Source organism: Benincasa hispida, chromosome 9, assembly GCF_027475165.1.
Source record: "Benincasa hispida cultivar pf3 chromosome 9, pf3_genome.v1.1, whole genome shotgun sequence".
Lineage (NCBI taxonomy): Eukaryota > Viridiplantae > Streptophyta > Magnoliopsida > Cucurbitales > Cucurbitaceae > Benincasa > Benincasa hispida.
Window position 1 is genome coordinate 63,363,973 of NC_143486.1, and position 72,089 is coordinate 63,436,061.

The window sequence follows — 72,089 nt, forward strand, 5'->3', positions numbered from 1 at the left end:
AGATATATTTCTGTGTCCATTAGATATAACCAGTCAACAGCATAATGACCCTTCACAAATTGCTCGTAAGTACAGTTGGGCCAAAATTATCGTTTTGCCCATGTAGTTACATCTAACTCCTTAAGTACCCCTCTAATGAACAATTAAGTTATAGTCCAACTATGACCAAACCCCACTCAGGCCGAGAGAGAATGTGGCACCACATTGTTCAAGCCCCAGAATCAGTCCTTAAGGGAGCAATTTATCTATTTACCCTGACATTATGGAAGGAGTGAATTCTGTCTGGTGTAACTATGTTCCCAACTCCCTAATCAGACGAATCCCAAAATGGTAGGCGTATTGAGTCGGCGATCTGGCCACTCTCACCCATACAAATCAGAGGACCATCTTCATTGGCAGAAGTGCACAACTCACTTATGATTCAGGTCATGTCACCTATGGTCATCCTAGTGAAATGTAAATCTCTATTATTAATGACATTATATAATGAGACTATTCATTTCGTGGTTCGGTCTTATACAAACCCTTTTGTATAGAACACCTCTGCTCACATGTCTCCATATGAATGATCAAGATCAGGTTATTTGTAGCACTTTACAATAATTGTAACATCTACAAAGTAGGCCATATTCGTAGTGTCACTAGGATAAGGTATACAGCTTTTTCCATCTACTACAGACATTTAGGTTATCACTTAAATATGATCCACTTGTATGTCTCTACATACATGTTTAGGCTTCATAATATAACCTTGGATGTTAGATTATTGGTTTTGTGAGTTAATGTTACTAAATGTCGAATAAAATGCCTCAGATTTTATTAAATAAATATATCATTTATAAATTACAATTACAAACTACAGGACTCACGACATTTAGGGCATCAACCCCAACAATCTCCTACTTATCCTAAAGCTATTGAGGTGTACAATATAAAAGTCATACTAATATAAAAGTACACAAAAAATAATAAACTAGGGTATAATACACACCCAGTATAAAATCTCCCACTTACCCTAGACTAAATGTGGCATGTCTCGTAGACCCATACTATGCAAGTGACTCTCAAACACCTTAGTCCTGAGATGGATCAACAAATTTGTGCTCCGAAGCTATTTGCATGACGATCACGTCTCCTCAATGCACAATCTCCTGAATGAGATGATACTTATGCTCTATGTGCTTCTCGCATTTGTGACTCTTAGGCTCTCGGGAATTAGTCATAGTATCACTATTATCACAATAAAGGGTGATGGGCTTAGACATGTCTGGAATCACTTCCAAATCAATCAGGAACTTCCTAAGCCACATAGCTTCCTTAGCAGCTTCACAAACCACGACATACTCACCCTCCATAAAGAAGTCAGCAATGCACCCCTGCTTGATGCTCCTCTAAAATATTTGGTCGATCGTCGGATTCACCATCGTCCGTGAACCCACACCTATGCAAATAAAATTTATATGCACCGAACTAACCCCTTATACTAATTAGTAGTACAAGTAGCAAGTCTGGGGTCGAACCACAGAGAGCCAAATATGGATTCCTCAAAGATTGGAACTTGTAGGAAGTAACCAAAAGGGGGGATTTTTGTGAGAAATTCTGAAATAAATTGCTAGAGAACAAAAAATGCACAACATAAACAAATACAAAAAATTAATTATCGAACAAATACTTAGCTTGAGTAATTATAATTTAGTTCATTCCTCATCAATTCTATCACAGACTAATCAAAAGATGCGTGAGAATATTTGAATTAAAACTTAGCCTACTCGATAAAAATCCTACTCTGTAGTTCATGAAATCAAGTTAATTAGCAGAAAAGAAAGAATCCTCAACTAACCAATCAGCATTAAGATTCAAGGCAAAGCTAAGTCAATTAATTGATTTTCATCGTCTAACCAATTAATTGAGCGATATTTATCTAAGTTAGAAAGTAAATACTTGCTAATTGAAATCCCAAATTAATACAACAAGCTAACTTAACTCATGCTTCTAGGTGACGACTATCTAACAATTACAAATTAGGGCCAATCAAAGCAATCAATTAAACATGCATAGCTAATTTTTCAGATTATCCCATACACGAAAATTGGATTCATGGGATTTGAATATGATTCAAATATTAATTATATGAATTGGATTCATATAATTGAATTTAATTTAAATGAGATTTATATAAAATACCATTGATGAGATAATTAAAACTATAGGTTATATTGTATATGATATAATATTAAACCATAGGTTATATATTATATATGATATAACATATAATTATATATATATATAATAAGTTAGTTATTATATATATGTATATAATGATTGATTTTTAAATTAAAATTAATTTATTAATTATATTAATTTTAATTTTGAATTTTAAGGAGGGAAATAACTTCCCTCCCCGGATCTCTCTCAACTCACATAATGAGTGGGAGGTTACATGAGATTTTAGTGGTTTTCTTTTGACAGAGAAAATTACACAAAGATTAACAGAAAAAGAGTTCTCTGTAATTTCCCAAAAAAAAAATGTTCCTCTCCCCTCAATCTCCCTCTCTCCCAAAATTCATAGAGCCCACATAACTCATGTGATTCTCATCCCAAAAGAGAATACAGGAGGCTCTAATTTGTGGTGGCCATCTTGGTTCGAGGGATCATTTTCGTTTGTGATGATTTGGAAAGAAAAGGAAATTTGTGAGGAAGATTGGATCTTCAAAGGTAAGGTTTTCTTGAAACCTTAATTTTCTTTTTCTCATTTGTTAAGCATGTTGTAATTCTATGATTTTGCATAATTTTTATTGTGTAATTTTGCATTCTGTGTAAAATTAAAAATTGGGAAGATCCACATTTTCGCTCAGGGCCTTCACAGGTTCCTTCACATTGAAGATTAATTTGAGTGTATATTTCCTGAGTTGGGAGGACGGTTGTCCAAACATTCCCCATAGGGACTCCATGATCTCACGGGCAATGAGCATGGGCTCATGCTTCTTGACCAAGACTTTAGAAAGGCTTGCCAAGATGTATGCTCAAGCCTTTTCATTTGCCTATACCCAACGCTCATATGCCTCCCAAACGTTTCAATCACTGTTTTGAGTTGGAATAGAAGGACAATCCTCCGTAAGAACAAATCTTAGGTCATCAATGATTAATATGTGTTGATAGTATTTTTCCATGCAATGTAGTTTTCATCAGTAAGTTTTTCAGCGACAAGTAAATTTAGAGTTGCAGAAGTTATTTTATAATTTGCGGAAACATATAATATATTTATATTAGTATTCAAGCATTACCCATTTGGAAAAACCAATCAAATTTAGCAAAATAATTTAATGCACGCTATGTGACATCTATTTTGCAATAATGTTTCAGTGAGGCAGGGTAAGAGCCACTGTAGGGTGATCAGATACCTCTTCACTGAAATGAAACCATCTCAATCAATATACAGAACAACTCCTCATTACTGTAAATATAAGTCACCATTGTTCGGTCCAAAAACTGTTAACTAGCTTAACATTTTCTTGTAAGTGTAACCCCTCATTTTAGATTCTAGAGTTCCACCCCAATGAACCAACCATAGGGAAAAACCGATTGAGACAAAAACTAAAGCAATCCTATCCATTTCTAGAGTTTGAGTAAAGATTGCAAATTTTTTAGTTTTATGCACTAAAACTCATAGATAGTAAATATTATTAATTGACCGTCATCAATAAAGAGTTATAGATGTTAATTCAATAAATGTTATTGTTTGTATTGTTGTCTATTTTGTCTTAATAATCCTAAATCCAATAAACTAACATCCAAGTTGTCTTATAAGTCTTGAATTGTATATGGGGATATACATAGATCAATGTTCAAGATACAACCTAAAGAGTTTATAGGATAGGGATAAGGTTGGGTACCTTATCCTAGTAACACTATGGATACGGTCCACTTTGTATTTAATACAAATGTAATGATCCAACGCGTTCGTGTAGGTGACACATGAGTGGGGCTATTCTATGCAATGAGTTTGCATAAGACTATACCATGAAATAGTAACCACTAGTTGTAACACCATTGACTAGTTAGGTTTCTATTTCAATACGATGACCTAAGCGACTTAGTCTTAGCCTTGAGTATATCATGAACTCCTTCTCATGAGAAATTTTCCTTTGATTTGCATGGGTGAGGGTGGCCAGATCATTGACTCAATATGCCTACCATTTTGGGGACAAGACCGAGTGGGGAGCTAGGAACATAATAATACAAGATGGAATTCACTTCTTCCCTCCTTGAAGGCAGTAGATGAGTGTTCCCTTAAGTGGTATTGATGCGTTATTTTATGAGGTGGTATTATCGGATGAAATGCGATGATGGAAATGCGTTGAGCAACAAGTTTTCTCAGCGGAATTCAAGTATAAATTCCACTGAGTTTCTTGGTAAGTCCAGGGTTGAACTCAGGAACTAAAGAAAATGGTATGCGGCGATAATTTTCAAGAAGACTTTGTGGTAATCAATCAATCAAATAGTTGTTTTGGGTTGTTGTTGCGGTGTAAAATAAATGTATGTGGCGGAGTTACAAAAAGAGTTGATAATACAGAAGATGCGATGAATATGCGGTGAACGGGTTGAGAAGGGGTTCAGCTAACACTTCCTAGGATGCATTCATGTTATGCGATCATGCAACACACATACAATAGCAAATCATCTCTTGACACAAATGCACGACTTCTAATACTAGAACACATGCGATATATGCGATGAGTCTATAGGACCTACACATAAGCCTCTATTCTTATTTATGAGATGACAAAATGACACACACACAAATAAGGCGACCACATAATATCATAACCAATCTCTAGGGTGCCTGTGATGCATGTTGGCAAATAGAGCTTATCTCTAAGTCCCTATCTCCTGCTTATGCAGATCTAATCTTGCACTCTTGAGTCTAGATTCTAACCTAGCTCTCTCAAGTCTTAGGTTCTTTCTTTAGACTCTCTCTCAAGTAGCTCTAAAGGGGTGTTGGGCGCAGCATAAGACAAGATAATCGCATGCGATGAAGATCCTAGGACATGTTAGCTTAGTTATTCTCAACCCATTTGATAAAATTAGCTACTCATGCATGCTTTTAAGAGAGTGAACAGATGTAGAATAGCAAGTTCCATTTTATAGATAAAGAGTTGAAATACAAAATAACAATTCAAGATGAGAATAAAGAGCCTGGTAGCAATCTCTTGCTTCCTAAGGCTTTTACATTGTCTTTTCCACTCTGTTCAAAAGATAGTCTCGCTCTCACGAGAGTCGACCCTCTCTCTGCTTTTCACGCCTCTGGGTTCTCTCTCGAGCTGACCAGAGCGATCTCCTGACATCTCTTCCCTTCTCTCGCTTCGCCTTCTAAATAAAAAGGAAAACTATAAACAAGGCTCTTCTATCTAAGGGAAAATTCTCTAACTACCCGAACTCCTTTACTGAAGGTTGCCTTCGATATTTATAGAGCTTCTGGGTGAAAGGCTTCTTCTCTCTTATGATTGCACTGATGGGATGGCATTAATTCTCTGTCTGATGTGCCGAATATTTGTCACTGAAAAGTTGAGTGTACTTTCTACAGTAGTTCGTTAGCGGCTTGTCAACTTAATTCGGAATCGACCGTCATCAGCTTTCTGTCCCATCGTGATTTATTATGCTTTTCACCCAGATGCGCCCACCAAGTTGAGTCGGCTCTATGCGGCAATCCTTCTTAAGTAGATACTTGAGAGCGCAAATCACCGCAAAGCCTTGCGGTAATGCTGCATTCGACCGTTGATTTCTTGTGATCAAATTTTTCGCCTTGCATCAACGCATATTCTGCACAAAAATACACAAGTTAACTATTTTCATGTGTTGGACACATGCGACCGCAATGTTATAAACTTAATGTTTTTTGGATGCAATCTTATATGTTTTATCAACGCAAACCTGCATTGTTTAATGATCTTAATACTGTAATAACGTGCATTGCTGCCGTTATCAGGTATTTCCAAGACTTGAACAAAGAGTCCTACCCTCTCATTAGCCCAAAAGGGGTTTCTTCTTTCTATTAGTTTAGGCCTTTAAGTAAAACTAAAACTAGGTAGTCTTTTCTTTTATGATTTTACAAGAAAAAGACCTTTTCTTTTCAAATAAGCTTCAACCTTTTGTTTGCAAAACTTTGAATTTCTAAATGCTTGCTTATTTCCTTACTTTCTTGATTGTTGAAAAAAGAGATGAGAATCAATTCATTGTGTACAAAACACTTGAATGTATAGATCATTTGAATGTGAAGATGAAAATATACCAACTTGAGTTTGTCAATTTTGAATAAAAGAATGAAACTTTGAATAAACAATATAATAAAATCATGTTTCTTGCTTGGATTATGCATATTTCTAGTTTAGACTTTCTCGAGATGACCAAGACTTAAGTTGGGGGTGTTTTGTTTGGTCTTTAAAGGACGTATATTTTCTATGTTAATTCTCCCAAAATTGTGTTGATTATTTTCTTTAATTAATAATTTTGTAGGTTAAATGATCCCTGAAACATTTTGGAGTCATTACAAGAAAATTGTGCTAAAAAGATTAAAAAAAAATTACCAAGAAAATCAAAAAATTGAAGAGAATTGAGCAAACACCTAGAAGACCATCGAGTAAGGCTATTGGATCATCGACCATCGAGTATTTAGCAGAATACTATCAACGAGCATCGAATAAAGACTGTCGAGTTTCTTCTACCATTTTCCATCGAGTTAAAGCTATCAAGTAAAGGGCATCCACCATCGAGCATTGAGTATTCTACCATCGAGCATCGAGGATCGAGTATGAAACAGGAAGCTTGCTTTTTAAACTGCAGAAAACTCGAACGTTCATTCTTTTTCCGGATTTTGACATGATTCATCCATGTGCCTCACGACACTTTGCTGCTAGTATAAATGAGTTCAGTTCTTCAGTAAACGGTAAGAGACATCATTTTTTTTAGAAAATTCATCATTCTTTGAAGAGAAAATTTCGAAGAAGAAAAACCTTTTTTTTTTAGAGAGAGGCTTCAATTTCCAAGAGCAATGCTTGTACTTTTCTGTGAGATTAATTCGATTTGTAGTCACACTTGTATCAATATGCAACTATCAATGGATTTCTTGAAGAATTTCATCCTCCATGAGTAGGTAATTCTTTTTCTTGGGGAATTATGTAATTAGACATTTTCTTGAGGCTTTCTTGAACTTTCTTTCATGTAATTACTTTCTTTTGAATGTTCTTGTTGAGATTTAGAATAAAATTGACTAAGATTGAATTAACAACTCAAGATTAATCAATTTTTGTATGCAAAAATTACATGGTTCTATAAAAAAATTGTAATTGTAGTTGCAAGAATTAGTAGTCTTGATAGAAAATATGGACTTCTTTTCCTCTTTTCTTTAAAGAATCTATTAATCCAGAACATTCATGTAATCAATCTTGAATTTTCAGTCTTTTGATTTCAAGATTGGAATAGTTAAGAAAACCCATGAGTTTAATACAATTTAGGGATTAATTGTGAAATGTTTTTAGGAAGCAATTAAGACCTAGATTAGGGTTAATTGTGAAATTAGCTAATTAGAGCATTAGAAATTTATTCTTAATGAACAATTGAATAATCTAATTGCATGATTTCTTATTAAGTCAATGATAGAATTGTCTAGTTACATAAAATCCCCAAGATTTCATTTCCATTGAATCTTATCTCATAATCTCTCCCTTATTTCTCTCTCAATAAATTTCCTACATCAGTTCTTGTCTTTTTGCTTAGTTAGTTTTTAGTTCTTAAAACAAGCAACCCCTTCCCCCATTCCCTTCCCCATTTAATCTTTTGCATTTTGGAATTCAAGTAGAGTCTATTTTTAGGCGAATTAATTGCAGTTCTCTTGAGATCGACTTCTTACTTTTACTACGACGTATTAGTTCTAGTTGTAGTTAGAGTTTTATAAATTTCATTTGTCTTGGATAGATAGAATTAACGACGCCTACTTTATACCAAACACAGAGCGTTCTCACACAAGACATTTTCTTTGCGGGATTCGATCCCTTCACAAATGTAATCCATAGGGGGACATAAGCAAGGACGAGTATGAAAATTTACTACAAACTAATGAGAGAGACCGTGGGATATACTGATACATGACTCGCTCCAACTTACTATAAACACTCTCTTCATTCACTTCGGTATTGAACTATACAAACACCACCTGTAGAGGGACACAAGCAAAGGTACCTTGAAGTCGAGTATAGATCTCATGGTATGAACTTTGAGGGAGAAATGTGAAAAGAAAAAATGAAGTTTCATATACCTCATTTTCCTCCTACCTAGTATTATATCTAGGGTTAATTTAACTTAGAAAAATACGGCTACTTATTTTTACTAAGTGATTGTTTAAATTTGCCCAAAAAAAAACACTTACTTTGAATAGTTAAACAACTTTGATTAATGTTCATTAAAAAAATTTAATAAACTTTAATCAACGATTGCATGCTTATAGCAAATCTATCTAATTTATCTTTCCAGGTTAGTTCCTAGGCAGGGGTATTCCGTTTTCATCAACTTAAATACCCTAGCCTAAACAGAATTAGCCTTAGACAAAAGACCCCTTATAGATACGTTTGCTATAAATTTAATCTTTTAATTAAAACCAATTTAATCTTATTAAACTAATTTCTAATCTCATTAGAAATATTATGATCTTAGGTCTATGTGAATTATATTTTAAAACTATTTTAAAAATTATTTTGACTTAAGTTTGCATACAACTCTAAATTATTTATTTTAGTTTCTAATTTCATTTAATTATAACAATTATAAAGCAAGTGAAACAAATTAAAATCATACAATGCATTTAATGACATAATAAAATTATAACATTTATAAAATTATCTAAAGTAGGTCATGCTTCATGCAATTCCCATTTTATTGCTTAATATACATAACATTTATATACTAAAGTAATGAAATTCAAATAATAACATACATACATACATCCAACTATATATTATAACTCTTATAATATAAATGATGCATGATAATGTTATTATGCATGCAAACATATATTACAATACTTATATTATATGATGCATGAGCATGCTATAAAATTAAACATGAAACTATATATTATAGCATTTATAATATAAATGATGCATGAATAATGTATAACTTATTGTGAGATTTTACTTTAAGGCATACATTATGACATATATAATTAAAATTAACCATACATCAAATGCATAATTTAAACAGCAATTTATGGATGAGGATTGAACTCTTAAATCATTAATTAAATTAATATAATATTTATATTAATTTAATTAATAAAAAACATTAACTATTACATAATAATAATCAAACCGATTCAAAACAAGTGAACCAGGCCTTGAATCGCACAAACTGTACCGCCCAAAACCTTAACCGCCCTCGAATCACTCGAACCAAGTCAATCAAATGCGAACTAGCTTAGCCATAAACCAAACCACGCATGAACTGGTTCATTTTTCTGTCTCAGAGCATTGCAACGCTACGAAAAAGACGATTAGTCCGCCTCATCGCAGCGTTGCAACGCTATTGTATAGTCACCTACTGTACAGTCGCGTTCTTCATCAATTCTGCTTCAAATTGAGCCTCGTTTTCTCCATAAAATCATTGAAATCGGCACGAACGACACAGAACAATGAAATTACAGACTCTATTACAATTAAATGCCCAAAACACTGGGCCTTTACAAACTAATTTGTAAAGAATTTCAATAAAACTAAACAGTCCAATTCTGAAACATCCAAAATTGCAAAGCATTTACATTCTACATACATTCATCAACCATAAATGTATTAAATGTACAGAACCCACCATTAACTGTAAATTCAATTCTGAAAAATTAAAATTGGGAATAAAATCCTCCGCTCTTATACCAATTGAAGAAACAGTGAGGTCCACTGTAAAAGCGAGGATCGTTTCGAATTCCCAATTTTCACAAAATTAAAGATACAAAGGAAAAATTATGCAATTCACAACTAATTTATAGCATGCAAAAAGAAGGAATTGGGAATTGCTTATCCTTGAAGAACAACTGCTTCATGAATCTCATCCCCGATCAGTCACAAACAATTCGAAAAACCCCCAAGAATGTAGCAATCCAAGATGGGCACCACCATAAAATCATCCTCTGTATTCTCTGTAGGGGATGAGAATCATAGGAGGTGTGGGCTTTGTGATCTTTTGGGTAGAGGGAGAGAGATTTGAGAGAGGAAATAATTTTGATTTTGGGGAGAGTTCTTCAGGAAAATTACATAAATAATACTTTAGTTCTATGAAGAAGAAGAAGCCAAAAAAATGTAAAAAAAATAAAAGAAAAGAAAACCCCCAACCTTCCACGATTCTGAGTGAGAAAAGAAATTAGGGGAAGAGAGTTATAACTCCCTCCATAATTAAATTAAAAAATTTAATATATATATATATATAATAACCAATTTATCATATAATATATATTAAACTATATGTTATATCAAATATAACACATAACCTATAGTTTTTATATTGTATCAAATACAATCTAATTTATAGTTTAAATTCTCTCAATCAATCATGGTATTTAATATAAATCACATTTATACTAAATCTAATTATATGAATCCAATTCACGTAATTAATATTTGAATCATATTCAAATATTTATTTCCTTTCAAAATAAACTTTACATTATAATGTATCAAATATAGTATATTAATTATATCACATATAATTAATTCCCTCAATTAATTTGAACGATTCAAATTAATCCAAAATTAATTCTCAATGATCTATGTTGAGCTACAGAAAGAACCTTATGAACCTGTAGATTGAAGTTCCAATGGTACTCGGATAAGTAATTAAACTTTTTTACTTAAATTATCCAACGTCCAATAACTATCAATCACTCCATTAAAGATCGACAGCTGCACTCCCAGTCAATAGTGCAATGACCCTTCACAAATTACTTGTAAGTACAGCTGGGCCAAAATTACCATTTTGCCCATATAGTTGCATCTAACTCCTTAAGTATCACTTATCCCTCTAATGAACAATAAGTCATAGTCCAACTATGATCAAACATCTCTTAGGTCAAGAGAGGTTGTGACGCCACATTGTTCAAGCCTTGAAATCAACCCTTAAGAGAGCAATTTATCTACTTACCCCGACATTAGGGAATGAGTGAATTCCGTCTTATGGAGCTGTGTTCCCAACTTCCCAATCAGAAAAATCCTCAAAATGGTAGGCTTATTTAGTTGACAATCTGACCACTCTCACCCATACAAATCAAAGGACCGCCTTCATAAGCAGGAGTTCATAACTCACTCAAGATTCAGCTCATGTCACCTATAATCATCCCGGTAAAATATAAGTCTCTATTATTAACGGCGTTATATAATGAAACTATTCATTTCGTGGTCCGATCTTATATAAACCCTTTTGTATAGAATACCTCTGCTCACATGTCTCCACATGAATGATTAGAATCAGATCATTTGTAGCATTTTACAACAATTGTAACATCTACAAAGCGAGTCATATTCATAGTGTCATTAGGATAAGATTAGGATAAGGTATCCAGTTTTATCCATATACTATAGACCATTTAGATTATCACTTAAACATGATCCACTCATATGTCCCTACATACATATTTAAGCTACAAATTATAAACTTGGATGTTAGTTTATTGGTTTTGTGGGTTAATGCTACTAAATGTCGAGTAAAATGCCTCAGATTTTATTAAATAAATAAATTGTTTGTACATTGCAATTACAAACTACAGGACTCACGAGATTTAGGACATCAACCCCAACAATAATAACTTTCTATTCTTTGACACATGGTTGGTTGTTTATGATAATGTCATCTAATAGTCATATGGTTGCCATTATCATCCAATCACCTTTTTTCTTTTATAGTTGTTTATGATATTGTTATCTAATTATCTCTTGATTGCCTTCTGTTTATCATCTAATTACCTTCTAATCTTTGACACAAAGTTAGTAGTTTCTGATATTTTCATTTGATTACCTTTTTTTTGTTTTTGTCAATTAGTTAGTAGTTTTTTTTTGTTGCCTTTTGATTGCCTTCTACTTTTTATGACATAGTTAGTAGTTTTAAATTAGATACTGAAATGGAAAAGTAAAAAATGCCCTTACTGATTCAGTGACTTCCACCTAAAATTTGGTTGTTATGTGATCGCTATGATTATTATGTGATTACTGTATGATAATTAGCCAATGATACTGATAATTATCTGATTGCAATTTGATTACTATCTGATACTAATTCTTAATGTTACTTAATACGTTTGATAGTGATTGTTATGTTATTGTTATTTGATATTGATTTTTATTTGATTGTTTTCTTATCTTGATTACTAATGATACTAATTTGTAATATGACTATTACTTGATTGTGATTTGATATTAATAGTTATTTGATTGTCAATGATATCGATTACTATCTGATTGTTGTTTGATTACTATTTGATTGTTGTTCAATTGTTATGGACATTAATTGCATTAATGGTCAATTATTATCAACACAAAATTATGCCCATTTAATATAAGGAATTTTTATTTGGTTTGTAATAATAACAGTGATGGTTTTTAGACAAAAAAGCAAGAGGCAAAGCAAGGGGTTTTATACTAAAGCAGAGGACGGGGAAAAAAGTGAATATGTCATTTTTTAAGATAAAAGGATCCAAAGTCTACAAATAGCAAGATTTTTAGGTATCCAATAGAATGGCGACAAATATATAATAATAATATATATATATATATATAAGAGAGAGATGTGATTTCTCTTTGAAAAAATGATTTCTCTTTGTGGATTTGAGCAATGGCGATTGTTTGATTTTCTTCTTCTAGGGTTTGTTTCTTGCTTATTGTTTTTAGTTGCATGATTTCCTCTGTTCTTTCTCAGCTTTCTCTGGCTGGTCTACTAGGGTTTTTTATTTGAATGGAAATTCTCCGTTCTTGATAACTATCGGCAGAAAATTTGATCATTGGCTAGGTTGGATCTTAAGATAGTTCTTTAGAACAATGAGTTCATCAGCCCCTTGAACAAAGTAAGATTTAGTCCATTCAACTCACCTACTTCGAAATCGGAGATTGCGAACCAAAAATTGCATAGAACACCTTCACGAAGGCGGCTATATCGATTTCACCATTGATGACGGATGAAACGAAGCTGAGGACGACAAGAAGTAGTGGCTAAATCGGAAAGAAGAGTTTAGAGAAAGGGAGAGAGAAGCGAGAAACTTACAGATGAAAGGGGGTTTAGAGAGAGAGAGCGAAAGAGACGACAAGGGCTGAGAAGTGGGTTTAGGGTAAACGGGTGTGTGTGCGTAGGAAATATATTTGAGGGTAAAAAGGGAATATGGAAAAAATCAAAATGAAAGTTTGAATTTTTTGCTATTTCAACCATATCTAAAATTTGATGACATGAATGCTAATATTTAACTTAACTTTACTACCTATGCAATTTCCCAAAAAGAAATACTAGATTTAAGTTTAGGGTGGGAAGCCTTCATTATTAATCCAATTTCAAAATTTATGGACTCAGCTCCACAAAAGAAGAAAGGTCAACGACATGTTCTTCATTAATATTCTATCTTAAAATATTTTTTTTTTTTAAAAAAAAAAGTATATTTTGTTTTTTATTATTCTAGCTTTTAATTTTGTTTAGAATTTTAAGATAATAGTTTCGAGATTTGAAAACTTTCTGATTTTGTTTAAGCTCTAATTTTGAAAATTGCATCAAAAGCATTAGCTGGAATAAAAAAAAATGTTATCATTCTTTAAACCTTTTTCTTTTTCCCTTTACATTCAATTCATTTTCCCTCCCTACCATAGGTTCCTTCCTCTCCCTCCTCCCAAATAAACTTGGGACAAAAAAATCAATTTTAAAACAGTCATATCAACTTGTAACTTTATTAGTTTTAACCTTAAACTTTTCTGATTAAATTTTTAATTCAATTTTCACTTATTCACCTTATAATTTTAACCAAAATAATTATAAAAATCCTCGTAAACTCATCAATTAATAAAAGAAAAAAGGAATCATACAAAAATAAGGCACAAATTAACCGTAACATTCTCAAAATACATAAATTACAATAACAATAACTAGCTCTAATTCTTTGGAAACATTATCATTCTATCAATTTCGTGTTTGTATATATAATTCATTACATGCGTAAAGTAAACTTTTTAAACAATACTCGAAACGAAAAAGTTATTAGCGTGTTAAAATTGCAACACTTAAATTTTAAGATTACATTTTGTTACGTATATAAGTTTAAAGTAAAAATCGATGAAATTGAAAGTTTATGATCCAAATTGATACAACCTAATAAATTAAGGGAAAAGACCATACAAGTTCAAAATCAAAGTTGATATTTCCCCTAACTTTGACATACATGGTTTAATAATTGAGATATAACATTTAAAATTTTAAAAATAAAAACATTATGTTCTCATCCTCACACATCAAACCATCCTCATTTTGGAATTAAATGGTTTAATGGACAATTCTTTGTCATAATTCAGAAAAGTGGTCCATTTGTATTGGAGATGCCTACTGAATTGGTTCATTACTGTTTGTCACATGATTCTTCTTTCTCCTTTTACTAATAAGTAATCTCTAGGCATGTCAATTTATTCGTATTTGATGTTCCAATTTATTCGTACGAGATTTCAATAAAAATTTATATTATCCTAAATTCGAAATAATATATATATATATATATCCAAATCTCAATATTTGTGAACAAGACCTTTTTTTTGTGGGGTTTGAACTCTGAAGTTTTGTACTGAATCCTTCCATTAACAGCAAGGCGTTGAGTTTCAATTCCCAATAAAGCTCAATTCTTTTATTTGTGAATGATGACATGAATTCGTTACCAAGCTAAAGAATAAAAATAAAATATTGGTATTTTTAATCACATCAGTTGTAATCATAGCAATAAAGTCCATAGCATTAATAGTTACACTTTGATGCAAAAAAAAAATTATAAATATAGCAATATGTAGATCTGCACGTAGAAGTCTATCATAGATATATTCAATCATTAATAGAATTCTATTATTGAGGGAATCTACTAAAAATAGATTTTGCTATATTTACAATTATTTGAAAATGTTGTTATATAATTAATGTTTAAATCCTATTTTATAGCAATATTTTTATCCTGCGTGTACAAGTCTATCATCGATATAGTCTATCACTAATAGAATACTATTATTGAGAGAATCTATCGAAAATAAATTTTGCTATATTTACAATTATTTGAAAATGTTGTTATAAAATTGATGTTTAAATCTTATTTTAGCCTCTAAACTTTGAATCTTGTTCTATTTTGGTCCTTAAACCTTAAAATACATTCATTCTAGTCCCTAAGCTTTTAAAAGTTGCTTATTTTAGTTTCTGCTATTAAAATTTTGTGAACTCTTAAATAAAAAGGTGAGATGGCTTGTATTTTTTTATGACTAGATTGCCAAATAAGTTAGCAATACTAAAAAATCTAATGTTTTAATTTTGAATTAGATGGTAAATAAATTTTTATAGGAGAACTCAAAAGTCAGTTTGTTTTCAAGATTTTGGTCGTTTCACTATTTAGGTGCACTAGTCATTGATATTTTACTTCACCTTTATCAAATCAATCCATTTTAGATGCAATTTCATTCTTAAAAGTTAACAAAATCTTAATAATAGTAAACAAAATAAACACATTTTAAAAATGTAAGGACTAAAACGGATATTTTAAAAAAATTTAAGATCAAAATAGAATAAAATTCAAAATTAAAAGATTAAAATAATATTTAAATATATCATTAATTATTAGTTCTAAAATACTCTCGAGTGAGTCACCTTTTGAAGTTTGGGTCAATGAAGCATCGGAGACACTGAAAAGAAAGGCTGAATTGGCTGGCACCGAAGGCGAAGGCGGTCCCCATGGTAATGGGCTCTGGGCCAACGCTAACCACCGCAGCGTCTCAACTCAGTCGGCCACCAATTTCCCTCTTCAAATTTTCAAATTCACCTCCAATATTTGACTCACTTTTATTCATCCTTTTTATTCTTTTGTTTCTTTTCTTTTCCTCTTTATAATTTTTCACTTTTTATATCTAAATTCTACTTCCTTTATTTCAAATTTGTCTCTTTTTTCTTTCCTTTTATTTCAAATTTGTTGACTAACTTACCATTTTTCAATGTTCATTACATCATACTAATTTAGCACATTACATATTAGTCATTTTCTAATGGTATAGACAATGTTGATAGGGAAAATTAATTGAGTTGTTATTCTTCTACTTTTATCAAATTTTACGATGATTTTTCAATTTCATTAAAGTCACATTTAGATAAGTAGTGCAATTTTAACTTTAGATTTTAAAAATTATTTCAATTTTAACTCTTTAAAACTTCTCGTGTTCTCATATTTGTTCTAAAAGTTTTGAACACAATATATGGAATAAAATTAGAAGATTTATGAGGTCGACAATATTTGAGTTAAATTTTTATTAAATTATGGACTATTATTTATGCCCCATTTGATAATTATTTTGTTTTTTTATTTTTAAAAATTAAGGTTATAGACACTACTTCCATCTCTAAAATTCTTTTTTTGTTATCTACTTTTTACCGATGATTTAAAAAACCAAGCCAAATTTTGAAAACTAAGAAAAGTAGCTTTTAAAAACTTGTTTTTGTTTTTTAAATTTGGCTAAGAATTCAGTGCCTAAGAAATATGCAAATCATTGTAAGAAATAGAGAGAAAATAGGCTTACTTTTCAAATATAAAAAACGAAAAATGAAACGAGTACCAAACGGAGTCTTCATGTTTAGTTTTGCTAGCAGGTGGAGGAATGGAATCCTTTAATTTCAAAGTTGATAGCATAAGCACTACGTCAGTTGTGCTATGCTCATTTTGATGTACACTTATCAAACTTAATTTGTGCAAAGCTTGATTTAATTAAAATTAGTGAGTTTGTGGAGTTTTTTTTTTTATTATTATTATAATGAATGGGGTATGAAGATTTGAATACATGTCAATTATATTGAGTTTGATTTTTTTTTGTTATTATGATTAATGAATGAATTAATGTAAAGTAAATAAAGAATAAAAAAAGTTAACGCTTATGTTTTTAGGCCTCAATTTAATGAAATAAAAATTTTAGTATAAAAATTGGTATAATTTGATAAGGTTGGGATAATTGAATTTCAATTTCCTCACATAAAATGGTTCAAAGATTAAATAATTGCACTACAAAGTTCGAAATTTGAATTTGAACTCAAAGTGGATATTTGACCCCTTACTGAATGAAAAAAGAATAGTAAAATTTAAATTTAACCTTTAAACCTTCTATACTACGTTTGGTTCTATACGGCCAAACTTTTTCTTAGTACAAGCCCAAACTTACATTTGATAAATATTTCAAATGTTAAAGAACTTACCTCTATACACTCAACTAATTGAATTTGATAGCTATGTGCAATTTGGGTTTCTCAAAGGAAGATATCAACTTAACCTTAATCGAGACGGTCTGTATTGAGGTTTTGGAGTTGGCTTCCTCATTAATGATTCAATCTTTCAACAATATTTATTAATCTCAAAACGTGGTGGTCGATGGCTTAATTCGTTGAACGATAGAGGAGACTTGCTCTCTTTTTTTAACAAGGAAATTTCTTAAGTTGGCTTCTTAATCTTATCAATTAGGACAAAGACGGTATGTATTCCATCTTAATGTTATTTTTGTGTTTTGGTATTGTTAAAAAATTGTAAAATGTAATCGATAATAATAGGATTCCCATTTGGAATGAAATTTTATTATTTGTACTTCTTTTCACATAAAATCGAGAAATGAATTTATGTATGTATCTTTTTAATTGGATTTTGATCGATTCTCATCTTAAAATCGAGGATCCGATCTTTATCCATAGTTATTAAAACAAAAAATATAAAATATAAAATTTTAAAAACTTACTACTTTCATACAATCTAAAATTTTGATAAATTCTCTACTGAAAAAATAAAATCAATCCAAAAGATTATACTTCTTGATTACCTGTTATATTAAGCAAAGCATATTAAATTGTGAAATAGACATTTTAATAAATGGGCTGGCTGCAAGATGGGCTATTGCTAATATATCCTTGATATACGTGATATGCTTGATATCCTTGATACACTCAATACACTCGATATACTTGATACCCTTGAAACACTCCTGATAGAAGCTTAATACACTTAATGCACTTGACATTGTTACATTTGATACTTTTGATACACTTGATACACTATTGATATACACTTGTTACACTTGATATCTTTGATACATTGTTGATATACATTTATACACTTGATACACTACTGATATATACTTGATATACTTGATACACGAAAAATATCCTTTCTATTTGTTCTCTCTCTCTATCTTTCAGCCAACAAAATTTAGCGACTCCGGCAAGAAGTGGTGGCAGAACACGACTGACGCCAGACGAATAATGGTGCAATAGTAGAAATTGGAACAAAAACTGAAAGAAAAGCTTAGAGAGAGTGAACAAGGAGAGAGAGAAACTCGCAAAGGAAGCTGGCTGGAATGGTAATCGAAAATTGGCAAGTAATGTGGATGGCGATCCAACGGACGAGCGACAGTACGATGAAGGTAGGCAGCTCCATAGATCATGTCGCCAATCACAAGTCGTGGTCTCAGAATCATCTGTGCACAGATCTGATCGCTGATCTGTCTTTAGACATAACCGCCTTCGCCTGTGATTGTCGCGTCCGATTCAACCTTTCCTTGCTCTTGTCGCACGATCGGTCATCATCGTCTTTGGTTTGCTGTTGCGTATTAGTTGCTGGATTTTATTTAATTTTGGTAGGTATTCTAGTTGAGTGACATATTTGCAAAATCTCAAAGGTAGAAGACATGATTGCATAACACTATACTTAAATTGCCACCCATTGCAATTCCCTTTAATAAATTTTGTCAATAAAAATATATTTAATGGTAATGGACATGTACAAAATATTTAAATTTGTATATATTCAACTTAATCTCATTAGTTTGAAATGTCTAGTTTATGGATAATAAGCCGTTTAAACTCTTAATTTAACATTGACGTGGATCTACTAAAATGGACATAGTCCATCTGACATAAAAGCTTGAAAGTTTGATTTTCCTGCTCCAATACTATTAAATAAAAATATTGATATGAATGTGATATATTAATAATTGTACTTCAAAATTAATTGATTTTTGAAGTAACTAGCAACATAATTTATTAAAATAGACTTTTTTTTTCTTTCTAAATGTTTAAAAATTCATTTCGATCTCGAGCTAACATGAATATATTTTAATTGACATGAGTTAAATTTAAGATTTATTGAATAAAGATTAAAAATAAGACATTTGCAAATATATGAATTAAAATGGAATAAACTGGTAATATTTATTTACTTATTATTATTATTATTGTTTTATCATAATTTCAAGTTCACAAATTTTAGCCAAAATGAGCCTGGTTGTTTGATTCCGTCTGAAAATTATCATCCTTCATGTTTTTTTTTTTTTTTAAATGAAAATTATCCTTCATGTTAAATTCCTATTTAAAGAGATTCAACGGCAGAAGAGCGCCGGATCGAATGACGTCGAAACGCGCGCAAGTCAATTCATCACACTTCATCACTCTCATTGAAGCATTGAGAAACAGAGCTCTCTCTCTCTATATATATATCTGTTTATCTTTCTCTCGCGCTTAATCAACGGCCGCGATCAATTTTCCGATCACCAACTCCGTCCTCTGTTTCCCGCTCTCTCTCTGGCATTTACAAACAATACACCGCCGTCTCCTCCTTAATTCCGCATTAGCCTCTCCGGCAGCAGAGCAGCATCAATCCGTTTCAACTCTCTCTCTTCATCGCACTGGTTTTGAAGTTAGCCGCGTGGAGCAACTGCAGCCAATTATTCCATCGCTTTCTCTCACATAGGTATCCATCTCTCTCTTCATTCTTTTCTCATTCCCGAGATTCTTGTTTACTACTCGATTCCGTTGACGGAATCAAATGATCACATAATAAATTAATATACAAATAGTTGAATTTTGAATTCAGGATAGAACTGTATATTTCAGCCGAGAGAGAATCTACCAGTATGAAGTTCAAGTTAATTCCGCAATTTGGATACCAAAATTGAGAAAATATCAGAAGTTTCCATTTGATTGATGAATTTTAGCGCAATGTTGGATTACTAATTTGCCCTTCCGTTGTAGTCGGTAGAGAATCATCGTCACAACCACCGCATGACGTTGGCGCTTGTCTACATATCTAAACACAAATCCATCTTCTCACGCTGCTTGAGCTCCTCATGTTCTCAAAAGCCTTCACGTTTAGTAAAAACATTCAGGACTTGGCTTCTGAAATGTTCCCAGGCCAAGTCGAAGCCGCTTTGAAGGAGGCTCCTGGTGCTAAAACGGCGCCGGATAGAGTTATCGTCGCCGTCAAGGCTGAGAGAGTCATTTCCAAATCTGCACTGGCTTGGGCTCTTACTCATGTGGTTCGTCCTGGTGACTGTATAACCCTACTCGCCGTCTTCTCTGTCGAGAAAACTGGTAATTCTCCAATTCTTTGCAATTAGTTCTGGCAGATTGAATTTTCGTTGATTAAAGCATTTGTGAATATGTGTGTTTAGGAAGAAGGTTCTGGAATTTTCACAAATGGAGCGGGGATTGTGCGAGTGCCGTTCAGGAGAACCTCCCGGATCGGGTACATGAGATCTCTGAGTCTTGTTCTCAGATGGTGCTTCATTTTCACAATCAAGTCGAGGTACAATTTTCTTTTCTTTTCCCTCACTGGGATGCCTTTTTGTGCCATTGACTCTTTAAACGACGTCGCTTCAAATGCATTTCATGGACCACCACGCTGTCACTTCTTAGCTAGTTGTCATTGTCTGGATAGCAAACAAAAAAAAGTGAAACTTTTGATTTACCTTGTGACTTGATTATTATGCTATTGAGTTTAGAAGATTCCAGGAGGTGGAAGGGTGTTTGCATTTGTTTTAGGTTAATGATTGAAGGTCCAGGTTGGAATACATGTGTCCCCCCGCGTTTTCCCATTTCTTTCCACTGGACCAAAGCCTAAACCAAACTAGTATGTTGATGGTTCCCATGTTGTCTTGGAGTTTCAAATTTATAGAGTTTGGTAATATCACTGAGCTTTGGATCTGTGTAATTGAAGGAAAAAGGATGTGGATTACTACGTTGTGTAGTATAGGATGATAATTGTGATGAATTATGATGACTGCCAATAGGAAGACCAATCATCAATCAGTCTTTTATAATTATACCAAGCATGCCTGTGTGATATTATCTCATTGGCTTTCAGGTACAAGTTAGGATTAAAGTTATCACAGGAACACAAGGAGGATCTGTCGCTGCTGAAGCAAAATTAAAAGGAGTTAACTGGGTCATACTAGACAGGTAATTTACCACCAGAACGTACTAGATTTTTATGTTTCTTACTGATTCTATGGTCTTTAATCCTTTCACGTGAGTAGACCATTTGGTTAACATAGGTCTCGTTTGATAACTATTTGGTTTTTTGTTTTCTGTTTTTGAAAATTAAGTCTATAGACACTACTTCCACTTCCAAAATTTCTTCCTTTGTCATCTACATTTTATTGATGGTTTAAAAACTAAGCCAAAATTTGAAAATTAAAAAAAAAAAGTAGCTTTTAAAATTTTATTTTTGTTTTTGGAATTTGGCTGAGAATTCAACTATTGTACTTAAGAAATATGCAAATCATTGTAAGGAGTGGGAAGGAAATAGACATAATTTTCAGAAACCAAAAATCTAAAAAAAAAAAAAGTTACCAAACAGAGTCATAATTATTTATAAATTCATTACAAACTGGTAAATCACAAGTTATCTCTGGAAGCTTGTTCTGCAGCTTATATGAACGGCATTAACTAATTTTAAATGTTTGTGCAAGATTTGCATTCATAGATTGTGGTTCAATGGAAAAATATTACCCAGTGAACTATTACTTATGGACCTTATCCAAAGTATTTAATTTATTATGTGGATCCAATTGAATTTTAATTGGAGATTTGATAGTTTGATATCCCTTTTAACAGAATGCACTTAATTTTTATTGAATGTGATTTTTTTTCCTCTTTGTTCCTCTTTTTTTGTTGGATCATAAGTTCCTATGCTACCTGACTTTTGTACTAATAAACAAGTTTCGAGATCTAATGCCATAGCTAATTGTTGACCAGGAAATTGAAGAATGAGGTAAAGAGTTGCCTGGAAGAACTAAGCTGCAATATTGTCACAATGAAGGGGTCTCAGCCGAAAGTTCTCAGGCTTAATTTGGAGTGCTGGAGTGAACCTCAAACTCCCTTCTTTTCGGCTAATTCTTCTCCTGTTCGGAAAGGTCAACAAAATAGAATGAAGCAGACAACTCCATTAGCAAACAGACCAGAAGAAGAACCAGGTGCCTCTTTCAGAAAATCCTCAAAAGAAGGATCAAAATTGGGTACTGAGTCTTCTATTTTCCTTGTATATGAGCAAAACCCGCTATATGAAGGAAACTTGAAAGGAAATCACCTGCCGATTAATGAGACTAACGATTTAAGCATTTCAGTATCTTCATCCAACTCAATGGAAGAAAAAGTTCTCTCTCTACCTCCAACATCTGTGGCTTCAAATAAAAAATGTGTCTATTGGATTTCTCAGAACCATAACATTTCGGAAGGAAAAACTCTATCCAAGTCCAAAAGAAGATTCCTTAGATTTGCCTCAACTCCAAAGGTGCCATTCAGTAATCCTACAAGCCTTGAGAAGAGCACGACTTTTGAAGATATGAGGCTCAACCAGTCGGAGAGAAAAGACTACATTGTGGACTCAAACATCAGGGATGCTGTCTCTTTGGGCAGAGCATCCTCTGCACCCCCTCCTCTGTGCTCAATATGTCAACATAAGGTGCCAGTTTTTGGAAAACCTCCCAGACAGTTCTCCCTCAAAGAGCTCGAAGAAGCTACTGACAGATTTTCAGATATGAACTTCTTGGCAGAAGGTGGTTTCGGAATTGTTCATAGAGGAATCTTGAGAGATGGTCAAGTTGTAGCTGTGAAGCAGTTGAAATGTGGAGGCTTACAAGCAGATGCTGATTTTTGTCGGGAAGTTCGGGTGTTGAGTTGTGCACAACACAGAAATGTAGTGTTGCTCATTGGGTTTTGTATTGAGGGCACGATGAGGTTATTGGTCTATGAGTACATATGCAATAGTTCATTGGATTTCCATTTACATGGTATAGTTCAATGTTTCTTCTTCCTCAATATTTCTTCATCAAATAAAATTCGGTTGTTTCATCTGCTTAATATTTTCTAGTTTATCATGAGTACATGCTATTTGCATTTCTGATTTTTAAGGTTCAATCCTGGAGTTTCTAAGTTTCAGTCACTGACAGGGAATGGAAGCCAGTTAGATTGGCATTCAAGGCAAAAAATAGCAATAGGAGCAGCACGAGGTTTACGTTATCTTCATGAAGATTGCAGAGTCGGGTGTATAGTCCATAGAGACATGCGACCTCACAATATCCTTCTAACACATGATTTTGAACCCATGGTACTTTGTTACTTGATATCAATTTTATTCAGTCTTGAAGCATTTATTTTCTTTTCCAGAACATCCGTTCTTTCAAATGATAGTTCAGACCAATTCTAAGATGATCTTCTCACTTTATTATCCCATCAGGTTGCTGATTTCGGGCTGGCAAGGTGGCATTCTAAATGGTCTACCAGTGTTGAGGAGCAAGTCATTGGAACTTCAGGGTATTCACTCCACATCCTCTTATATGCAAAGCTATAACTTGCAAAGACTACGTACTTGCTTGATGTTTGTCTTAAGTTTTCAATTGTAAAAGATTGTCTGTTCTGTTCACTCGCGCAAGATTACAAGAAGTAAAAAAACAATTATCAAGCGTTTAAGATTTTCTTATTGTTAGATTCATCTAGTTACTTCTGGTACCCCAGGTATCTAGCACCAGAGTACATCAATGGCGGTATGGTATCACATAAAGTGGATGTATATGCATTTGGCATGGTTTTATTAGAGTTGATTAGTGGCAGAAGAAGCTGTGAGCTGCACCGTCTAGAGGGCAAACAATTCATATCAGAATGGTTCCACCCCATCTCTGCGTTGCAAATTCAACATTTACTAACTAGTAGTAATCATTTAGTCGATCCATGCATGGCGTCCGAGCAATCCCCCGACTTCTATTATCAACTACATTCTATGGTTCGTGCCGCTTCCTTGTGTCTATGTCCAGATCCTGAATCAAGACCCTCAATGTCAAAGGTGTGTTTTTCATTATCAAATTCTGTTAAACATTTATTGTGGTAGTTGTTTGATGCATCCAAGTTTTTTACAGATTCTTCGAGTACTAGAAGGAGGAGATCCAGTTGTTCCTCTTGGGTTAGACTTCGACCCGGTCGGCTGCAGAAGTGCACACTTGGGTGGTCTGACGTCTCACAACCAAATCGAAGCAAGAAGAAGCCATACTCGTACACTCTCACAATGAAACAATTCAGTTTTGAATAGAAAAGGTCAAAAATTTTACAAACCTCTTTCACATTTGCTCTCCATTTTTTCCTCCAACTAATCATATTCATCACCTAAAAGTTAGGTGTTACGTGTAAAATACGAAAATTGTTTAATCTCTCTTTAGTGGTGTGATTGTTTATTTCCATGCCTGTAGTCAGCAAAGGGATTGAATCTCAAAATCCCCAATCTATTTGGATTTGAGTTATGAATTGTGATCATACGCATAAGGCTCTAGTTTAAACTCAAACTCTGAAACCCACAAGATAGATTTGAAATTTGGAACTATTATTGTGAAATACGAAAGAAAAAGTAGTGGATTTAATGGGAAATATGATTAGTATGCTTTTTTATGATCAATGCAAGGATACACACAAAGTGGAGGGTTAGATCCTTTTTTAATGTTCCACAATATACAACAGTATAGGAGGAAGGTGAGTTTGCTGGTTCAGAAAACACATGGGGTCGGTCAAGTCAAACACACACTTTAAAAATATCACAAAATGTTGAAAGATTCACTCTCAAATTCTCTTCATTTTCACATTCACAGTCGTTTGTTTATGCTGGCTGCTCTGTTGGAAGAGGAGAAGCTTCTTTCTGATGGCACTGAATCTGAATCATTTCCAAATTGTTGCTGCATCATCGCCACTGCATTCCTATCCGCCGCCATCTCAGATACACGCCACACCTTAATTGATTTATCCAGACTCCCACTATACACTATCCATTGCCTGTCCCCATTCTTAGACGATTCATTATCCTCCTCCGCCGCCAGACATTTCACCGGCCCGGTGTGGCCGGTCAGCACCGACAGACATGTATGGATTGCCCCTTCTCTCCGCCACACACATATAGTCTTATCAGCGGAGCCACTGAAAACCATACTCCCCACAGCCACCAGACACAACACAGTCAGCTTATGCCCTTTCAGAACACCACCGTGTGTTAATTTCCCTTTCCTTTCCCAGAAATTCACCATTCCATCAGATGACCCACAATACACGACGGTTCCAGCCGTCGTCACGGCCAACGCTGTCACTGCACATTCTTGCTTCAGCAATGACTCCAAAAGTGTGTGCTTTGTTGCCTTCCCTTTCGCTTCCCTTTTCCATACTTTCACTGTTCCATCGGCTGACCCTGTAAACACCAGCCCCTCGACACTTGCCACAACTGAATTCACCGCATCATCATGCACATTCAATGATTCCAAGCACTTTGAATCTGCAATTCTCCATACCTTCAATGTTCTATCCCATGAAGCAGAGTATAAAAGCAGTTTATCCTCAGTTAAGCTCAAACAAGACACTGCATCAGAGTGTTTGATCCACAAAGCCCTTCGACGTCCTCGTCCTTCGACATAATTGTTGGGATTAATTGAGCTTTTGAATATGTCTTTCAGTGTTGGCAATGTCCCAGCTCGTTTATGCTCACTTGGATTCTTTTGTGACACTTTCCAGACGCGGATTTTCCCATCTTGATGTCCAGTGAAAATCTTCTCACCTGAGATTATAATAGCTTTCACTAACCCACTGCTTGATTTAAATGCAGCGTATTCCTTCAAATTCTTCCAAACTCGAATGTTCTTGCTGTCGGAGCCAGTGTAAAGAAGCTCCCCTGAAGCAGCTAAAGAATAGATATGGCCTTCTTCACGAACTAGAGAGCCAATTAAGCCATTTTGAGGGCCGCTGTTCTCTTCCACTTGAGACCAGGGAGATTTAGCAAACATGGAGGTTTGATTCCATGGTGACATTGTCATGGGAGAGCCTTCGCCACTCATACGACTTGCGTCATAAAAAGCATGGCCGCCGACGGAAGCACTGCTGTTTCTCATGGCAAAATCGTCTTCGGTTAAGGTGGAGGAAATGTTGGGGTCGGAATGAGCCATGTTGCCTCCGTATTTGGCTCGAGGAATGCTGTTGCCTTCTCCAAACATGTTTTTTTTTTTTGTTTTTCTGGTATCTCTGACTTTGCTCCCACCTTCTCCCCTTTTTTTTGTGGATTGTTATTATATGAATTCCCACATGAGAAGTGAAAATTTCATATACAGATATTAGTTTTTAACCCCAGAAGGCTGATAACCCAAAAGACCCAAGTTAAAATGGGTGTTCTGGGACTCAAATAATGGGTTGATGATGGAGAGAAAATACAGGAGAGGATGCTAAAAATGTAAAACTAGAAGGTGGACACAACAGAGTTCGTCTATAATTAGCAAATTCAAAATGCAACGCTCAAGAAAACCAGGCAACCAAACCTTAATATTGGTCAAATCGGCAACATACTTTTTTTAGGAAACCAAAGGAGAACATATCGCTCAATATGTGGGGTTAAAACAAAGGGGGAAACCATCAAATAATTTGTTTTGGTAATTTATAAAATATAATTTGTTTAATTCAAAATTTCACATATGCTTCCCGCAATTCAAGAACACATCTCGTTGTCACCCTACCAAAGATAGCTCAATGATTAGAACATCTCTACTTTCACTCCTACAAAGAAGTCATAGGCTTTTTTTTTTCTTTTTTTTTTTTTTTTTTTTTTTTTTTTTTTTTGGTTACAATGAATCGTACATAAAAAATTAATTTGATTTGAAAATATAAAATAGTTTTTAAACAAAAAGGAACGAAATAATAAGAATCATGAAAAGATTTAGAGTATCCTTTAGAAAATTTGAAAATAATGAATCCAATGAAAATAAAGTTCTATTTTCTATTTTCTATTTTCATATATGTGTTTAACAACAAATTCAAAAATTAGATTCTAATTTAAACTACTACTTTAAATGTGGTTGATAATATATTTATAAGTCATAAGACTAGTTGTAGTTACTCATTAAGTATTAGGTTGACTATAAACTATTATTAATTAATTTATGAACATGGTTTATGTTAAGTTTTTTTTTTTTCGTAATTATTAATTTTCTGATATTTTATAATTTATACATCAAATAATACTTATCTTAATTTTAAAAGAGAGAATTGAGTTTATAACATGAAATACTTTATTTTAAAATGTTATTATCTTTATTTAATATATTCTACATTTTAAAATTTAAAATCCAAAATTGGACACATTGAAAACATAAGAATATTTTTTTTCTTCCAAATTTTGCACTGTTTTGATCACATAATCTGAAAATAGTTTTTGGAAACATAATTCAAATTGTTTGTCAAACACATATTTGTTGAACTTAGTAAATCTAAAAACATAAAATTGAATATAAATTGGCAACCAAATAGACATTTATTCAAGAATACGGGCAGAAAAATAATCCTCGTCCCTGTCCCTATTTAGTCAATGAAAAAAATATTATCGCTCCCTCCTTTATTTTCCATGTAATCGAGAATTCTCCACCTTGTTCAACCCTGGTCGATCGTGGGTTAAATGAACATCTTACGGCCTGTCCTTTGTGCTCTCACCACAATCTAAAGATGAGAAAAATTATATGTCTTGAGTTTCATATACTAATGCAGTGGAAAGTTTCATGAATGATATGGTTTGTACTAGGCCTGATCTAGCACATGTTGTAAATATTGGGATTGGTGTCATAAATCTCTTATATTCTCATAATTTATAAACTTGTGTAAACAAATCTTTTTATTAATAAAATAATTATTATTTTATATGTGCATTAACTCAATCCAATAAACTAAGATCCTAGGTTATTCTATGTAACTTAAACATGTAAGTGGAGACATACAGGTGGATCATGTTTAAGTAATAACCTAAACAGTCTGTAATAAATGGATAAGATTGTGGTGTCACTATGGATACGATCCGCTTTATAATTGTTACAATTGTTGAAAAGTGTTATAAATGATATGATCCTGGTTATTCATGTGGAGACATGTGAGCAGGGGTATCCTATACAAAGAGTTTGTACAAAATCGGACAATGAAATAATTAATCTATCTTTATAACGCTATTATTTGAAGAGATATACATTTCACTAGGATGACCATATGCGACTTGACCTTAATCTTGAGTAAGTTATAAACTCCTACCTATGAGGGTAGTCATAAGTTATAAACTCCTACCTATGAGGGTAGTCTTTTGATTTTCATGGATAAGAGTGGTCAGATTCGTCGACTCAATATGCTTACCATTTTGGAGATTCGTCTGAGTCGGGAACTGAGAACTCAACTGCACAAAATGGAATTCACTCATTCCTTTTGTTAGGTAAGCAGATGAATTGCTCTCTTAAGGGTTGGTTCCAAGTCTTGAACAACAAGGGCCCTTACCTTTTCACAGGCCAAAGACGGGTCTAGTTGTAGTGAGGCTATGACTAATTGTTCATTAGAGAGATCAATGGTACTTAAAAAGTTAGATGTAACTATAGGGTAAAATGTACTTTTGACCTAATTGTATTTACGAGCAGTTTGTGAAGGGTCAACGCACTGTTGATTGGCTATATCTAGTGGACACAGAAATAAATCTACGGTGCGAAGAGTGCAGCTGTCGATCTTTAGTTGAGTAACCGATAGTTAATCAATGTTGATTAATCTAATTAAAGATTTTAATAAATTAATCTTGTATCATTGGGATTCAATCTGTAAGTCCATAAGGTCCCCTTGTTAGCTCAATAAGAATTAATGAGAATCAAACTAATTTTGATTTAATTTGAATTGTTCAAATTAATTAAAAAGAAATTAATTGTATGAGATACAATTAATATAATATATGTCGATATATTATTATAAAGTATAATTTATGTGATACATTAAAATATAAAGTTTTAATGAGAGAATTAAATACTGAAATATGATTAAAATATTGATTGTATGAATATAATTCATATAAACTATAGGTTAAAATTAATATAAATATGATTTATATTAATACTACAGTTATATGGGAGAATTATAAACTATAGGTTTTATTATATGCGATATAATAAATTATAAGTTATATATTATATGAGATATAATATATGATTTAATTAAATTAATTGGTTAATATAATTAAAGTAAACTTGAATTTACGAAATTCAAATTAAATATAACGAGTTATTCTTTTTGAAATTGAGTTGGGAGTTATTCTATCATGAAAAATGGATACAAATTTTTCTCTCATAGAATGGTTTTTGAAGATGTGGAAAAGTAATATGTATTTTTGGAGATCTTGCAAAATGGTTCTGCCTTCTCTTCATCTTCTTCCCTTTGTAAAATACAAAACTCTATCAATCAATCATGTTTTTTTTCCTTTCATCAAAATTCATACGAAACCCAAAACTCTATTTTGGTTCTCTCCTTGAGAATAATAAGGAAGATTCATTGTGGTAGTGTTCAAGAAACAAAGGTATTCAGTAGTTTTCGTTTATTCTATTTCTTAATTGTGATCTCACCGGAGCAAGGAAGCGAGAAGATTAGATTTTCAAGGGTTAGTCTAATTTATTTCCTTTTCCTTTGTGTATTTGTAGAAGCATGCTAAGGGTGAACGTTTATCCAGTAGTTTTCGTTTATTCTATTTCTTATGTTATGCTTCTTAAGTTCTGTAAAATGAGTTTCAAAGACACAAGCGATAGTGTCACACCCTCTCCCAGATTACTCTCTTAACCTGGAAGAAGATGTGACTGTAGCAGTTACTAGCCTTATCGCCAACACTTACTCCCTATACTTAACTCCTTTAGTGCCAACCTGATAAATATTATTAACTTATAAAATTAGCCCACATCAGGAAGGCTCAACATTAACTTCCATACAATCACATACTTAACAAACCATAACATAACATCTGGAGATAAAATATTTACAGTTGGGCCCAAATTTTACCAACAAAACCCTGACTCTCTTCACAACATGTGTACATCATTATAGACCATTAACCTAAATTCTTTTAACTAGTCGAGTCCTTCAGTGGCAAGCAGCACTAGGATCAACTTTGAGGAATTTGACCGCTACCTGGAGAAAGAAAAAAAAACATTTGAAAACCGTGAGCTATTCGCCTAGTGAATGACTACTAGAAATCAGGATATACCATATTTTTCATTAATATAAACATATAAACATACTGAAAAACATTTCAAGCAACTTCCTTTAAAAAATGAAGATAGTCATAACATCAAGCTTTTAAGAAGAAAACTCATTAAACATCAATAAACATAATTAAACCTTAGTTGAGAACGAGCATACACCGCTCTAGCTTCCAATATCTGTATCAGGCCAAGAGACCTATACTTCGGCCTCATGTTACTGGAATATGGCCTAGGAGATCCATACTTTGGTCTCTTATTCAGAACTACCTACGTGCACGTGGAGTTTACTAAGTACCGTCAACACCTTAGGTATTTCCAGGATATCTTCCATACCTTCAATATCTAGTTTACTAAAAACATATCATGCTTTAAACCATACACATTAAGAATCTTTTAGAACATAGCTTTGAGCATAGCATTTTGTAGAAATTTAGCTATAGTCTTTAAAACGTATGTTTCAACATATAATACTTAATTTGAAATAAAATTAACATATTACCTTGGCATGCGATGAGGAAGCTTCCGGACCACCTTTTCCAGCCAGATAGCGAGCGATCACTCAGCAATGAACACTAAGAGAAAGCGGCCGGGAATGAGTACCTATCCCTTACGGGAATCGTTCTTTTCTCCACTAATAACCCCTTCCCAACCAGCCCGCCCGATCGATTTTGTAAGATCGGCTAATTCAAAGGGGTTAATCTGGTCCGAAGTTGTCGGAACGAAGCTCACCTATAAATACTCTTCGCCTATCTTATTAAGTCAAAAGTGGGCTTGGAAGCTGTGTCTGGACTGGCCTCCTATTATCCCGGTGCTAGCTCATTTCCCGATTGGATAAATCGAAATTGAGCAAATTTTGGAGAGATTCTTCATCGATCTAGTGGCCGGCGAATCACTGATCAAAGAGCGAGCTGCCGCCAAGTTTAATGATTTGGTGGGATCCACAGATGTATAAACAAGTACATACTTTAGGAAAATGCTATGTAATCTTATAAAACTTAGTTGCTTGAAAACATATAAGCTTATCATCAAACATTATTGAAATTGCATGGTCTTTTATTCTTAAAACATTGAGATTATTTAGTCACTCACTACTCATCTGGGCTCTTAATGGTTTGTAGGCTTCTCCTAGCTCCTCTTGGCCTGGAACAACATAATTTTTCCTTAGAACTCCCATCAAGATGCTTCAAATAGTTTGCTTACTAGCAAGACCTTTACTAGTAGGATCATCACTAGCGAGACCAATACTAGCGAGATCGTCACTAGTGAGATCATTGCTAAGGAGATCATCACTAGCGAGATCTTCACCAACGAGATCATCACTAGCGAGATCATCACTAGCGAGATTTTCACCAACGAGATCATCACTAGCGAGATCTTCAAAAAATTTAGCGAGATTAGACAGAAAATCAACGAGATTTGAGTGACCAGTGAGATTTACACAATCCTTGTCTCGCTCTCGCTCCCTCGGGTGAGCTGCTTGCTTGATCTTCCCAACCAGCTGCTTGCTTATGCAACAAATTTCTGTTTCAACTTCAAAAATTTATAACTCAAAATCCAGAACTCATTTCGAGAATCTTTCTTCTACAAACTTGTTTAGAATTGAGTTAACTAACTTTAAAATTTCAGCCTTAAATTTCTCATGGTTTGGCCTGGATCTTCCAATTTTTACCACTGGCTCTGATTAATCTGAGAACTTGACCCTTTTTCAATTTCTTCATTTTTCAACCTTCTTCCTATGTGATCTTTCTCCGGCAGCCTACCTTCAAAAACTAGACTCTTTCAGCTTTCAAATGGCATTAATTTCACTTAGATCGCACGAGCAATTGCCTAAACCGAGTTTTTGAACTTCTTCTTCCTTTTTATTCAATCGGCTGCCTTCTCATGCATGAAATCATCGACCACCACTTCGCCCACTAATGGGTTTAGTGTTGTTGGCCGGGAAAACTTAATTTAAGTTTAATTAGTTAATCTTTTTTTTCCTTTTCTTAACCTAACGTCTTCGTTTCTGTTTTCTTCTTTTCTTCCTTCTTCTTCTCTTCTTTCCTCCTTACTTCCCTGTATTAATCCATAAATTTCAGTTATTACTTATTTAACACAATATCCTCATGGCTATACAAAACATAGTTATGTAAAGAATGTAGGATTCGAGGTTTACAGATGGTTTGCTTCCACTATGCGAGAATTCCAAATACCTTCAATTGATATCAGAGCCAGGTTGTCTTTGAATTTTTTTTTTTGACTTCATTACAAAGTTTGGTGGGACTTTGTATACTGCATTATGAATGTATGTTTATTGCACATGAATGTTTTAAAATTGGCATAGTGCTTTAAAGTGTTTAAAGTTGTAATTGTCCAATTTTTTGGGCGTTTTAATTCTGCTATCGAGTATGTAAGTCCATTCACTCGTTATGTTTGAGTTATTGAAGTGTTCAGTGGCCATTGGAGCAAGAATGACTGAAGATCGAAGCAGAAAAATGTTTCTGTATTAGAGCATAATGGGCAGCGTAATTATGTTGCCCTTTACGTTGGAATACAGAAGCCTCAACATCATTACGCTGCCTCGAGGGTAAGGCTACATTGTGGCAAAATTTAGCCCAGCATAACGTTACGTTGCGATAACATAAAAGCCAGCGTAACGACGCTGGTGGAGAGTGTCGTCACACTCCAAAGTTCATCCACGCGCGTCCTTAACGGTTGAGGTCATGGGTTTGAGCCTTCCTATTGCAGTTTTTGGAGCAGTTTATGTAATTTTGATTTTATTTGAATTAATTAATTAATTAATTAAATTAATATAAAACTTATATTAACTTAATTAATTATTTAGGATGCCAATTTATGTCCATTGTTGCTATTTATTATTTTATACATGTGGTGTATGATTTTGTTATTTATATAGCATATTATATGCCATGTAGATTAAAATCCCTCAATAGGATAAACATAAAATCATGCATCATATTTAATATAAGAGTTATATTATATAGTTGCATGATTTAGTTAAGCATGCTCATGCATTATATCAAACATAAGAGTTATATTATATGATTGCATGCATAGTAACATGTCCATGCATCATACTTTATTATAAAAGTTATATATATAATATAAGCATTATATTATATGGTGGATATGTTACTTATTTTCATTAGTTGATAATATAAGTGTTATATTATGTAATGAAAATGGAAATGCATGAAGTATGACACTACCTTAGAAATATAATTGTTATATTTTTAAGTATGTCATTAGATGCTTGTATATGTTTTAATTATTTCATTAATTCTTTATAAGTATTATTAGTTTAATGAAATTAATTAAAATCTGTATTCAAGAATTGCATGCCAACATAGGTTAACATTAGTTTAAAATGGTTTTAAATTGATATCACCTAGATATATGTTAAAAATATTTCTAATGTGATTAGAAATATGATTAATCTTTTATTTTCTTTTTGATAGGATTAAATTGAATTAATAAAAGATTAAATTTATCACAGGGACCTTTGTTTAAGGAAGCTTCTGTCTAGGTTGGGTTATTTAAGCTAGCGGAAACGGAACACCCCTACCTGGGAACCGACCTAGAAGGTGAATTAGACAGCTATGTTGTAAGCATGCAATACATAATTAAGTTTATTAAAGTGTTTAATAAACAAGAATCATATATTGTTAAATTATCCGATATAAGAGTTATATTGGGTCAATTTTATAGGATCGGTAAGGCAACTCTAGAAGGGGTGAATAGGGTTTAATCAAACTAATTAAAACTTTTTACTAATGTGAGCACAATTAAATAAATTAACAAACTTTTGTTAACAAATAATTTAAACAATAAATTTATACAAATAATTTCACTTTGAATTAAACAAAAAAATTATCCATCACACTTTAAAGCACAACTTTTAAATCTAATAAAAGGATTGGTAAAGGATATATAAATTTAAGAACTACCGATCAAAATAAACATATATGAGCAATTAAATTTAAGAACAAAAATTGCAAATAATTTCAAGTAATAAAATTTAAGAACAAATTAATTTCAAAATTAAATAGTTAAGGGATAGAGAAATTGACACCGAGAATTTTATAGTGGTTTGGCACACCGACCTACATCCACTTTCCAAGCTCCTATTGGGTTTGTCACTCAAAGTTGACTCTTTCCATGGCTTAGAGTCGAACCACTACAACGTTCTTTTTTCAAATGCAAGAACAAACTCGATTTTTTCCACGGTTAAGGATCAAACATTATAACTCTTTTTCTGGGATCAATAACAACGCTTACAATGGATTTGAAATGAAGTACAATATGAGGAAAACTCTCTTAAAGAGTAGATTTACAGATTAAACCGCTCAATGAATCAATGCTCACAACTTAAAGTATCTCTCTCAGGAAGAAGATGAAAAGAAGAAAATTGAAGTTTGGAGAGAGCAATAATGTGAAAATTATGATAATTTTTCTAAATATTTGGAGAAGAATATGAGTTTAAATAAAGAGAAAAAATTGTTAAATCCACGTTTAATTTGGGCCATTGGATCGTAGAAAAGAAAATTGAATGGTAGAGATTTAAACCCAACTAGCCATTAGACACAAACATAATGTAGTATATATATATATATATATATATATATATATATAAATTTAAATCATTTCTTTTAAAACCCAATAAAAAGCAAATGTCCAACATGTATCCAAAACTAGCTGTTAGACACACACATAAAATAATATTAAATTTATTTTCTTTTTAAATTCATTATTTTAAAAAAACAATCTAAAAATCAAAAGCCTATCATGTGTCACTTCTCCATTGCTCCAAGTGGCACATTTCAATTGGTCCACTTTGATGAGAAAAATTATGCCACGTCATCAGCTTGAGATTTTTCCATTAAGTTTGTTTCAACCATATCTTCTTCGTTTGAACTCCGATTTGAGCATATAAAATTGTGTTAGAACCGTTGTTCCGAGTTCTACGCAATAGACATTTCAAAACACTCAAATTGTTAATGAATAAAAGTAGGTTTGTTATCATCAAAACATTAATTAATTAATTAATTTGAGATACAGGGCCAAAAAGGCAATAAATTTAACAATTCACTTAGATAAATTTATAGTTGAATTTACATAAGTAATAAACTCTAGGTTTTAAAATACTTAGTGAGAGGAAAAAGATGTATATGATATGTCAATTTTTCACTCACGTTCTCCCTAAAAATTCACACTGTGAGACTCATGTTTGGCCTTAGGTGCCCTGAGAGCGTCCTCCTTTGGATGATGTTTACATGGATCAATATTAAGGTGAATGAAGAGAGTATTTATAGTAAGTGGGAGAGGGATGTGTGTCAACATCTCCTATGGTCTCCTTCATTGGTTTGCATCGTGAGATCTTCTTACACGACCTCGAGGCGTCCTGGAAGCGTCCCCCTTCGGATGGTTTGTGCATTAGGTCAATATCATGGAGAACTCCAGAAATGGATAGGATCACTTTAGTTCCTACCCCAATTGGTTTTTCCCTTCGGTTGGCTCATTTGGGCGGAACTCTAGGACCTAAAATGAAGTGTCATACTTGTTGGGATTGATATCCTAAATCTAGTGTATCTGTGGTTTGTAGTTCTATTAAAAAATTATTTATCTAATAAAATCAAAGGTATTTTATTTGATATTTAGACAATATAAACTCAATCCAATAAATTAAGATCCAAGGTTATATGATGTCACTTGAACATTATGTGGTTCACATCTAGGTGGTTCATGTTCAAGTAATAACCTAAAAGGTCTACAGTAAATGGATGAAGGTTGGGTGCCTTATCCTGGTAACATCACGGATACAACCCACTTTGTAATTGTTTCATGAGATTTTAGTGTTACAAACAATATGTACTATGTTCTTCATGTAAAGACACGTGAGTGGTCGTATCTTATATAAAAAAGTTTATACATAGACTAGACTATGAAATAATTAGTTTCTCTTTATAACATTGTTACTTGAAGAACCTAATATTTCACTAAGATGACCATAGAAGACTTGATCTTAATTCTGAGTGAGTTGTGAACTCCTATTTCTGACGACAGTCCTTTGATCTTTATGGGTGGGAGTGACCATGATAGCCGACTCAATAAGCTTACCATTTTGGGATTTGTTTGATAGGGAGCTCAAAACACAACTACACAAGATGGAATTCACTCTTTTTCATTCCTTGGGAAAGTAGATAAATTGCTCTCTTAATAGCTGGTTCTAGGTCTTGAACAATGAGGCCTCAACCTCTCATTGGCCCGATAGGTATTAAGTTTATAGTTGGACTATAAATTGTTTGTTTATTAGAGGAATCAGTGGTACTTAAAGTGGTAAATGTAACTACAGGGGTAAAACAGTATTTTGCCCTAGCTGTAGTTATGAGCATTTGTGAAGGGTCATCGTTATGTTGACTAGTTATATCCATGGACATAGAAATGTATCTACAGCTTGAAGAGTGCAGCTATTGGTCTTCAATGGAGTAATCAGTAGTTAATGAATATTGATTAATTGGATTAAAGAAGTTTAATAAATTAATCTCATATCATTGGAGCTTCTAATCTGTAGGTCCATAAGGTTCCATTGTTAGCTCACTAAAGGATAGTAATGAGGAATGCTTTAAATTGCTCAAATCAAATTAGGGAATTTTATATTAATGAAATTAATATATAATGGTTAATTATATATATGATCTATAGTCCAAATTATGTAAGAGAGATATATTTGAATAAGATTCAAATATTAAATTTATTTGAATTGGATTCATAAAGAGATGTACACATATAAATATGTGATATTTATATGTTAGTTAACTTCATATTAAATATGATTTAATATAGTTAATTAATTGATCAATTAATGGTTAATTAATTGTTTAAGAAATAATGGAGATTGGAGGTTAGTACAAATATATGATATTTAAGATAATTAAATAAATGTATATTAAATAGGATTTGATATATGGTTATTTAATTAATGTGCCAATTATTAAATAAGGGTTATTTAATTAATCAGCACTAAGGGTATAAAGGAAAATTCTTGGAGAAGTGGTTAACCATTCTCCATATAAATATATCCTTATAGCCCATTTAGGGTAAGGAGTTTTTACACAAGCCTCCACATTCTCTCTAACTTCTCTCTAAAAATTCTCTACCCTTTTCCTCCGCAAAAATTCTTAGAGACCACTCTTTCAAGTTCTTTGGAATCCTAAAGAATAGTAAAATAGCTTTGTTGGTGGTATCCTTCTTCATTGGAAAAGTTCAAGATCGTTGATAACGGTGGAAGAAGAAAGCTATAAGAATCTTCAAAGGTAAGTTTTGATTTCTTCTCTTCTTCCTTTTTTCTAGCATGTTTATAGTTTTGTTTGAATGTTTATCCTACAAATGCATGTTTTATTTTACCGTTTTTGTTTACATAAAAATTGAATATCTAAATGCAAGGCGTTCACACGCTTCTGTGGGAATGATTTCTTGATCAAATCAATAATGACTAATTATTATAGGAATAAGAGTTATTTTGGTGTAATGATTAGTTGAAACTATCTTAGTTCAATGAAGATGTCATTGACCACCCTTCGGTGGTTTTTATCCTAAATCACTGAAACATCATTGCAAAATTAGATGTAAAATGGGTTCATTAAAATGTTGCTAAATTAATTGGATTTAGAAGGGTTATGCTAAAATCTAATGTAAATCAATTTGTTTTACTTCAGCAATATTTCAAGTTCAATTCTTTCATTATTAGCCTTCTTAAATCTGACCAAAACTAATTAAACAACATAGAAAGATACACTTAAAACTATTTTCCTAGTTGAAGGCCTAAATTTCATCCTAACTAAGGTGTGTCATGTAGTCCCAACCCCTAATGCAACATGAAGTGTTCGTGATGCATACGAAAAATGGACAAAGGCCAATGATAAGGCCTAAGTTTACATTTTGGCTAGCATACCTGATGTCTTAGCCAAAAGTTTTGGGAGCATGGTCACTTTGCTTTAGACCATGCAATTATTGTAAGAATTATTTGAGCGAGAGTCTTCACAATTCAAGTAGGATTGGGTTGATTTGGACAAAATCAATAACATCAGCTCCCTAGATGAACTTCAGTCCATATTGAATGTCAAGGGGCTAATAAGGGCGAAAAATGTTGCCAACTCTAATGAAGTTTATCAAAGGGGTTTGATCTCTGAGATAAAGCTTGGAGTCTATGGTAAGAGGTTTGAAGCTGATTCCACTGCTCTCCTTAAAAGGAAGAAATCCAATGACAGTAAATCTGATTTGCTTGTCTTGGAAACATATTTAGTGGAGAATGATGATTCTGCTTGGATAATTGATTCAGGGGCCACGAACTACGTTTGTTTTTCCTACCAGGGATTTAATTCCTATAAACAATTGAAAGCTAGAGAGATGACTCTTCGAGTTAGTATTGGAAAGGTCATTTCAGCTGTTGCCATAGGGCGACTCAAGTTAATCTCAAAGAAGAAAAAATATATGTTATTAGATAACTTATATGTTGTTCCCAATATTAAGAGGAATTTAATTTTTGTTTCTTGTTTGATTGAACAAAAATATTCTCTTTTTTTCTCTAAAAAATAAAGTGTTTATTTTTAAGAATGTAATGGAGATAGGCTTTGCTTCAATGGAAAGTAACTTGTATGTACTAAGGTCGTTAGTTACTAAAGTTGACACAAATACTAAAATGTTCATAACGGCAACAACTACTAAGAGACCAATGATTTCTCCTAAAGAAAACGCCCACCTTTGGCTACTAAGGTTAGGTCACATCTCAATATGATTGAGAGATTGGTTACAAGTGGCCTTCTAAATGGTTTAGAAGAAAACTCTTTACTGTTATGTGAGTCATGCCTTGAAGGCAAAATGACAAAACGACCTTTATTTGAAAAGGTTATAAAGCTAAAGAGACCTTGGAACTAATACATTCAGATCTCTGTGGTCCGATGAATATAAAAACAAGAGGAGTGTATGAATATTTCGATGAATATAAAAACAAGAGGAGTGTATGAATATTTCATCTCTTTTATAAATGACTATTCAAGATATGAGTATCTTTACCTAATGCAACACAAGTCTGAAGCACTTGAAAAGTTCAAGGAGCATAAGACTGAGGTTGAAAACTTGTTAGGCAAAAAGATAAAAATACTTCGATCTCATCGTGGTGAAGAGTATATGGATTTAAGATTCCAGGACTGTATGATATAACATGGAATAACATCCTAACCCTTAGCCCTGGTATACATCAACAAAATGATGTATCGAAAAGGAGAAATAGAACCCTGTTGGACAAGGTTCGTTCTTTGATGAGCTATATTCAACTTCCTGACTCATTTTGTGGATATGCAGTAGAGACTGTTGTTTATATCTTGAACAATGTTCCCTTAAAGAGTGTTTCTAAAATACCTTTTGAGCTTTGGAGAGGTCGTAAAGATAGTTTAGGCCACTTCAGAATTTGGGGATGTCCAGCATATGTGCTAATGATAAATCTTAAGAAGTTGGAACCTCGTTCAAGAGTATGCCTATTTGTATGCTACCCCAAAGAAACAGAAGTGGGTACCTTTTTTTGTATCTAAATAAGAATAAGGTTTTGTATCGACAAATGATACCTTTTTGGAAGAAACCACATGAGGGGACACAAACCACGAAGTAAAATAATTTTAAGTGAAATTTCTAATAAGATTATTGAGACTTCAACAAGGGTTGTTGAAGAGGCTAGTACATCAACAAGAGTTGATGATATTAGTGAAGGGTACGGAACACTCCAAAGTGGAAGCATACAAATGCACGTGTCTCGATTTTCATTTTAGAGAACATAGAAAACTCAGAGGACGAAAACAAAGATAAACTAAATTAATTAAGCACACTTTCTCTACTGTGAATTTCAGAGGAAAAAAGGAAAATCCAAAACTCACATTTGAAGTACCAAGCCTTCTTGCTTCCTCTTCAACACAGCACGAACTCGAGCAAAACTCTTCAGCAATAACAGCAACCCAAAATGTACAGTAGCAATGGCACACTACCACAACGTCTTCTTTAGTATTCTCAAGAATGAGGAGCAATCAGAGAGGTATGGTCTTCTGATCTTTTATTTTGGTCAGGGAGGTTTTGTTTTTTTAGAGAAGAATTTCACACAGAACACACAGAGGGTTCTCTTGGGAAGATTGAGATGATGAAGAAGAATACTTCCATTTTTCTTCTATGTTCTCACGTCCCGTAAAGTAGGAGAGAATTAAAAGGTTGAGGGAGTTATCAAATAACTCCCTCCCTTTTTTTATTTAAATTAAAATTCAAATTAAATGAATTTTAATATATTAATATTAACCCATATATATTAACTAACTTAATGTGTGTGTGTATGTGTGTGTATATATATATATATATATTATATCACAAATAATATAACCTATAATATTATTGTCTCGTATAATCTATAGTATTAGTATGAATCATATTCATATTAATTTTAACTTAGTTTTTTCATATGAATCACATTCATATATTTAATATTTGAATCATATTCAAATATTTATTTCTCCCATTAAAACTTTATATTATAATGTAGCAAATACATTATATTAATTGTATCATATACAATTAATTCTCTTTAATTAATTTGAACAATTCAAATGAATCCAAAATTAATTTGATTCTCATTAATCCTTATTAAGTTAACATGGGGACCTTATGGACTATAGATTGAAGCTCCAATGATACTTGATTAATTAATTAAACTCGTTAATTAAATTAATCAACATTCTTTAATTGTCGGTCACTCCACTAAAGACCGACAGCTGCACTCTTTGCACTATAGATATATTTTGTGTCCATTAGATATAACCAATCAATGGTCGTTGACCCTTCACAAATTGCTCGTAAGTACAAGTGGGTCAAAATTATTGTTTTACCTCTATAGTTAATTCTAACTCCTTAAGTACCACTAATCCCTCGAATGAACAATTAGTCATAGTTCAACTATAACAGAACTGCTCTCGGGCTAGGAGAGAGTGTGACACCACATTGTTCAAGTTCCGGAATAAATCCTTAAGGGATTTATCTACTTACCCTAACAATAAGGAAGAAGTGAATTCTTTCTTGTGTAGTTGTGTTCTCAGCTCCCCAATTAGACGAATCCTAAAATAGTAGGCTTATTGAGTTGGTGAATCTTGTCACTCTCACCTACACAAATCAAAGGATCACTCTCATAGATAGAAGTTCACGACTCACTCAAGATTCAGATGAAGTCACCTATGGTCATCCTAGTGAATTATAAGTCCCTTCTAACAACAGTGTTATAAAGAGACTATTCATTTCGTGGTTCGATCTTATACAAACTCTTTGTGTAGGATGCCTCCACTCCCATGTCTCCACATGAATAATCAGGATTAGATCATTTGTAGCACTTTACAATAATTGTAACAACTACAAAGCGGGTCGTATCTGTATTGTCACCTAAATAAGGTACCTAGCCTTATCCATCTACTATAGACCATTCAAGTTATCACTTAAACATGATCCACCTATATGTCTCCACATACATGTTTAAGTTGCGTTTAAGGAAATTGGATCTTAGTTTATTGGATTTTGGGTTAATTCAACTAAATGTCAAATAAAATACAACTTACTTTATTAGATAAATAATAGTTTGTATAAATACAATTACAAATTACAAGACCATGACATTTAGGGCATCAACCTAATAATCTCCCACTTGTCCTAAAGCTAGTAGGGTGTACAAATACAAAGTAAAAATTACAAGGTATAGTACACAAAATAAGAAACTAAGGCATACATTACGTGTCCAGTAAAAATCTCTCATTTGCCCTAGACTATATGAGACATTTCTTGTGGACACAGACACTTAGATAACCCTCGAACACTTTAGTCATGAGAGCCATTGTAAATGGATCAGAAACATTGTGCTCTGAAGCGATCTTCGTGACGATCATGTCCCTTCGATACACAATCTCCCATATGAGATGATCACACTCTATATGTTTGCCACACTTGTGGGTCCTAAGCTCCCTAGAATTAGCCACAGTACCACTATTATCACAATAAAGGGAGATGAATTTTGACATGTCTGGAACAACTTCCACATCAAGAAAATCCTTCCTAAGCCATACAGCCTCCTTGGCAGCTTCACAAGCCGCTGCATATTCTACCTCCATGGTAGAGTCAGATATGCAACCTTACTTAGTGCTTCGCTAGACTATAGCTAGATTGAGTTGTGGGACTCAAAACAAGCTTGAATCAAGGGTAGAAGGAGAAATGCTCACTGCACAACGTTGTTGAAGAACCTTTCTTCAAACCGAATTTTCTCTCAAATTTTCTATAGATTGCATGCCCGATTTTCACTCCAATATCTTCATTATATTGCAAATAAAAATGCAAAGAGAAGAGTTGTATGAGTTGCAGCTCATGCTTGAAGAAGACAAGGCAAAGATAATGCCATTTGAGTGAGCTACTTGGTGATGGATAATGGAAAAACCTCTTTTTCCATTTTATGTGTTTTGTTTGTTTTATTTTATTTTTATTTTATTTTTTTTCAATTTTATCATAAATCAAAAATTTGATTTAATTTTTTTTTTATTTTAAAAATGAAAAAATTAATTAATTTCATAAATTATTAAATAAAACTTAATTAATTTAATATCAAATATTAAATTAATTTTAACACATATCTATCTTTACATATTTAAATCATATTTAAATATATAAATTCTTCTATTCTGTTTAATTCTAAAATTAAACATATAATTATATCTCATATAATTACTAATTCCCTTAATTCTAATTTGAATGTTTCAAATTAACTTATCACGTTATTCTAGAGCTAGTCCGTTACGAGTTAGTAAGGGACCTAAAGATTATGGGCTCCAATGATCCGAGATTAATTGGCTAAACTCATTGGACCAAATTAATCCTCATTCGTTAACTAATGGGTCACTCCACTAAAGCCCATAGTTGCACTCCCCTCACTGTAGATATATTATGTCCACATGATTTAACCATAATCAGTAAGTCGACCTTTCAAAGGTTGTTCATAATAACGGCTGGGTCAAATATCTGTTTTACCTCCGAGATTACGTCTTATTCCTCAAGTCCCATCCTCTAATAAACAACTAGTTTGTGATCCAATCACTAAACCAAACTCTCTCATCCCAATGAGAGGGTGGGGCCCCTTGTTCAAGACCTAGATTCAGTACTTGAGAGAGCAACCTTTCTCCTATCCCTAAATCGGGTAGGTGTGAACTCCGTCTTGCACCCTATGTCCCCAACTATCTATCTGGCCTTACCCCTGAAATGGGAGTCTTATTGAGCCGGCGCTGTTGAGTCAACCCTCAACTATGCAAATCTAAGGGCAATCCCGAATAAACAAGATTTCATAGTTAGCTCAGGATTAAGATCAAGTTATCTAGGTCATCTAGGTGAAATAGTCTTAAACAATAAACAACGTTTATAAAGTAATAGTGACTTATTTCTTGGTCCTGATCTTATGCAAACTCATTGCATAGGACGCCCCCACTCCTCATGTCATAACATATACAAATTAGGATCACATCGTATGTAGCACTTTACAACTCTTTGTAACAACTACAGAGTAGGCCGTATCCAATGGTGTTACCAGAATAAGGTACCCAACCTCATTCATGTACTATAGATCATTTTGAATATTCACTCGAACCCAATCCACTCTTATGTTCCACATAAATTTCAAGTACTCATACAATAGAACCCAACACAAATTAATTTTTATTTAATTTGAATTGTTCAAATTAATTAAAGTGAATTAGTTGTATAAGATACAATTAAATAATGTATAACGTATGTTGATTCATTATAAGAGAGATAATTGTTTACATATGATTCAAGTATTTATTATATGAATGAGATTCATATAAAAATTATATGTTAAAATTTAATGTGAATATGATTCATATCAAATTTATACAGTTTTATGAGAGAAATGAATATTTGAATATGATTCAAATATTAATTATGTGAATATGATTTTGTAAAAGTTAAATAACATGCAGTGGAAGTATCAAGGATCCATAAGCATTCAAATTCACTAATTTTGGCAGAAACTAAAGCATGCTTTCTAAAAAGAGGGTTTTAAGATCATACCTTTAAAGAACTCTCCAAGATCTTGATTGTACAGCAGCAGTCTTCACAAAAAATCACCGTGAACCACCTCAAGGTATTCCCCACTATCCTCTTAGAGCTTTAGACAGAGTTGTGGAACTCAAGAACAGTGAAGAATACACAGCAACCCAAATAGAAAAACTCTTTCTTCTCACAGAGATTTTCTCTCAAAATTTTTACATTAGCTTTTCTCAAATCACTCCAAACTTCTTTATTATTGCAGATGAACATGAAAAGAAGTGAATTTCATGGCTTACAGCTCATGCTTGGAGTATTAATGAAAAGAAGGTAATGGTCTTTGTGTGAGCAAGAAGATGATGATAATGGAAAAATTACATTTTCCATTTAGCATGACATGCAAAACCGATTTTCATTTTTCTTTTAAAAATCAAAAAATAATTTCAAAACCATTTTGATTAATAAAACTGAAAAAATGATTTTTTTAAAATTAATTTCATAAATTAATTTTTGCACAACAATCATCTTCATATATTTAAATCATATTTAAATATATATTCTCTTGTTCTGTTTAATTTGAACGTTTCAAATTATTTCTCAAGCTACTCTAAAGCTTACCCATTTACGAGTTAGTAGGGGAAACTCGCGGACCTACAGATCATGAGCTCCAACGATTCGAGATTAATCGGCTAAACTCATTAGTCCGATCTAACCCCCATTCGTTAACTAATGGGACACTCCATTATAGCCCATAGTTGAATTCCCATCACTATAGATATATTATGTCCACTTAATAACCATAATCAGTAAGTCAATCCTTCATAGGTTATTTGTAATCATAGTTAGGTCAAAAATACCGTTTTACCCCTGTGAATACATCTTGTTCCTTAAGTTCCTACTGATCCTCTAATGAACAATTCTAATTCATAATCTTTATGAATCAAATCCTTTCTCTATCATGAGAAGGCAGAGCCCTGATTATTCAAGACCTGGAATCAGTACTTAAGAGAACAACCTATCTGCTAACCCTAAATAGGGTAGGAGTGAATTCCATCTTGCAAGGCTATGTCCCCAGCTATTCATACGGTCTTATCCCCAAAATGGTAAGCTTATTGAGTAGTGTTGTTGGATTACTCTTACCGTTTGCAGATCAAAGGATAATCTCGAACAAACAGAAGTTCATAGCCAGCTCAGGATTAAGATCGAGTTAACCTAAGTTATATAATAAATGAAATAGTCAATTTTAACAGTAAACGGTTATTATAAAGAAAAGTGACTATTTTCGTGGTCTAGTCTATATGCAAACTCATTGCATAGGATGCCTCCACTCACATGTCTCAATATGAACGATTTGTGGATCACATCGTTTGTAGCACTTTACAACTTCTTGTAACAATTACAAAGTGGGTCGCATCCAATAGTGTTACCAGGATAAGATACCCAATTTCATCTATATACTTATTAGACCATTTAGGCTATAGACTGTCAACTTAATCCTGTTTATGTCACTACAAAGCATTCAGACTATAGCCAAAGACGCCTTTATTGGATTTCCATAATAAGATGCAAAATCAACAAGCCATTATTATTGATAAATAGAATTTTTAACACGAACTGCGAGTTCTAGAACATTCCCAACAGATTTACATAGAAACTACATGTTAAAATTAATGTGAATATGATTCATATTAAATTTTCACATTAAATTTATATACTTTTAGGAGAGAAATAATATTTGAATATGTTTCAAATATTAATTATATGAATGTGATTCATATAGAAACGATATGTTAAAATTAATGTGAATATGATTCATACTAAAACTATATAGTTTGATGAGAGAGGTTGTTATTTAAATGTGATTCATATATTAATTTATATGATTGTGATTTATAAAAACTATAGGTTATATTATATCTGATATAATATAAAGTATAGGTTATATGTTATATGTTAACATATAGTTTAACATTTATATATTAAGTTAGTTAATATATGTATATATATTATTATTAAAACTCAAATTGTTTTGAATTTGAATTTTTAAATTAAAAGTGGAGGGAGTTATAACTCCCTCAACCCCTCACCTTTGATTTCACATTAAAAAAAATTAAAGAAAGAGAGAAAGAGAGAGAGATACGATTTTCTTCTTCCTCTTGGTCTCTATGTGATCTCTCTTTCCCCTCTAACCAAGATTGAGTGCAAGCCTATGATTCTCGTCCTTGAGAATAATGAGGAAGATCTTGTGGTGGTATCTCCTTCCTTATTGTTGTGTTTGTAGTGTTGGGTTCCTTGTTGTTGTGTTTGTGGTGATGGGTTCAATCAAAGTGGTGTCATGTTTCATTGATCGACCCAAAATAGGTGTCGTTAATTCTATCTTACCCAAGCAAATGAAATTTATAATGCTCAACAACTACTAAAACTAACATGTAGTTAAAATGGAAGTAGGAGATCGATCCCAAGGGAACCTCTATTAATTGGCCAAAAATAACCTTTGAATTAAAAAATATAGTAATTGGGAGGGGGAGGGAGAGTTGTTTGTAAAGAAACTAAAAGTTGACTAAAATGAAGATAAAGACAAATTATAACATAAACTTACAATTTTTGTTAGAAGAGAATTGATAGAAAAAGATTCTTGGGAAATCTTGTTATTAGGCTTAATTCTATCATTGTTCTTGAATAATTGCTTGAAAATTCAACATCCCATAATCCAATAAGGGAAGACACTTAGAGACCCATATAGCCAATCAACATGAATCAGATAAATTAGCCCTAATCTAAGTAAAAAAACACTTCCATATAGCATTTATCATGTTTTTTTCTTAGATTGCTTTAAAGAAAAGAATTATCATGATTATGACATTCAAGAAACACGTTAGTGTAAATTTCAAGAATGGTTGAAAGAATGTTCTAATTAAGAAATTCAAGAGTTAAATTCGGAAAAAGTCCTAATTAACACAAGAAAACATCTATCTCACTATTAAGCAATAGTGTCAAGCAAGAATTACATACAATAATTCAACGGAAGCAAAGCGTCAATTATTTTTCGTTGATTTCTATTCAAATTCAGCCCAAGAACATTCAAGAATGCTGAAAATTCAAGAAAACATACAAAAGAACTCAAGAAATTAAACCTAGAATTAAGATTTTCCAAGAAATAAAATTACCTAGCCATAGAGTTTGAGTAGTCTTGAAGAAATCCTTAAAAATATGATGAAATCCATGAAGCAATTCACTAAGGAATTGTCAATTTTGCAAGAAATCTCTCAATAAACACAAAATTGTGCAATTTTCTCTCTAACTTTGATCTAAGCTTTCTCTATCAACAAAAAAAAAATGATTTTTCTCTCGTTCTCCTCTTCCGCTAAAAATGAAACAATAGTATTTATATCTGTAGGTGTAGCGTCGCGATGCCAAGGCTAGCGATATAACGCTAAATAGTAAAAAAACCAAGAAGCGTTGAGCGAGGGTCTTAACATAGAGTCGACGTTGGGTTGCGAAAGTCGCACACGTGTGGATGATTCTGTCAATCATCGAAGCATTGTGACACTGCCCTAGTTTGCAGCAAATGGGTGCATTCTTTCTTCAAGCGTCAAGCTAGCGTCAAGTTTAGTGTTGTGAGGAGCATTGCGACGCTCCGAGTATTTTGAAGCTTGTTGAATTGTTCCTCTTGAGAGGCAAAGTGATAATTTGTCTGGGATCTTCTTCTTAAGTGATTTTTTGGTGTCGTTTGGCTCGAATTAGCTCCAAATTCTTTGAAATAACTTCGTTTGTGTCAGGATTGGAATTTACATACAAAATAGATAATTTAAGCAAATAATTAAAGTAACATTGAGGGAATTAGCACTAATAAGATAACTCTTTACAAGACCTATCATTCATGCATCTTCATTTTCATTACAACATACACAACAATTATATAATAAAGTAATGAAAATTATAACATTCATCCATCCACCCATACTATATATTATAACACTTATAATATAAAATGATGCATGGATATGTTATAAATACATTCTATTATATAATATAACAATTATATTAAATATAATGCATGAGCATGCTTAATTAAATCATGCAACTATATAATATAACATTTATATTAAATGAAGCATGAAATAATGTTTATCCTATGGTGGGATTTCTATACTAGATGGCATACACTATGCAATATAATAAATAAATCATACACCACATGTATATTAAATTATAAAAGCAACATTGGATCGAAATTGACATCCTGAACATTAATTAAATTAATATAACACTTATATTGATTTAATTAATGAAAAATAAAATAATTAATTATTACAATTAATAATTAATAAATACATAAAACTTCTTGAAACTGCTTGCTAGGGGACTTGAACACAATCTGGAAACGGCCTCAGATTCACGTTGAACATCTGGAGCATCGTAACACTCCAGCCGAGCGTCGCAACGCTGGCTTTTGTGTTTTCGTAGCATACTCCTATGCTGCTCACAGCATCGCGGTGCTCCGCACAGTGTTGCAACATTGCGGCTGGAGTGTAGTGACGCTAGGCTTTTTGTCTTCCAGTAAAGGGCGAGCATCGCAACGTCTAACCTTACGCTCTAGGGAAAAAAACTTCCTCTGCTTCACCCGTTCATCCGATTTGCTTCGTTCTTGCTCCAAAATTCTCCAAATTGAAGCCAAAAACTCTTCACGAACAACATGGACTAAATACAAACTCGATTGCAAGAATTAAATTCCCAAAAATACACGGAGCCCTTACAAATCGATTGATTAAAGAAGTAAAAACTATGCCACTTTTGAAACATCCAATGTGTAAAATCTAGAACATACATTCATAATGTAGATCAAACACCCACCAATAACTTTGAATTAAATTTTGAAAATAAAAATCAGAGACACAACTTGGGTATGATATCAAGTGAAGAGTTTGGAATACCCTGAAGTGAAAGCATACGAATGCATGTGTCTCAATTTTCATTTTACAGAACATAGAAAACTCAGAGGACAGAAACATAGATAAACTAAATTAATTAAGCATGCTTTCTCTATTGTGAATTTTAGAGGAAAAAGTAAAATATGAAATTCACCTTTGAAGTACCAAGGCTTCTCTCTTCCTCTCCAACAAAGCACAAACTCAAGCAAAACTCCTCAGCAAGAACGACAACCCAAAGCGTACAATAGTAATGGCACACCACCAAAACATCTTTCGTGTATTCTTAAGGATGGGAACAATCAGAGAGGTGTGGACTTCTGATCTTTTATTTTGGTAAGGGAGATTTTGCTTTTTGAGAGAAGAATTTCACATAAACCACACAAAAAGTTCTCTTGGAAAGATTGAGATGATGAAGAAGAAGACTTATGTTTTCCATTTGTGTTCCCATGTTCCATAAAGCATGAGAGAATTAAGGGGGTTGAGGGACTTATAAAATAACTCCCTCCCCATTTTTATTTAAATCAAAATTAAAATTAAATAAATTTTAACATATAATATTAACCCATATATATTAACTAACTTAATATATATATATATATATATATATATATATTAAACTATATGTTATATCACATATAACATATAACCTATAGTTTTTATTATATCACATATAATATAACCTATAGATTATAATTCTCTTGTATAATCTATAGTATTAATATGAATCATATTCAGAACCTATAGTTTTTTATATGAATCACATTCATATTATTAATATTTAAATCATATTCAAATATTTATTTCTCTCACTAAAATTTTATTTTATAATGTACCAAATACATTATATTAATTGTATTATATACAATTAATTTCTTTTAATTAATTTGAATAATTCAAATTAATCCAAAATTAATTTGATTCTCGTTAATGGGCTAACAAAGGGACCTTATGGACCTATAGATTAAGGTTCCAATGATACTTGATTAATTAATTAAGCTATTTAATTAAATTAATCAACCTTCATTAACTGTCGGTTGCTCCACTAAAGACTGACAGTTGTGTTCTTCGCACTATAGATATATTTTTGTGTCCATTGGGTATAACCAATCAATGATGCATCGACCCATCACAAATTGCTTGTAAGTACAACTGGGTAAAAATTACCATTTTACCCTTATAGTTACATTTAACTCCTTAAGTACCATTGATCCCTCTAATAAACAATTAATTATAGTCCAACTATAATCGAACCCCTCTTAGGCTAGGAGAGGGTGTGGTGCCAAATTGTTCATGTCCCATAATCAACCCTTAAGGGAGCAACTTATTTACTTACCCTAACAATAGGGAATGAGTGAATTCCTTCATGTGTAGTTGTTTTTTCAACTCCCCAATCAGACGAATCTCCAAAATGGCAGGCTTATTGAGTCAGTGAATCTGGCACTCTCACCCATACAAATCAAAGGACCGTCCATATAGGCAGAAGTTCACAACTCACTCAGAATTTAGGTCAAGTCACCCATGGTCATCCGTAGTGAAAAGTAAGTCTCTTCTAGCAACGGTGTTATAAAGAAAGACTATTCATTTCATAGTCTGGTCTTATACAAACTCTTTGTATAGGATACTCCCGCTCACATGTCTTCACATAAATGATTAGGATCAGATCATTTGTAACACTTTACAAAAATTGTAATAATTACAAAGCAAGTCGTATTTGTAGTGTCACCAGGATAAGGTACCCAATCTTATCCATCTACTACATACCGTTCGGGTTATCACTTAAACAGGATCCACATGTATGTCTCCACATACACGTTTAAGTTACATCTAATAACCTTGGATCTTAGTTTATTGGTTTTTGGATTAATGCAACTAAATGTCAAATAAAATATAACTGATTTTATTAAATAAATAATAAGTTTGTATAAATACAATTACAAACTACAAGACCATGAGATTTAGGACATCAACCCCAACAGTTGGTTCATCTAGTCAATCACAACCATCTCAAGAGTTAAGATTGCCTCGTTGTAGTGGAAGGGTTATGAACCCACCTGTTTACTACATGTATCACACCCCTTCCCAGGTTACCCTCTTAATCCGGAAGAGAATGTAAAGACAGTAGTTACCAACCTTTTGTGGAACTTACTACTTAACTGACTTCCTTAACCTACTTAGAAAACCATGGAAATATTACTTAACATTTAAAAAAAAAAAAACTTTAAGAACTTTAAACCACTCATACAACCTCTAGGGTTCAACAACAACATAATCCTATCCTTCTTACAGAAATAGAGTTTAGTGGGTCCTAACACTTAGTACTAGCCCTATTATGAACACACATATGTACAAATATTTACAAGTAAAAACCTATACTTTTCTTTAACTTGAACTTTAACTGGAGTCTTTGAGTGGCAGAGTAGTAGTGAAGTTAGCCTCTGGGGAATTGACCACTACCTGGGAGGAGAAAACATTTTAAACGAGTGAACTACTAGCCCAGTGAGTGACTAATAAATCATAAACGTCATGCTTTGAACTGAAAACTGCCAAACAAACTCATACTTAAGCCTTTTCTTAAAACATGGCATACATAGTTGAAAACATTGCTTAACTTAACCCTTTTGGTTGAAAGAGAACCATTTTGCTCAATCCCTCAATGTCAAACCTTAGTTGGTGTGGAATGCCCTTAACACAACCAACATCAACTCCACCTACGTGCACGTGGTAATAACTAAGTACCATTATACCTTAAGTACTATAGCTTAGATACCTTCTCATATTCCTTCAGTATCGGCTTAACATATTCATCATAAAACTCATTCATAGAAAGCATTTATACTTGAAAGCATAGTAGCATGACCATGAGTTTAAACATCTTAATCATATAAACATCAATATCTAACGCATGTTTTATGTAAATAAAGCACATAAATACTTAAACATGCCTCGTGAACATCCTTTTTAGCTAACATGCGTTAATAGCATTTTTAACTTTGTTTGCTTGGAAAACCTTCTTTAAAATAAGTTAGCATGAGTCTGAACTTTACATAAAATATGAGTTACTAAAACATTGAAAAAATATTTACTTTGTCACTCACAGCCTTAGGCGTTCCTCCTAGGGTTGATAAGCCCTTCCTACTTAAGTTAACCCTATGAATATGAATAACATATTTAGCCAATGCCATTGGTCTCCTTGTGAGACTATCTCTCATAAAGAAGCTTAACATTTAATCTTGAAACATCACATTTTAGCTTCAATGCATACCTCCTTTATGTGTTCAATACTTAGAAAAATTCTTGGTTGCTAGGGCTAGCCATGCAGCCGACTATCATCATCCATGCACCAATGCATGCCTTATGTGCTCACTTAGTTACACGCCAACACACACTCAGCACAACCTTGTGCTCACGGCCTCAAGCTCACGCCGTACACCCTTACGCACAGCCCAGTGCACGCCTTGCGCTCAACTTGTCACACAACTGAACACATCTTCTGGCATGCAGGTTAGCTCTTCACGCGCATCCATTAGCACTATGCTTGGTCATTTAAGTTGCTTGCTTGCTTATCCTAAGTAGCTACCTGTTTATTCAAACAAAAAATTCTAGATTTATCTTTGAGCTCGAATAACTTATTTTTTGGATCTTATTTTGGAAAATTTCCTTCTACATACTTGTTTATAAATGTCTTAACTTACTTACCTTAAAATTTGACCTTTAAAATCCTCTTGGTTTAACTGGAATCCTCCAATATTCACCACTGGCTCAGATTCCTCCGAGAACCTAACCTTCTTGAAGTTTTCTTCAAATTTCAACTTGAATCCTTAGGATTTTTTTGTCGGCAGCCTTGGAGCTTTAACTACACATTTCAAGCTTTCAAATGGCTCTAGAATCACTTCAAAATGCTTAATCCGAGCCTCAAAATTGGGGCTTTCTTTTTATAATAAAATCTACATGCCTTTCTTTTAATCTCAGGCTGCCAACTTGCCTACTAAGTGGATTTAACTTTCCTAATCTTGACAACTGGCCCATTAAGGGCATTGATTAAGTTGAAAAATCTTTTTAATCACCAACCTAAGGCCCTATTCTTTAGTGTTTGTCAATGCGTGGCAGCACTCAGCGCACACACCAACTAGTCAGCACATGCCTTGGTGCATCCTACCCCCATCAATCGGGCTAGTGGCCATCGCATGGTCCTACTTGCCCTCACACACATCCAGCCAACATATGCTAATATCTCCTTGCGCCATCGCCTAGCATGATGGCTAGCGCATGGCCTTCGCCTTGACACTTGCGGCCAACTTCCTTCCATCATATGCGTCAATGCCCCCTCAACCATTGTATAGGTCATCGACCAACACCAATGCCTCACCTAACCAACGCATTCAGCAGCCTCAATGCCTAGGCGTCTTATTATGTATGCTAACGTATGGCATGGACTTGGCCAACACATCACCCATGCTACCGTATGGCATCTCCTTGGTCAACACTTAGCCTCACGCCCCTCATGCACGCAAACTAACCTCCATATACAAGACTGTCGCACATCTAGGCAACACACCAAGGCTTCCAATGCAAGGCTACTATACTTGGCCAAATTTCCTCACTAAATGTCTCGATGCCAATGCTACCTGAGGGCCTAAATCCTCAACACTTAGAATTTTTCTCCCTTCAAACATCTTCAAGCTTTTCCCTACAAACATAATATCAACTTTTCCTCAATTTTTAGTTTATTTACTAATTATCATACTTGAGTAGGGAAAATAGGGTTTGGGGTTTACAACATGGATTTAACAGAAGCCCAAGATATCATATCTGATGATGGTGTTGAAGATCCATTGTCCTACAAGTAAGTAAGCAATGGAAGATGCTGACAAGAATGAATGGATTAAAGCCATGAATTAAGAAATGGAGTCTATGTACTTCAATACTATTTGGGAGCTTGTAGACCAACCTGATGGGGTAAAACTTATAGGTTGTAAGTGGATCTCAAGAGAAAAACGGGTATAGATGGAAAGATGCAAACCTCTAAAGCTAGAATAGTGACAAAGAGTTATACCTAGGTTAAGGGAGGGGACTATCAATAAATTTTCTCACCTGTTGTCATGTTGAAGTCTATTCGAATTCTCTTGTCCATAGCCACATATTATGACTATGAGATATAACAAATGGACGTCAATACTCCCTTTTTTAATGGTAATCTTGAAAAGACCATCTACATGAATCGTCCAGAGGGATTTATTGAGCAAGGTCAAGAGCAAAAGGTTTGCAAGCTTAATCGATCCATTTATGGATTAAAACAAGCATCAATCTTGGAATATAAGATTTGATACTGCGATCAAATCTTATGACTTTGATCAGAATGTCGATGAACCTTATGTTTACAAGAAAATCATCAATAGTTTAGTAGCTTTCCTTGTGTTGTATGTAGATGATATCCTACTCATTGGGAATAATGTAGGATTACTGACAGATGTGAAGAAGTGACTAGCTGGCCTATTCCAAATGAAAGATTTGGCTGAGGCGCAGTTTGTTCTATGGATCCATATCATCAAGATCATAAGAACAAAATTTTGGTCCTGTCTCAAGCATTGTATATTGATAAGATGTTTTTCAGATATTCGATGTACAATTCAAAGAAGGGTTTATTACCTTTCAAACATGGAATTGTCTTGTCTAAGGAATAGTGTCCTAAGACTCCTAAAGAGGTTGAGAAAATGAGATGAATTATTTATGCATCGGTTATTGGCAGCCTTATGTATGCAATGTTATGTACCAGACTTGACATTTGCTATGCAGTAGGGATTATCAGTAGATATCAATCCAATCCGGGATTAGATCACTGGACAACGGTCAAAACATCCCCAAGTATCTATGGAGAACGAGGGACTATATACTTGTGTATAGAGCTAAGGATTTTATCCTTTTAGGTACACTGACTCTGACTTTTAGACTGATCGGGATTCTAGGAAATCTACATCAGGGTTAGTGTTTACTCTTAACAGAGGAGTTATAGTTTGACGAAGCATCAAGCATGGATGCATCATAGACTCCACCATGGAAGCTGAATATGTAGCTGCTTGTTAAACTGTTAAGAAAATTGAATGACTGAGATAGTTCCTTACTGATTTGGAAGTAGTTTCAAATATATACTTGTCCATCACACTTTATTGTGATGATAGTGGTGTTGTGGCAAATTCAAAGGAACCTAAAAGTCATAAAAGGAAAAACATTAAGAATAAATATAACTTGAGGATTGTTTTGGTGACGTGATAGTCATGAATATAACTTCGAAGCACAACATTGCTGATCTATTTACGAAGGCTCTCACGGCTAATGTGTTCAAGAGTCATCTAGAAAGTATGGATCTATGAGATATGTGGCATATTGTTTAGGGCAAGTGGGAGATGTCACTAGGGTATAATGTATGCCCTCGTTTATTATATTGTATATTGTACACTCCTTCCTTAGCTTTAGGACAAGTGGGATATTGTTGAGATTGGTATCCTAAATCTTTCATTTACAAGAAAATCATCAATAGTTTAGTAGCTTTCCTTGTGTTGTATGTAGATGATATCCTACTCATTGGGAATAATGTAGGATTACTGACAGATGTGAAGAAGTGACTAGCTGGCCTATTCCAAATGAAAGATTTGGCTGAGGCGCAGTTTGTTCTATGGATCCATATCATCAAGATCATAAGAACAAAATTTTGGTCCTGTCTCAAGCATTGTATATTGATAAGATGCTTTTCAGATATTCGATGTACAATTCAAAGAAGGGTTTATTACCTTTCAAACATGGAATTGTCTTGTCTAAGGAATAGTGTCCTAAGACTCCTAAAGAGGTTGAGAAAATGAGATGAATTATTTATGCATCGGTTATTGGCAGCCTTATGTATGCAATGTTATGTACCAGACTTGACATTTGCTATGCAGTAGGGATTATCAGTAGATATCAATCCAATCCGGGATTAGATCACTGGACAACGGTCAAAACATCCCCAAGTATCTATGGAGAACGAGGGACTATATACTTGTGTATAGAGCTAAGAATTTTATCCTTTTAGGTACACTGACTCTGACTTTTAGACTGATCGGGATTCTAAGAAATCTACATCAGGGTTAGTGTTTACTCTTAACAGAGGAGTTATAGTTTGACGAAGCATCAAGCATGGATGCATCATAGACTCCACCATGGAAGCTGAATATGTAGCTGCTTGTTAAACTGTTAAGAAAATTGAATGACTGAGATAGTTCCTTACTGATTTGGAAGTAGTTTCAAATATATACTTGTCCATCACACTTTATTGTGATGATATTGGTGTTGTGGCAAATTCAAAGGAACCTAAAAGTCATAAAAGGAAAAACATTAAGAATAAATATAACTTGAGGATTGTTTTGGTGACGTGATAGTCATGAATATAACTTCGAAGCACAACATTGCTGATCTATTTACGAAGGCTCTCACGGCTAATGTGTTCAAGAGTCATCTAGAAAGTATGGATCTATGAGATATGTGGCATATTGTTTAGGGCAAGTGGGAGATGTCACTAGGGTATAATGTATGCCCTCGTTTATTATATTGTATATTGTACACTCCTTCCTTAGCTTTAGGACAAGTGGGATATTGTTGAGATTGGTATCCTAAATCTTTTATATTCTTGTAGTTTGTAAACTTGTGTAAACAAACTTTGTTATTAATAAAATAATTGTTATTTTATATGTGTATTAACCCAATCCAATAAACTATGATCCTAGGTTATTTTTTGTAACTTAAACATGTAAATGAAGACATACAAGTTGATCATGTTTAAATAATAACCTGAATAGTCTATAGTAGATGGATAAGGTTGGGAACCATATCCTAGCGACACTACAGATACAATCCGCTTTGTAATTATTACAATTGTTGTAAAGTGTTACAGATGATCTGATCCTAATCATTCATGTGGAAACATGTGAGCGAGGGTATCCTATACAAAAGAGTTTGTATAAGATTGAACTACGAAGTGATTAGTATCTCTTTATAATGCTGTTACTTGAAGAGACTTATATTTCACTAGGATGGCCATAGGTGACTTGACATTAATGCTGAGTGAGTTGTGAACTCCTGCCTATCAGGGCAATCGTTTGATTTGCATAGGTGGGAGTGGCCAAGTTCGCCGACTCAATATGCCTACCATTTTAAGGATTCGTCTGAGTGGGGTGTTAGGAACTCAACTGTACAAGATGTAATTCACTCATTCCCTTTATTAGGACAAGTAGATGAATTACTCGCTTAAGGATTTATTCTGGATCTTGAACAATGAGAGCCCCCACCCTCTCACTAGCCAGAGAGGGGTCTAGTTATAGTGGGACTATGACTAATTGTTCATTAGAGGGATCAGTGGTACATAAGGAGTTAGATGTAACTACAGGGATAAAACGGTAATTTTGACCCAATTGTACTTACAAACAATTTGTGAAAGGTTAATGTGTTGTTGATTGGTTATATCTAATGGACAAAGAAATATATCTGTAGTGTGATAGCAGTAGTTTTAGTGTCGTTCCCAAACCCCTTTCTATACAAATAAAATTTATAAATCACCGAACAAACCCTTTATACTAACTAGTAATACAAGTAGCAAGTCCGGGGTCGAACCACAGAGAGTCTAATATGGATTCATAAAAGGTTAAAACTTGTAGAAAGTAACCGAGAGGGGGGTGGGGTGTGAAAATTGTTAAAAACAAATTTTGGAAACAAAAAAAAAGTGCAATGTAATAATTGTGAAAATTATCGATCAAACAAACACTTAGCTTAGGCATTTTTAATTTAATTCATTCCTCAATAATTCTATCATAGAATACAAAAAGTTTGTGTGAGATTAATCGAACTAAAAACTTAGCATGCTCAATTAGAATCCTAACAGGTAGTCCATAAAATCATGTTAATTAAAAGAAGAGCGAGGATCCTCAACCAATCAATTAACTAACAGGCCTTATGCTTTAGGGCAAAACTAATCCAATTAATTGGTTTCCATTGTCTAACCGATTAATTGAGTGAAAATTGTCTAAGTTAGAAAGTAAATGCTTGTCAATTAGAATCCCAAATTAACACAACAAACTGACTTAACTTTTGCTTTCTAGGTGATGATTACTAACGATTACAAATTAGGGCCAATCAAAGCAGTCAATTAAACGTGCATAGTTAATTTATCCAATTATCCCATACATGAAAACTGAAAATATACTCAAGAAAAATTCCACTAAAACAAAATAATACTCATAGAATTACAAAATGAGTCTCATGAATTACATTGGAATGAAATTAAACTAGCTAACCCAAGCTAAGTTCTTACCCTTTAGCCACGAAACATGTCGAAAATCAACACGATTGGCAAAGGAGAAGAACTTATTACAAAACTAAAACCAAAAGAAATAAAAACAGAGCTAGAAAAGAGACTAAAATGCCTAAAATCGAGAGTAGAAGGTAGAAGATGGAATGATTTCGGCTGAACCCTAAGGGTTCATTTTATAGGCCAGCCGCAGCGTTGCAACGCTCGGTTGCACCGTGCACGCTGAAGGGTTCACGTAAAACTTCACAGCGTTGGAGCGTTGCAACACTGATGCTTCTGTCTTTCAGCGTTGGAGTGCATTGCAATGCTGGCGTCCTTGAGTTTCCAAAGCATTGCAATGCTTGGGGGCAGTGTTGCAATGCTGCCCTGTGTCCAAATATTTTTTTTTCCTTTTTTGGTCACTTGATCGATTTAGCTTCTAATTTTGTCATTTTAGCGTCTTTAAGTCCCGAACGCTTGATCCAACCGTTTGTACACTCGAGTTCTACAAAGTAAGTAATTAAACCAAATTAAGTAGCTAAACAACCCTGAGTTAAAGCAGAAGAAAATAGCACATTTCAAGTGCTATCATAGAGCGAAGAGTGCAGTTGTCGGTCTTTAGTTGAATGACCAATAGTTAATGGGTGTTGATTAATCTGATTAAAGAGTTTAATCAATTAATCTCATATCATTGAAGCTTCAATCTATATATCCATAAGGTCACATTGTTAGCTCGATAGGGATTAGTGAGAATCAAACTAATTTTTGTTTAATTTGAATTATTCAAATTAATTAAAAGGGAATTAATTGCATGAGATACAATTAATATAATGTAAATTGATAAATTATTATAAAGTATAATGTATGTGATACAATATAATATAAAGTTTTATTGAGAGAATTAAATATTTGAATATGATTCAAATATTGATTGTATAAATATGATTCATATAAACTATAGGCTAAAATTAATATGAATATGATTTATATTAATACTATAGTTATATGAGAGAATTGTAAACTATAGGTTATATATTATATGAGATATAATATATGGTTTAATTATATTAATTGGTAAATATAATTAAATTAAATTTGAATTTATGAAATTCAAATTAAATATAACTCCCTGAAAATGAGTTGGGAGTTATTTTATAATTTACTCACTCAAATATTTCTCTCATATAATTGTTTTTGAAGAGGTTGAAAAATAATACGTATTTTTGGAGATCTTGCATAATGATTATGCCATTCTCTTCATCTTCTTCCTTCTGTAAAACACAACTCTCTCAATCAATTATGGTTTTTTTCCCTTCATCAAAATCCATAGGAAGTCCACAACTCTCCTTTGATTCTCTCCTTGAGAATAACAATGAAGACTTTTTGTGGTGGTATTTAAGAAGCCAAGGTGTTCGTGTGGCTGTGTTCGTGGTGTTCGGGATCAACAAGGAGTAGTCTTGATCGTGATCTTACTGGAGAGAGGAAGCGAGAAGATTAGATCTTCAAGTGTTAGTCTAATTTCTTCCCGTTTTCCTCTCTGTACTTGTAGAAGCATGTTAAGTGTGAATGTTTATCCAGTAGTTTCCATTTTCTCTGTTTCTTAAGTTCTGTAAAATGAGTCTCAAAGACACAAGCGATTGTTTGCTTCCATTATGTGAGAATTCTAAATCCTTTCAGTTAGTGTCATCAACAGGATCATGGGCCAACTTGGAAAAGGGACATTGGTAAGCTATAAAACGGATCTTTCGTTACCTTAGAGGTACGTCTAGTGTTGGACGTGTTTATGAATTGATACAAAGTATTTAGTGACTGGTTATTCTGATTTTAATTATGCTAGAGATGTTGACAATAAGAGGTTGATGACTGGTTATGTGTTCACTCTGGGTGGTTCTATTGTTAGTTGGAAGGCGGCCTTATAACCTACAGTTACTTTGTCTACCATTGAAGTATAGTACATGGCTTTGATAGAGGCTACTAAAGAGGGATGGTTGAGAGGGCTAGTTGATGATCGTGGTTTACATCATGATCAAAGTTATTGTGCATTGTGATAGTTAGAATCCAATATGTCTAGCCAAGGATTAAGTTCATCATGAGAGAACTAAGCACATAGATATAAGATATCACTTCTTGAGAAGTGAGCAAAGGGTTAAGGTGATGAAAATTGGTCCTACTGATATGTTCACCAAGTTAGTTCTACAGGGCAAGTTTCAACATTGCTTGGACTTACTGAATATTTTGAATTGTTAATGGCCCCTTTTAGGACGCTCCAAGGCATAAGGGAAAAGTTTGGGTACATCTGATGTTTGTGTTACATTTGTTACATTTATTATATGTGAAAGAATTCAAGTCAGGATAGAGATTTGTTAGAATATCTTGGATTTATTATTGGCGCTTCGAAACCTAAATTGTATTTGTATTTATGTTATTTGTACTATTTACGATTTTGACCCTAAGTTTAAAGGAGTGTATTATATAAACTCTCTAACCTACTAGCGTCTTTGACTCTATAATCTGAACTATTCTCTCTAATATATTCTCCTTCTACCCAAGGACGTAGCTAATACATTATCAATGAACCACATAATTGCCCGTTTCGATTTTCTATTGCTTTTATGTTTTCTATCTATTTTTTACTGTTGATTTCTTAACAAAATTGTTCTCTTAAAAGAAAAAAGCTAAATATTTGTATGCTAAAGCTCATAGACCAAAAGTGTTTTCTAACTAAATATTTTCATTAAAAAAAAAGGTTTAAATACCATTTTGGTCCTTGTACTTTTGGTTTTTGTTCATTTTGGTACATTTACTTTCAAAATGTTCATTTTGGTCCCTATAATTTCAACTTTGGTTCATTTTGGTCCCTATACTTTAAAAATGTTTATTTTAGTCCTTGTACTTTCAACTTTGATTCATTTTGGTCCTTGAGCTTTAAAAAAAGTGACCATTTTTATCCTTTAAAAGTGAAAATGAAGGAACTAAAATGAAAACTTTTTAAAAATATAAAGACCAAAATGAACCAAAGTTAAATGTACAAAGAATAAAATGATCGTTTTTAAAGCATATATGGATCAAAATGAACTAAAGTTAAAAATATGAGGACCAATATTAATAATTTAAAAGTATAAGAACCAAAATGAACCAAAACCAAAAGTATAGAGACTAAAGTAGTATTTAAACCAAAGAAAAATTATTAGCATGTTAGTCTAAACCTAGTGTTCTGTTGGGCCAATTTCTTAAAATTTGGGCCTCCCAGTGAAAAGTGGGCTGAAACCACAAGAATAAGAAATTGAGTCGGCCCACTAGGAAGGGGGCAGTTTAATCTTTCAAAGAATCAAGACGATAATCCCTAGTGGCTAGCGTCACTCTGTCCCTCACCGTCTTTCTTCAATCAAAACTTCGAACGCACCTATGCCCGAATCATTTTCGCGGGCTCAGGGTTTAAGAACAAGTTGCTCTTCTCTAAAACCCTAACATTATGCAATCCCAATCCTTCTCTCGTGGGCTTCCCTCCCCACTGCTCGGATTTCCCGATGCCCGTTCTCGCTTTCATCAAATGGTCAGTACTTGCTTCGAACATTTGATTTCATAATTGTTCTCTTGTTCGGAAGTAACGTTATAGTTTTGTTCTTCATTTCTTCTCCAGCAATTGCGAAACCAAGTTTCACCAAGGAGATTAGGAGTGCAGCTTGAATTTTCATCCAAGTGTATGTTTTCAATTATTCTTCCAAGTTTCACCCTGTTTATGGTTAATATTGAGTGAGAGATGTCTGTTAAAATAATTTGGCAGGGGATGTGTTGAAGAGGAAGAGAGGGACGTTCATGTGTGTGACTGATTCTAATAAAAACCCTCAGTTGGAATCATCTGGAGTGGAAAATCATGTTCTGTATGTTAGTAGATTGAATGGAGTGGAGCCCTTTCGTGGGAAACCTGGCTCTATCTCATTTCATGGTCTGACTCACCAGATGGTAGAAGAGAGTAAATTGATGTCAGCTCCTTTTAGAGAAGACAAGGGCTCTCTGCTTTGGGTACTGGCTCCTGCGGCGTTTATCTCATCTTTGATTCTTCCTCAAGTTTTCCTTGGCGGTTTAATTGAGGCTTTCTTCAAGAATGAGATTCTCGTAGGTATTTAATATTGAACTTAGTTCATTTGTAGATTGTGATTACTGGGGTGTCCTTGTGTCTGTTGTTTGTTGTTTGTTTCATACCATTGTGTGCGGTAGTATTGGTAGCTGAGTTTATAATTGTTATTTAAACTACTAACACAATACAATTGCATTATTCAAGCAGAAGTTGTGAGTTCATTGGTGTTTGAAATCCTATTTTATGTTGGAGTTGCCACGTTCTTGCTCGTTACCGATTGTGTTCAAAGACCATACTTGCAATTCAGCTCGAAGAGGTGGAGCCTCATTACAGGCCTTAGAGGATACTTGACAACAGCTTTCTTCATTGCTGGCTTCAAGGTTATAGCTCCACTATTTGCCGTCTATGTAACTTGGCCGATGATTGGCCTGCCTGCACTTGTTGCAGTGTTTCCATTTCTAGTTGGTTGTATTGTTCAGTTAGCATTTGAAACCCATCTTGATAGGCGTGGCTCAGCTTCTTGGCCACTTGTTCCAATCATTTTTGAGGTATTTCACTTATAGTTATAACTCATTCCTCTTTCCTTCCAAAGAGTAAACGGGATATTTTACAAAGTGAATCAATTTGCAGGTATATAGACTTTACCAGTTGACAAAAGCTGCCCATTTTATGGAAAGGTTGATGTTCCAAATGAGGGGGCTTCCTACGACTCCGGACTTGTTGGAAAAAAGTGGAGCTCTTTTTGCTATGATGATAACCTTTCAAGTCTTAGGAGTGGTATGTCTCTGGTCGTTAATGACTTTTCTTTTGAGGCTTTTTCCTTCCAGACCCGTGGCAGAGAATTACTAGTGTTGTTACATTCTGTACATTTTGTTGCAAGTAGTTGTAGAACATTTATCATGACTTGTTCAATGAGCTCCATATTGTTGTTAGCTGTATCCCTATCAATCAGGACTTGACTTCCTGTTTGACATGAGCTAATTTTCTTCAGTTCTCGTAAGTATTACTTCTATTCTCTACAATGATTTTCTTTTGATCCGTTAGTATTGTATCATTTTACTCCCTTGTTGCTCTGAAGTTTGGGTCAGAAGGTGATATTGGAGAGCCTAGATCACCAAGCTGCGCATTTCATTCAATAATCCTTAATCGGTGATACTCTCTGGCATCCATAAGGTTCTTTGGCACCTAGAAAAGCAGAGCCATCCAGATTCCATTCTGCTCTTTTAGCATTTGGTCAAACACTTCAACCAGTGTTTAAAAGAAAATTGATTCAAAGTCAAAATCGTTTCTTGCATAGTATTTATAGATAAATCCAAATATTGTAGTGGAAGATTTGAATGGCATACTTCTTGGTTACTAATCCATTATTTCAATCTCCATCTTCACGAAAATTTTCGTCTAGAATCAGGTTCCTTGCAAGAAAAATTTTTCATCGGGTTTTTTAGTTTATTCCTTTTTTAACAAAATTATATTTATTTTCAATCAATGATTACAATATCTGACGACATGTCAATTGAAAGGTTCGACATCGATATTGAATATCCATTGATATCTTCAATATTTTTTATAATTGCTTGTAAAAAAATAAAATATAACATCTTTTTAGTCTAGTATGAATTGAAATCTAATAGTAACATCCATACTTAGTTTGAAACTTTTTTTTGTGTGAAATAAAGCTTAGTTTGGGATTAAAGTCAACTTAATAATTAATTTATATAAATATTATCATTTTATTTATTTATAGAAATATCTGAGTATCAATATTTTATTGATTTATCTATTAATATATTCGTAAAATTGAAATTTTAATATCAATATTGATATCATTATTTTATCCTTCTTTTCATTTAATTAAGATCTTAAAAAATATTATTTACATAGAGTAATTCTAATACAATTTCTATTTAAATAAAACATTATAAAATTTGCTAATAAAAATAATAATATTCAATATGCGAAGATGTAATTCAAATGTTAACTTTCCATAATTTTTAAATTCTAAATATTGTAAAATTATAGTTTTTCCAATTTAAATATTAACATTTATAGTCTAGGGATAAAGTGTTCATTTGAGGGTTATATATATATATAATTAAATGGAATTGGGGAGTATAATTTTTGTGCCTATTTAGCCAAGGTGAAGATGTTGCTCCCTCTCCCATTTTTCGTGTAATTGAAGATGCGCCTCGGGGGTTAAATGAACATTGTAAACATATAATATAAAATATTAGAAACTAGTTTTCCTAAATAAATTTATATTGTAAATAGCATATATAAAAGAATTACACGAATAATATTTACAAAATGCAAAGTTAATTTTAAATCTTCTTACATTGTGGCACTTGGATTTTTTCCACCTTTCATTTTCATTGTAGACTCCTTATGGACTTGACCTATAACCCACTTTTCCTGGTCTTGTCTTGTTTTTCAAGTTGGTCTACATAAGAGATCCATGCACCAGTGTGGTGCCAAGCTTACCACATTCTGATGCATAAGTTAGTATTGGGAGTGTAAGTTCCGCTAAGCACATAAAAAGTAAGGTCATGGCTCTCCATTGAAGATTACTTACTCTTCCCTTTTGGGGGTTGCCAAATAAGTCTATTTATAGGTCATTCCTCTGATACTTGCACTTTGGTAACGTGTAATACCAATAGATTCAGAAAGATTGTGAGTATCGAGGTTGCAGGTCACTAGCATTGGTCTCGTCTGGTCAACTTGGACCATTAAGCTCATCTTGTTAACATGGAACCCAAGGCTCTGACTTTTTCCATTTGTGATAGAGTTTCTTCATCCTACCTCCCAATTTCCCTTGGGCTTGAGGCCCGCCCATGGGCTTTGTGAAGGAACCATTGAAGGTCCTTGAGCAGAAACGGGATCGAACTCAAATCTCAAAATTTACAGAACGTTTTATTTATAGAGAACAAACAAAAAAAGTATGCATTTAATTGGAAAAACACAACACACTTGGAGAATTTTACAGAATAATAGGTTTAGAAACCCTTGCCTTTGAAGACCAATTGATAGCTCTAAAAAAGAGCTATATTTCCTTGCTTAATTTGAGTTCGTTATTGGATTTTATGTGTTTATTATCTTATTTTGTATGTTTCGAGCAACCATGAGGTAGAATTGACGATTTGGTGAAGAACAAGGTTAATTTGAAGTAATTTGGAGGTGATTTGAGCATCCAGGCTTCAAAAGAGCGAAAATTATGAAAATGCCATTATCACAAGGTTGTAACGCTCACCTGACGCTTGCCCAACGCTATACAACGTTGCAACGCTCGTCTGACGCTCGCCTGACATTACAAGGCAGAATGTGCAGTGTTACAACCCTCCGAAGTTTGCACAACGCTACGATGATTTCTATAAATACTCCTCTTCATCTTTAGGTCAAAATATGCTGAATTTTAGGGTCGAATTTGATGGAGGCCGAGGTTAATCTTCAATCTTCTTCTTTTCCCTTCAAATTTAATATCTTTAGGTTAATTTTTCCTTTTGATTTTGGGTTGTAATCAATGGATCAAATGTTTATCTCGGATTTTTCTATGAATTAAGAGGTAATTTCTATCTAATTTCTTTGAGCAGGAGCCCTATGTTTAATTTCTTGAGAATTCTGTAGTTGAATTTGATATTCTTCAATTCTATGTTTTTCTTTGAATCTTGGTGTAATCAGATTTCAATTTGTGTGTTGGACTGACGACCCTATCATAATTGCATGTCACCACTAGTTAATTTCAAGTTCGCGCGTTTTCTTGTGTTCGTCTATGCTTGAATTTATTCTGATAGCAAAAAATTAGATGTGAATGCTTAAATTTATAGGTTGACATTGAATCTTGGTAATGCATGTTTAATCTATATTTGAAGAATAATTTGGTTACTTGAATATGACTTTTCCTGACATTTAATCGATGCGATTGAATCCTCATTCTTAATGCATATGCTTTTTAATTCTATATGATCGCTAAGAACCCAGTAGAACTAAGAGCATATAGTTGAATTAGGTTATGGTCTTTCCGACCTTAATTAATAATTAGGAAGCTTGATTGATTTTGATTTAATTGATTGTCGGTCTTTGTAGAGATTAGTTAAGTCAAATCGATATAGTAGTCGTGCATGCATAGAATATAACATTTGTTAATAATTGATTTCCATGATAGAAATTGCATAGAAAACTCTCTTTCTTGCTCTAGAAATTAGATAGGCCCCTATCCTAGATTACATTTACTCTTTTATTTCAATTTCTCGCATTTTTCTCTTCCATATAAAAAACCCCCCATTTACCGCTCTAGTTAGAAAATTGGCTTAACGAAACATATCGCACTTCCCTGCGGATCGACTTGGACTTACCACTGTTGCCACGTTTTAGTAGTTATAGGAGTAGTTTAGTATTTACAAATTTTCTTTTGATCGTTAGGCTTTTAGGATTAAATGACGCCATAAAAACCAATTGTCAAAATGGCGCCATTGTCGGGGTCGCCATTATATTTTGTTAGTTAAATTTCTAGTTAGAGCAGCTTTTGCTTTTGATTTGTTATCCTTTTTGTGTCAGTATCCTAAGCATGGACAAATATCATCTTCCTGCGAGAATGCATTCTAATGGTTTGTCATGTTCCTACTCCCTACGATAACAAGGATGGGAGACGATCAAGTGGAGCTTCTTGGCCTAGTGACGAGGTTTGTGACATTTCAGGTCAACTTGCTGAGTTAACTTCTTTGGTTAGTCAATTGGTTGCAGGTAAACCACAATAGGTGCAAGCATGTAGAATTGATCACCCTAAGCATGTCCAAATCTACAATAGAGCCCTATGCCACAAGACTACTTCATGGGAGAGTATCCTAGTTATATCGTCGATCTAGATGGAAGAAGTCCTATGGCTAAAGAAACCTAGGACGGGACTAGTGCCGCTATGATCCACACCTTACCACATTGACGTGTCAATGCAAACTCACACCGCTGACTCAGGTATGTCACTAGAAGATGTGATTAGACAACTTGCTATTAACAATCTTGTTTTTTAGCAGGAGATCCGCCGCAACCTCCAGCAGGAGAGCTTTAGTTTTCAATCTGAGGTTGGAACTGATCTTTCAAGTTTGAGAGACTTGGTCACTCAATCTTCTGATTCAGTTGAAAGAGGATGTGAATCCCTGCTACCCACATTTTATGGCAATACCAAGGCGTGTAGCAATGAGGTAACCTATGTCGACATTGAGGATGAGTTGGAGGTTAGCATGCCATGTGTAGAGCCAGTTTGTGAGGACTATGAAGAATCTGAGCCTAAATTGTCGATTTTTAGGTGATGGAGTTAGAAGTTGAAAAACATTGCCTTGTTCTACCATCTGGTATATCGTTTATTTTTTAGTTTTGTTCTTTTTGTTCTTAAGAGTTTGTTGAATGTCTTAATTTGACTCTTTTGAGTCATTTGAGTCATTTGATTTTTTCTTTTTACGTTTTTTGACTAATATGAAAAATACCAAATTTTTCATGCCTGGTTCTCTTCAAAAGATGAAGAGTCTTTTATTGAGCTATATCGACTCATCCAAGAAGAGACCAGAGAAATATGAGAATCTCTTTGTGCCTCGACAGGGGACAGGTCACAACGAGTAATCAACGTTAAAAATTTGTCCTTCCTGGAGGGAGCCAAGTAATAAAATTTACTACTTTCTTTATTTGTTTTATAAATTAGCTTTCTTTTTATTTTTGTTTTGTAGGGACAACCTAAAAGAGAAGAGCATCTTTCTAAGAGGCAAGCCCTATTACCACCATCATCTCGTGCACGACAGTATTTTCAATAAAGGTTTTCTGTTCCCTCGTCACTTTTTCTTTTTTAGCTATATTTGAGATACATTGGGAATAATGTATTATTTTAAGTTGAGGGTGGGGTACCTGTTGGGTAATATATCTTAGCTTGTGGTCCTTAGCACTTTGCTCGAACTATGCTTTCTGTGCTTTGATTGTTTTGTTTCCTCTGTTACTCTATTGTTATTATAATGATTTATGACGCACTCTTCCTATAATAAAATTTGCATGAAAGAAATTTAGGAAAGCATGATCATGATCTTTAGCCCATTTTTTTAAAAAAAATTCTTGTCTCTTATGCATCTTAAAGTCATTGTTTTGCGAAACTGTTGCATGCTTAGAATTGGGTTCTCTGGTTTGTATTTTTGTTGTCACCCCGAAAGGTCCACCTTTGACTTAGGAGTAACCTTACTACTTGTAGAGCAAAACTAGACAAAGTGGATAAAATAGGACCTACTATAAATAATAAAAAAAAAACAAAATTAGTAAAAAAAAAAAAGTAGAAAAAATGCAAAAAAGAAAAAGAAAAAAAATGAGGCATATGTCGGTGTGCCTGCAAAAAAAAAAAAAAAAAAGTGTGTCTGTTGTGCATGGATAGAGGTGAAAAGAGTTACCTCTGCCGTGTCTGTTAGGGCCCCGCAAGAAAAAATTCGGTGGTGGGGTGTGAAAGCTAGTTCTCTAGGTAAAATACATCCCCTTTATGTTTTGTGTGTGTGTGTTTAAGCATCCTTGTCTTAGTGTTGCCCTCTTCGTTGTTGAATTTTATGTGTTTATTGTCTTATTTTGTAGGTTTCGAGCAACCATGAGGTAGAATTGACGATTTGGTGAAGAACAGGGTTAATTTGAAGCAATTTGGTGGTGATTTGAGCATCCAGGCTTCAAAGGAGTGAAAATTACGAAAATGCCATTGTCACAAGGTTGCAACGCTCACCTGACGCTTGTCCAAAGCTATGCAGTGTTGCAACGCTCGCCTGACGCTATAAGGCAAAATTTGCAGCGTTGCAATGCTCCGTAGTTTGCACAACGCTGCGATGATTTCTATAAATACCTCTCTTTGTCTTTAGGTCAAAATATGTTGAATTTTGAGGCCGAATTTGATGGAGGCCGAGATTAATCTTCAATCTTCTTCTTTTCCCTTCAAATTTTAGTATCTTTAGGCTAGTTTTTCCTTTTGATATTGGGTTGTAATCAATGGTTCGGATATTTATCTCGGATTTATCTAATTTCTTAAGAATTCTATAATTGAATTTGATGTTTTTAAATTCTATATTTATCTTTAAGTCTTGGTGTAATCAGATTTGCATTTGTGTGTTGGACTGGCGAGCCTATCTTAATTGCATGTATCCGCTAGTTAATTTTCGAGCTCGCCCGCTTCCTTGTGTTTGCCTATGCTTGAATTTACCCTGGTAGCAAAAGATTCATAGGCTAACCTTGAATCTTGGAAATGAATGTTTAATCTAGAGTTGAAGAATAATTTGGTTACTTGAATATGGTTTTTCTTGATATTTAATCGACGCAATTGAATCTTCATGCTTAATGCATATGATTTCTAATTTTATATGATTGCTAAGAACCCAGTAGAATTAAGAGCATATACTTTAATTAGGGTATGGTCTTTCCAACCTTAATTAATAATTAGGACGCTTGATTGATTTTGATTTAATTGATTGTCGGCCTTTGTAGAGATTGGTTAAGTCGAATCGATTTAGTAGTCATGCATGCATAGAATGGAACATTTGTTTAGTTATTCATTTCCATAATAGAAATTGCATAGAAAACTCTCTCTTTCTCTAGAAATTAGATAGGTTCCTATCCTAGATTATATTTACCATTTTATTTCAACTTCTCGCAACTTTCTCTTCCATACCATAACCTCCCATTTACCGCTCTAGTTAGAAATTTGGCTTAACAAAAAAAAAATTGCGCTTCTTTGTGGATCGACTCAGACTTACCATTGCTACTACGTTTAGTAGTTATAGGAGTAGTTCGGTATTTACTAATTTTATTTTGATCGTTAGGCTTTTGGGATTAAACGACGCCTGAAAAACGGATTGTCACCGATCTTCAAGAAAAAATCCCTCAAACCAATAGGACACCACCGTGAAAATTTCCTCAGTATTTTCTGGATGAGAATCCAAGAATTTTATGGGCTCTGGCTATTTTGGAAGAGAGGATTTTGAGAGAGATGAGAGGAAGAGGAGATGATGGAGAAGAAAAATCTCAGAACTCTTCCATGATAATCCTGTGTAATTGTCTTTGTGAAAGCTAGAGGGAGAAAAAAAAAAAACAACCAACCCTCACTATCACGATTCAGAGAGAAAGAGGGTGAGTGAGTTACAACTCCCTCCCAAAAATGAATTTTCAAATTAAATTAAATAAAATGAATTTATTTTTAATAAATCAATTAATATATATTATTATGATAACTACCTTATCATATAATATATATATATATATATATTAAACTATATGTTATATCAAATATAACATATAACCTATAGTTTCTATATTTTATCAAATACAATATAACCTATAGTTTCAATTCCCTCTTACCAATGGCTTTTAATATAAATCACATTTATATTAAATTTAATTATATGAATCTAATTCACATAATTAATATTTGAATCATATTCAAATATTTATTTCCTCTCAATGAACTATATATTATAATGTATCAAATACATTATAGTAATTATATCATATATAATTAGATAAATTAATTATATCACATATAATTAATTCCCTCAATTAATTTGAACAATTCAAATTAATCCAAAATTTGATTCTCGTTAATTTTCGTTGAATTATAGAGGAGACCTCATTGACCTATAGCTTGAAGCTCCAACGGTACGTGAATAATTAATTAAACTTCTTTAATTAAATTGTTCACCATCCGTTAACTACCAGGTACTCCACTAAAGATCGACAGCTGCAATCTTCGCACTACAGATATATTTTTGTGTCTACTGGATATAACCAGTCAATAGTATGATGACCCTTCACAAATTGCTCGTAAGTACAGCTGGGCCAAAATTATCGTTTTACCCCGTAGTTACATCTAACTTCTTAAGTACCACTAGTCCCTCTAATAAACAATAAATCATAGTCCAACTATGACCAAACCTTTGTTGGGCCAGGAAAGGGTGTGACGCCACATTGTTCAAGCCCTGGAATCAGCCCTTAAAGGAGCAATTTATCTACTTACCCCGACGTTCGGGAAGGAATGAATTCCTTCTTGTGTAGTTGTGTTCCCA

At 33.5% G+C, this 72,089-nt stretch overlaps 3 protein-coding genes across 8 annotated transcripts; 2 read left to right on the top strand and 1 right to left on the bottom strand.

Moving 5' to 3' along the window:
• Positions 1-19,509: 19,509 nt before the first annotated feature.
• Positions 19,510-26,689, top strand: LOC120091004 (inactive protein kinase SELMODRAFT_444075-like). 6 transcript variants are annotated; one of them, XM_039048771.2, is made up of 10 exons: positions 19,663-20,017; positions 20,141-20,637; positions 20,718-20,851; positions 21,410-21,504; positions 22,303-23,336; positions 23,496-23,653; positions 23,783-23,859; positions 24,061-24,385; positions 24,459-24,633; positions 25,179-26,689. In XM_039048771.2, the coding sequence occupies exons 2-9, from the start codon at positions 20,394-20,396 to the stop codon at positions 24,606-24,608; spliced, it is 2,217 nt and encodes a 738-aa protein (XP_038904699.1). In that variant the 5' UTR covers positions 19,663-20,017; positions 20,141-20,393; the 3' UTR covers positions 24,609-24,633; positions 25,179-26,689. The 6 variants fall into 6 exon arrangements, with proteins under 6 accessions (XP_038904698.1, XP_038904699.1, XP_090174103.1 ...); XM_090317977.1 differs by having other exon boundaries at positions 19,665-20,017; positions 20,124-20,637; XM_090317978.1 differs by having other exon boundaries at positions 19,666-20,017; positions 20,299-20,637.
• LOC120091005 (protein JINGUBANG-like) lies at positions 25,065-26,561 on the bottom strand. Its single transcript, XM_039048776.2, has one exon. It carries the CDS (start codon positions 26,559-26,561, stop codon positions 25,173-25,175), a length of 1,389 nt encoding a protein of 462 aa, XP_038904704.1. The 3' UTR covers positions 25,065-25,172.
• Positions 26,690-62,263: 35,574 nt separating the features above from the next.
• On the top strand, positions 62,264-64,058 carry LOC120091332 (tRNA-processing ribonuclease BN). Its single transcript, XM_039049321.2, has 5 exons — positions 62,264-62,511; positions 62,599-62,659; positions 62,743-63,078; positions 63,244-63,584; positions 63,667-64,058. The coding sequence occupies exons 1-5, from the start codon at positions 62,431-62,433 to the stop codon at positions 63,883-63,885; spliced, it is 1,038 nt and encodes a 345-aa protein (XP_038905249.1). The 5' UTR covers positions 62,264-62,430; the 3' UTR covers positions 63,886-64,058.
• Positions 64,059-72,089: the final 8,031 nt, after the last annotated feature.

Bases quoted from the DNA above. Each gene is read 5' to 3' on its own strand.
- LOC120091332 (XM_039049321.2), top strand. From the start codon at position 62,431: ATGCAATCCCAATCCTTCTCTCGTGGGCTTCCCTCCCCACTGCTCGGA. The intron at 62,660-62,742 runs GTATGTTTTCAA...ATAATTTGGCAG, and splicing joins GCTTGAATTTTCATCCAAGT to GGGATGTGTTGAAGAGGAAG. The intron at 63,585-63,666 runs GTATTTCACTTA...ATCAATTTGCAG, and splicing joins TTGTTCCAATCATTTTTGAG to GTATATAGACTTTACCAGTT.
- LOC120091004 (XM_039048770.2), top strand. From the start codon at position 20,394: ATGTTCTCAAAAGCCTTCACGTTTAGTAAAAACATTCAGGACTTGGCT. The intron at 21,505-22,302 runs GTAATTTACCAC...ATTGTTGACCAG, and splicing joins AACTGGGTCATACTAGACAG to GAAATTGAAGAATGAGGTAA. The intron at 23,654-23,782 runs GTACTTTGTTAC...TTATCCCATCAG, and splicing joins CACATGATTTTGAACCCATG to GTTGCTGATTTCGGGCTGGC.
- LOC120091005 (XM_039048776.2), bottom strand. From the start codon at position 26,561: ATGTTTGGAGAAGGCAACAGCATTCCTCGAGCCAAATACGGAGGCAAC.